This window comes from Pteropus medius, unplaced genomic scaffold, assembly GCF_902729225.1.
Source record: "Pteropus medius unplaced genomic scaffold, Ma_sr-lr_union100, whole genome shotgun sequence".
Taxonomy (NCBI): Eukaryota; Metazoa; Chordata; class Mammalia; order Chiroptera; family Pteropodidae; genus Pteropus; species Pteropus medius.
This window is the reverse complement of record NW_024354875.1, coordinates 39,771,888-39,843,976: the sequence shown is the minus strand read 5'-3', so window position 1 is coordinate 39,843,976 and position 72,089 is coordinate 39,771,888. Positions and strand designations below refer to the sequence as shown.

Genomic DNA, 72,089 nt, shown 5'->3' with positions numbered 1-72,089 from the left:
TGTCTACATCTAGCTTGAAACAAATTCATCCATCTATCCCCTTCCCCAGTCTTTACTCACCTGACATGGTGAAACAATCTGTTATATTAATTTCAGGATTTTTTTTTCTCTACAGTATGTTTTGACTGTTTCATTTTACTGGTTTATTTGCCCACCATTGTTCCTATGTCCCGCTTCTTCGTCTTAGATTTATTTTCTGTCTTGCTGAACTGTGTTCTTTGGTAATGTTTTTAGAAATGATTCATAGGTAGTAAACTTTCTGAGTCTTTGCATATCTAAAAATGCAAATCTTTTCTTGCCCTCCCACATGAGTGAGTTTGGCTGGATAAAGAACTCAGGTTAATAATTTTTTTTCTTTCAACATGTTGATAATATTTCTCCGTTGCCAACTTGTATCTAGTATTACTGATTTTAATTGGGAGGAGAACTCCTTTAGCTAATCTGATTTTTTCTCTTGAGAAACTTTTAAGATTTTATCTTTATGTTTGGCATTCTGAAATTACATTAGGGTGTGTCTAAATGTGGGTAGTGTTTTTTTATTCATGTTACTCCGAAACTTTTTGGATCCTTTCTATATTTTGAATGACTCACTTTCATGGTTAAGTTCCTTCAATTAGTTTATAGTTTGGGGTTGCTATTTATATTTATGGTTGAGCATCTTTATCAAAAAGGATGGTTGGAATGTATTTCATCAAATCAAATGAGAACCTCCTTTAATGTAAGTGACTTTAAATTCTGAATATAGAAGACTGCCTTGATTGTTTGGGAAGAGGATCAAGCTGGGAAAATTTGCAAGGTGAACAAATAACTTTCATTTAGGGTCTGAATGCTCCTCAGCTCTGTTAGTTGCTGTATCTTATATAGTACACTGCCTGCTCTAGGAGTATCCTGTGTCAGAACTCTCATTTCGGGGTGTCTTACTCCAAAATTTGTTCTGCGGACCAGAATTTCAGTGGTTTTCCTTCCTTTCCCCTTCTTTACTGTGGATTTGGTAGTTTCAGGTTATCTCAGGCTCTGCTTCCCCTCATCTCCAGCCCCGACCTCATATATAGGATTCTACAAGGGCGGTAACTCACCTCATATGCATAAACAATCCTCCAGACTTTATCCTGGGGCAAACACTGCTGCTGCCAACTGCTTTTGCACAAAAGGTGGAGGGTAGAGGTGAAGAGTAGGCCAGCTGGCCTATTATTCAAATGAAGTCTTTAATTAATTGCCTATTTTAGTAACAGCCTTTATATTGCAGTTCTCTCCTGATTACTTCAAGGTCATTCTATCTGCTCTTTACCATCAAAGAATTCCACAAAACTGATCTTCTGAGTTCATTGCTTTCACTTAGCGTTATTATTGATTTATTATCTATTAGAATATTTTCTATCATTTCAATAGAATTTCTGCAATACAGTAGGCATAGAAGGGGAGCTAGAGCATGTTTTGGTTCATAATATTCATAAATACATTGTATTGTACACTAGAATAATTGTGCTGTGTTTACATATGTCTCCCAGCTAGAAAGTGTCTCTCACATGGGAGCAGCAATGTCTTGATAACCCCCATTGCCTCACCTAGTTGTCTGTAAGTGGAAAGACTACATGAACAAGGGCATAGAAATCAAAAAATGCAAAGATTCAAGGAATAGAATTCTGATATTTTTGTGAATTAAAAACAATAGAAATTGGTGAGACTAGAGAGAGAGAAATGGGAGAGGGGATTCTTTGAAGTAAATAAAACTTTAGAATGATGGAAAACTTTGTGTGACGTTGAGGTTGTGGGGGTTTTTTGGTTTGTTTTTCCATTGAGGTTGTTTTTGACTCTTTTTCTGAGCCCTAGGTCTCCTATTTGGGAAAGAGAATGTGGCTACAAAATAGGCAAGATTCTTTCCCTGTTTAATCACTGTGTGATTCTATAAATTAGGTATTAGAAATACACCTTACCAGACCACTGATGTCACGGAGCCCTCCAGATAGAAGCCTTAAGGTTTGCACTCATCTTAAAATGAGTAAGACAAGGCTTTGGCAAGATAGTGGAGAACTTATTCTTTTTTCTTTTTTGTTATTTATGAGCAGCTCTCTTTTCTCTTTAGATACCTTTATCCCTTTCCCAGTGATTTATTTTGTGTCTGATTTTATAAATCTCTGATAAAGCATTAACTACTAAGGAAAGTGTTAACTGATAAGGACTGAGGGCAGATACTTTATAGAGTTATATATAGTCACATACTGCATGATGATGTGACCATCAGTGAAGAACTGCATATATAAGGGTGGTCCCATAAGGTTATAATGGAGCTGAAAATTTTCTATTGCCTAGTGACTACGTCTAGCCCTGGTATGTAGTAACTCTTGTAAGGTCTAAGCTGTCCTAAAGTTATAGCCATCATAACATCATAACCATAGTATCGTTCAGCCATCGCAACATTATAGCATGATGCATTATTCGCAGTTATTAATATAGAATGAGAATATAAAGAAAAATATTTTTGTGCAGCTGTACAATGTGATTGTGTTTTAAGTTAAGCATTATTACAAGAGTTAAAAAGTTAAAAATGTTTCAGTTGGTAAAGTAAAAAAATTACAATAAGCTAAGTTTAATTTATTATTGAATAAAGACAGTTTTAAAAAATAAATTTAGTGTAGCCTAAGTGAATAGCAGGTATAAAGTCTACAGTAGTGGACAGTAATGTCTTAGGCCTTCATATTCACTCACCACTCACTTACTGCAACTTCCAGTCCTGTGAGCTCCATTCATGTTAAGTGCCCTATACAGGTGTGCTATTTTCTACCTTTTATGCTGTATTTTTACTGTATCTTTTCTATGTTTAGATAGGGTTAGATACACAAATATCATCGTGTTATAATTGCCTACAGTATTCAGTACAGCAACATGCTGTACAGGTTTGTAGCCTAGGAGCAATAGGCTAGCTATACCATGTAGGCTAGGTGTGTAGTAAGCTTATACCATCTAAGTTTGTGTAAGAGCACTCTATGATGTCATACAGCAAAATCTCCTAACATTGCATTGCTCAGAACATATACCCATCATTAAATTGCACATGACTGTACAATTTTCTGAGATACTATTTAATAAAAAGCATTATCTTTTATTTTCCAAGACTTTTTTTTAGTTGTAAGGAGAAAAATTACATACAAATCATGTAGTTAAATCTGCTATCAAAGGCTAATATATATATTTGGACCATCCTGCAATGTTCTCTAATTCTGTAGCCTGATTACTTAAATTAAAAATACTTAAATTACTTAAAAAGACAAAGCCATGCTAGTAAAATGATATGTAGTGACATTAATATTTAAGGTCAGGCATAGTGCTTAAAGCTTTCTCAAATTATAGTCTAGGATCAGCCAGTCACCTCCCTCCTGCTTGCTATCAGGTTTCGGTGCATAGAAAATTGCCACTTTTTTTATAGTCTTATACTTCTTCACTGAAAATGTGTTTTTTTCCCCAGTTGGCACTAAAACGACTCATTTTCAATTCTTTACATTCACACAGATGTCAAAATATTTCTACATACTTCTGCCAGGATGCTTCAATCTTAAATTGGAGCTAGAAAGTTCTAGGTTGAAGACTAGCCAACATAAAATACTTTTTGTAAAAGATATATATTCAGCAGTTGATAGCATTAAGCTTTGCTCTGTATAAAGCAAATTCAAACAGACATAGCACTTGATGTCTAGGAATGCACAATATGAGAGAGATTTTGTTGATTCAGAACCAAATGACTTAAAAATGAAAATCAAGTTTATTACTTGAATAAATAAATAATAATATTCAGCACCCTTTTTATGTGTGGGAAGAGTACTTATTCCCCAATATCAGCATTTCTCAAAATGAGGTTGCTAGATTCAAAGAAAGTTTCCTTAAATTTTTGTTTGTGAGTTTCCACTTTAATAACAGTTTTAAAATACAACCTACACACTCAGAACAGCTAAAAGTTACAGACTGAGACTACCAAGTATTATTGAAAATGTAGAGCAACTAAAATGCTCATATATTGCTAGTGAGGGTTAAAATGACACAATCACTTTGGAAAACCATATGGCAATATCCATGAAAGCTTAATATATGCATAGTCTTTGCAATCAATTCTACTCTTGAGTATTTATCCATTATAACTCTCAGATATGCAAACATTTGGGCCTCAAAATACACTTATAAGAAATTTATAACAGCATTATTCATAATAGCTCCAAACTGGAAACAACCCAAATGCCCATCAGCAGTAAAAAAAAAAAAAAAAAAATTTGTGAAACAGCCATATAATGGAACACTCCAGAGCAATGAAAAAAGAATGAACTATTGCTAAATGCTACAACATGGATGAATCTCACAAAAATCTGAATAAGACAGCCAACACAAAAGAGTACAAACTGTAAGATTCATTTACATGAAGCTAAAAAGCAAGCAAAACTAACTATAGTCAGAGAGTTGGTTTCATTTTCAAAGGTTCTATTGACTGGGAAAATGTACAGGAAGATTTGAAGTTCTTGTATTAGAACATATCTTAACCTGGTATTGCAATTAACCCTGGGAAGGAGGCTCTACTGCCCCAAATCTGGCTGCATAGACACTGTTCACTCATGTGCTCCCTCTCATATTCAAGTCATTACAGTAGATACTGACCGTGCTTCATCCACATCCACTTGACTCTTCCTTGAGTCCTGTGCTTCCTTATGAGTTGCTCAGCCTCTATATGCTGTACATTTGTTAGCTGACAGCTGCAATCTTTAGATGACTGTCCTTAGGTTGCTGGGGCCCCTTTGGCTGCACCTACAAAGAGATGGAAATGCCAGGGATCTTATTCCACCACCCACCTCCCTCCCCACAGCCTGTGGCCAATGATTGACTGGTGTAGAAGAGTGAAACCCCAGCTCCTTTCCTTGAAGACAAAACAAACTTTAAAATGTAATGTCCTCTGCACAGTTCCCCGTAGAATCAGGCTGAAGCTGGGACTCAACCTAAAACTATTCAATTGCTTAGCTTCTCGACTTTCCGCATGAGGCTTCCCTTATGCCTCTACTGGCTTCTCCTGGGAGTACTGCCTTAACAAATCTCTTGCTCGCATATTCTTAAGTTCTTCTCTGAGAATCAGACCCAAAACAGCCACATTGGAAACCCAGTATTACATGGATGTGGCTTTCTTTCCCCCGACTACCCTTGAAAAATACTTAACACTACTCTCCTTATTGCCTAGAGTTTATACCTCAAACAGTCCCTTTTAGGGATTAAGGTCTTAATTAAGGTGCATTAATTATATAGGGACACAATCTCGAGTCATGTCTCCTAAAGCATTTATCAATGATTTGCATTTAGCAAAATGCAATAAGATTAGCAATGCAGTCTTCTGAAAAGACCTTTAGCCACCAGGAGACTCCCCATCCTCGACTGGCTAGCTGGTTATTATAGAGACAAGGAATGATGTTCAGAAAAAGTCCAAAGCACAAGCCTTGCCTGGGAGGAGAGTGGAGTGGGGCATGAGAGACACATTCCTCAGGCTACAAGCAGTAATATCAGATTTTGATCACGGATTTTGGGCACAGGAAGAGAAGAAAGAGACTGAAAACAGAAACGATTTTGAGCAGAACACAATCTAACTTCATGAATTTTATCTAGGATTATCCCTTAACTAATATAATATGTATTAATTCTATGTGTAAACAATGGAATGAATGCATGTTATGATTCAGTCAGAGGCACTTATAATATTTTTAAGTGGTTGAGAATGGGGAAATTACTACTTGTCCCAGATGAAACCCAGATGGCTTTATGAATTGAGATTTCAAGAGCTTGCTTGATAAGAGCATAGGTATCCAATGGGAAAGCATCAATACTACTTACTCCAATTCAAACATCTGATCAAATTTTTTTTGCCCAAAATCTATTTTAAAGTTTAGCAATATGAAGAGCTAATGGAATGAGATTTTGCATTAATTACAGAGTGAGTCAATAAACTAAAATTTTGTAACATTTCAATTGGAAATTTCGAAAATAATGTATTTTAAATCTATACCTCACAATTTCAATTTATGTGTATTTAAAATAATCTTAAATTAGCTTTTATAAATAGCTTGTGCAAAGGAAAGATATTAAGTATTACATGATAAACTTAATTGGAGTGAATGATAATCTAAATTACTCATAGAAACTGTGACACAAAATAAAACGAATAAAGCCAAAAAATGTAGATAACATAAAAACATAGATGAAAGGCTGGACTGAAGCAAACCAACAATTCGATAGTGTTTATGTCTGTGTGTTAGAATTAAGGATCGTTTTATTTTCTTCACCAGGAAAAGTGTTGTTTATGAAAAAGGTAATGTATAAGATTTTCCCTACAATTCGAAGTTCCCTCACATAAAGACTTAGTGGGTGAATATCACCTGAGCATGAACACATTATGAAAGCATTATTATAAAGGCTTGTGTGAATTAGGTAGACAGATTTACTTTGATCACTTAGAGTTACCATATACATACAACCTAGAAAACATTCTAACATGAGTGTTGCAAACCAAAATAGAACTATTTTTGTTGGTAATGGTGAGATTAAACAATCAGACATTTTCCTAACGACTATTTCCTTGATGGAAAAATACTGAAAGGGTAGGGGTATACACTTTTAAACACACACACACATGACCTTTACCTGGTTGAAAAGAAATTACGTTTGTGCAGGTCTCCCTTAAGTAATTGCTCAATGACTTCAACTAATTTGAAGACATGGTAAAGGGGAAAGAAAACAAAATGAATTTCAGAGAAAAGGCACAGCTAATAAGAATAGGACTCTTATAATGGGAATTTTCAAAAGTCAAGTTTCCATCACATTAAAAGGGATTAGCTGTAAATACGTGGGATGGTTTATCCCATACTTGGTGTTTCCTGTGAGTTACACACCTTTCATCTGAGCAACTTAGAATATTTTATAAACAAAAAAAAACCTCAATAACATCCGCATTATTTTCTCTGTTTTATAAATGAACTAATAAGTCACAAAAGAGCTTGTAGAGTTGACAGAGGTCACCTAGGATTAGATCGATTTCATATCAACACTTCTCCCCATGGCCCTCAATTAGGAGTTTGAGAACTCCACAGCTTCCACTCTAGCACATTCTGTGACATAAAAGCTATGTCTTTAGCTTTTTAAAAATAATTTTTCAGATGTCTCTAGGGAAAATATCTATATATGCATGTACAGATAAATATCATCTATTTATAGATATAGATAGGAAGATATATATAGAAAAGGTTCATAACCAGCAAAGTGTCAATAAACTAATCACAGGCAAGGAAGTTGGAGCCTGGTTGCTGACCATAGATATCTGCTTTTGTTTACATAGCTGAGAAGAGAATGGAGAAGTCTGCAAGCAATAAACAGGTGGAATGTTTTCAATTTATTTATTTTTTGTTAACTTCTTTGTGAATTGTGATCTTTCTGACATCTCTTAATAACTTGTTCAGAGATTCTTAAACTTTCTTGGTTGATGGTTCCCTGAGGTCTCAGTAAATTTTTCACAGTACCTCGTGGCCAAAAGAAATACCTAACAGTTCCGTTTATTAAGTTGCTAAGTCCAAAGAACTTAATATAGTAGTTGGCATGATTTCCAACAGATGGCGATGTGCTTTCCTTTGACAGTTTTTCCTTTGGTGTTGCTGAGAGTTGGCTCCTAGGGGCACCTGGTATCTGGGCTCAGTTTGAGAACCAGGGCTCTCGGTTATCCGTAAACAAGGCGGAGTGAGCAGCAGAACTGGCCTTCGTAGCTAGGATTTAAAAACAAGTGAAATGGACCCCATAGAGGTGTCTTCCTCTTATTATAGAAGTCCAGAGACTTATCTGGTTCTAATAAAAATGCCTTATTGCTACCCTTTACATCTAATTGCTATTTTGCTCACCCCAGTAAAGAGAGGCACAGCTGGTCTCTCCCACACAGAACAAACAGGAAGCTTATTGCTATGACAGGTTTAGCTATATCCTCTCCAGACAAAAACTTCCGAATTTATAAACCTTCAAAGTTGGTTAGTTCTATTCAACCTTTTATTTTTCATTGTCTATGCATCATTCTCCAAACCACATAGCCTAAAAGATAACTATGCAAATAAAATCAGTCTTTGTTTGTATCTGAATCATACCAAAATAAATAAACAGATTTTTCTGTAAATAGTAAAACTTTGTTTGGGACAGCCAGCCTTAAAACATAAGCATAAATGAAATTTGTTTTCTGGGACCCTGAGGGTTCACTTCAAAGAAATAGGCAGTCTTCCCATCACCTCTGACAACGAGCTTTGGTAACAAATGTGTGTGCTTGCCAGTCAGATGAAAGGTGCTGAATGTAGTAAGATGCCCTGGACAGAGGAAAACGTGGTTTTAAATAAATCCGCAGGTGAGAAGTTATAAGAGTAGAAATCTTTAAATCACAGGCATTGATCAGCTCTGGAAATATTTCCCACACAGGCAACTCCATGAAGCATGTACCTGTGAGGCATTTTTTTTTCTTTAATCACTTATTAGTGATTCACCTAAGCCACACCAAGCCACAGCAGGCATTTTTTTTTCTTTAATCAGTTATTAGTGATTCACCTAAGCCACACCAAGAATGCCAGAGAGTTTCTAATCAGGCTCTGTTCTGGGTTAAATACAACTCTTCTTTTTTTTTTTTCCCCAAGAACTCTATTTAGAGAGCCTACTAAGTGCCAGGCATTGTCTAGTTTTACTGAGAGATCAAGTGTGGTAGGGGAGGAGCAGGGAAAGGACAGTTCCTGTCCTTCCGAGTTGAGCCTTGTCGTTAAAAGCAACAGGAGGTTCCATTTTACATCTGAGAAGAAACAGAGGAGGAGTCCAGGCAATTTGCTTTCCTCTCTGACCTCAATGTGCTCTTTTTAAATGCAGGGGTTGGCCCTCTCGATCCTGAGCCCCAATGTTCTGATTCTAGCACCCTACGAAGTTCACTTCAAAGTCAGTGAAAGAGTTACAGCCATATAAATAGACCTCAGGGTATAAACACTACGTTATCCAAAGGGAAATAAAGATGACAGACATGTTTTAAAATAAACTCACAGTGGTTTTTAATTCTCAATTCCAACCTTGAGTTTTATGAGTATTGATTTCCTAAGAAAAGGAAGCCTACAACTGCTACCTTCCTTAAGTACTTTTCTATTCATTTTAAATAAGGCCATTAGAAATTTTCAGGACTAACATATGTAAGTTTCAGTTTAAATGTCCTTCTTGATCTCATCAAAAGGACCTTTCTTAAATAACTAAAACAAAGGTTTAATTTTGGACACATAAAAAGTTAGGCTTGATGCTGAGTGTTTATATGAAAACAATACCTTGCTATTGTTTAAAAAAAATCTTGACTGTGATATACTTCAAGTGTTAACATGAAGTGTCATTGACAACACAATAGGATGGGTATTTTAAGGGATGAGACCTAAGACATCTGTGATTTACTTAACGTCACACAATCGTTTGTATCTTCTTCATTTTCATCTTATTGTAGTTATCTCTCACAAAAGTCTTTTGGAGCAACATCCCTACTCTATAGACAAGGAAATCGAGTTTAAAAATAGTATGTTCTCATCATAGTTACGGGTTTGAAACTAAATCTACCTAGCTCAAAAGCTCTCTCGATTTTCTACTATACCTTGTGGGATTTTAGCACATAATCCCTACTTTGCAAATTTTACATTCTCACATATAATCAAGGATACCTTCATTTTTTCTTTAGAGAATAAGAAGAAGGCAGTTGTAGAGGAGGGACGAGGAGGTAAAAGTGATGTTAAAGAACTGGGGCTCTATTACTCTAAAATGTTTCTTATCTTACCCTAACTTATCTTACCCTAACCCTGCCCAGATCTTTTGTTGTACCCAAATTAGACTGCCACAGTTCTTGGAATACACTGTATCCAGTGTCAGTTTCTTTTTTGTTTTCTCTCCTAGAATCCTCTTTCTCTCATCTCTGCTTACTGAAAACCTATCCATCTTTTTAAAGTCCATTTCATGAGTCGTTCCCCTTCCATGAGGCTCTTTGAACCTCAGTTTTCTCAATTAGAGTGGAGAAAAGGATTCCTACTGAGGTATCTACCTGGCAGAGTCATTAAAATAATTATATGACACCTCAGTCAGTAATAAAATGTGAAAAGAAAATAAATGTATTATTTCTCACTGTTAAAAATAAAACTTTAGTAGGTCTACAGCCTTTGTGCACACTCTTAGATGATGTTTTGGCATTACAAGTTCCACTCTAGTCTAATAATTGCAAAACTGGAGTCTAGTCTAGTAAAGAAGTAAAATATCTAAACTCTTACTTGATGTCAGGCTTCTCCCATTCCCAGAATGAAGGCCCAGGGAAAGGACGAGAGAGGGGCATGGTTGGCTTATTAAGCATTTCCTTCTCTGCCTCCTCTCCCCTTATGTAAGCCACAGTTCTGACCTCTGGGAAGTCAGCCTAGGAAGCAACAGAGTAAAGGAAAGGGGCCAGGTTCCATGGCCAGTATAATGTAATCTGGCCTCAGTACCCACTGGACTGAAGCATTGCCGACTTTTCCTCTGTTTTATACTTTTGTTGATTCTCTGGAGATTCTCACTCAAGGTCACCAATGAAGTTTCCCTGCCCTTGGCAATGCCCTCCTCTAGGTAGCTCTTTTCTTCACATTCAGCAATTCACTGTTTCTTCATGTATGGTAACCTGAGGCTGTCCTTTTGAAAAAGATTTCCTTTTAAGATGACCCAGGTCAATTCAGTTTTGGAAGGGGTGTCATTTTGTCCCCACGAGCCAATTTGAGTGGAACTGCATACTACCCCCGTAGATTCTCTTTACACCTGTTGACTTTAGACTTCTCAGACTTAAGTCAAACACCATTGTCTATCACTCTCAATTTCCAGGACAGCGATATCAAAATCCTATCACAGTCTTCACTCATTGGCTTGAGGTGAAGGTAAAGCATTCTTCTATTTCCATGAGGAAGAAACAGAGAATATCACAGAAAGTTCACACAAAGAAATCTCTCTACTCTTGTTTTTCCTCCTATGCCAACTAGAGTACACGATCAAGCTGGCAGAATCGTCCCATAGCAAATCATGCACAGGTGGTCCAGCACTCCACTATAGTATCTGGGGCATTGAGTGGGAGGAGGGAATGTTTCTTGGAGTCTATCATAGTGTCCTTTGTCTTTGGTTCTATTTTCATAACCTGTTACACAGATAATGAGCTTAAAGAGGACCTGAACCATGAATGTGAAAGTCATCAGGAACCAAGGAAGCTTTTCTCTCTCTAGAGTGAAACAACTACCTTAATGCTCCTTCTCTCTGCTCATAATCTACTTTTTTCTCCTCTCTCTTTCCAAACTGGCTTTCTTTGTTTGTCTAGGCACATACAATAAGAGCTACTCCACGGCTTCCAGTGTTATATGTTTGTTCCCACAGACCAGAAGAGACTAACTAGTTAGAATGCCACTATAAAATTACTAGAGAAGTAAGACAATTGACCTAATCTGAACTAGGTGTCTATTCCTGATCAAATCACCTTTGTCTAACAAACAGGCTATCAGAGCCCATTCCTGAGGTCAGGAAAATTCTCAAAGAAAGGAGGCAATAGTCTGGGCAGATACTCCCCAACAGTGTCAGCAACACATGTATTGCCTGGAAAAAGGCCTACTATATGTCAATTCTTAGTATGTTTTTCTTCACTTATAAGATACTTATTCTCTTCTGAGTAGTTAGATATACTGGACATTGTGGTTTCTCCAACATTACACTCCCTTTTCTTAGTCCTACCAAAATTTTCATTCAGATATCTTCACCTCCTCTGAGAATCTCACACTAGCAGAGGGGTAAGTGGCTAAAGCCCAAACTAGTGACCATAATCCCCCTAGTCACAGACAGTTGTTCCAGGATGACTGATGTCAGGCTAATGAAATCAAAGGAAAGGATTTCTTGTGGTTTCTGGAGAAAAAGTGTCCTCCCTCTTCTGGGAACACTCTTGGAGATGATCCCCTCTTCTTCCATAGATGCTCATGGAGAAGCACATCACGTGGGAGTGGACACAACCAACAAAGCAGACCACAAAGCAGAACCAGGCTTAAGGAAAAGCCGAATCTGCAAGAGAGATGAGATAAAAGGAAATTGAATCTTTCATGATTGAACACTGACTCAAACCAACCCTGAAGCAAATTTATATGTCAATTTTCATTTATATGAGCCAGTAAATACTCTCTGCCATTTTAACTAGCTTGGATTCGATTCCAGAAAGAGCTAATTTATATATTTACCAAAACTTCTAACATGTCAGGAAAAAACAGCAAGCATATTTGCAAAGATTATGATGTTCCTTGAGGGGAGGTTGTAAATGGACTCTAGGAAAAAAGAGAATCAAGAATTAAAACTCTCTAAAAAGATTAGGATAAAGGCAACCTTAAAACCTTCAGAGAATATAAAAGATACGTTAAAAACTCAGAGAAAGGTATAGGAAAATGTTTAAACAGAATTATAAGAAACTGTCTAATTTTGTTCTAAAGATGCCATTTCAAGGTGACCTAACGTGATGTCATATGGATTGTTCTCTACCTCTGCCCAAGGAGGATATTATTTTAAATCTCTCAAGAAACTTAAGAGAACATCACGAAATGCATAGCACCTGCAACTATCTGAGAAAATTCGAAAGACTATTGTACATAGAAAATACAAAAATAATATCGGGCAGGATAGGCTTTCTATTACCGTTAATAAGCCCATCTAGAGAAGCCCCTGGACACCAGGACCCAGAACTAAGAGGAGATGGGGAGATCTCACTAAATGCCAGAATTACATGCCAAAGTAAGATATAGATGATGGGAGCCAGGTAGCAATCTTGAGACCAATATAAGGGCCCAGCATGTACTACCCATAAAAGCTTCATACCAGAGACCTTGCCAAGGAGGAGAAGATGTTTGTCATCTGAGTTCTAGCAGTACCATAGAATAGAGAAAGGGAAGAGAACTTAAAATAGAATAAAATACTACTTAAAAAAAAAAAAACAGACATTGTTGGTTGTCACTTAGTTCTCAATTATTTTTTATGCATAGATAATCTTGTATTATAATTATATTATATTTGTGTAATGAAATATTCTGAAATACTTCATTATGCTTTTCTTTCCTTTTGGCATCTCCTTGTTTTTTTGAGGGGGGTGCTTGTTTTTTGTTTCTTTTTTTTAACCTTACTCCTATTCAACTAGAGCTATTTATTACCTCTGGGAGGATTAAGATTGTTATAATTAAAAAGAAAAAAAGTCAGTAGTCAGAGTTTGGCTTTTGGCTTCCAAAATTATGTTCATTAAATTTAATTTCAGTAAGGACAATCTTGAATTTAGTTTTCAATTTCAAGAACCAGAGAAGAGACTGAGCAAAAAAGGTTTGGTTTTTTTTTTTTCCCTTTTTGTTTTTGTTTTTAAGTTCATAATCTTTCTTTTAAATGTCAAGAAACAATTTCTGGGAGACAGAGAATAGAGTTTTTGCTAAAAACCTATAAATATGAAGAATATGGGAGATGATAAAAGGGCAGTTTTCTAGCCCAAATAAAGGAAACAAAAAAATAGCAAAAACTCCCTTAGGTGTGGCCTCTTAGACTGCAGGGGCTACGATAACAAAATATCACAGATTGGGTGGCTAAACAACAGAAATTTATTTCTCACAGTTCTAAGGCTAGGTAGTCCACGGTCAAGGTGTCAGCCAATTGAGTACCTGGGAGGACCCTCCTTCTGGTTTGCAGATGGTCGTCTTCTCTCTGTGTGCTCACATGACAGAGAGAGGGAGAGAGAACAAGCATACAGGTGTCTCTTCTAATAAAGATACTTATCCTAATAGATCAAGGTTCCACTCTTATGGCCTCTTTTAACCTTAATTACAAGCATACCTCATTTTATTGAGCTTCTCTTTATTATGTTTCATAGATGTTGCATATTTTACAAATTGACCTTCCACCAGCAAAAATTATGACTCACTTTATTTTGATATTCATTTTATTGCAGTGGTCTGGAACTGAACTCGCAATATCTCTGAGGCATACCTGTACTTCCTTACTCCAAATACAGCAGCACAGGGGCATTAGGCATTCAACATCTGAATTGGGGGAGGGAAGAATGCAATTTAGTCCAAAGCATGTGGAAAGTATGCTGAAGGTGAGCTGAAAAAGTGAGTCATAGATGAGTTTCTGCAGAGGCCCCTGCTCTGCCTTCTCTCCACGTGTAGAGGAGGGTGAATTAGATGATAAACTAGCTGGCAGAAAACACCCAAATAGTTCAGTTCTATGGGCAGAAGGAACTTTCACTTGGTTTGGGCCTGAAATTCTAATTAGAGGTAGCCTCAAAGAGTATACCATGCCAAACAGGCATGGATGCCATAAAGAAGAAGACAATAGGGTATATCCAGAGCAAGAAGACCTATGATAGCACTCTGTGTATAGCCCCTTCATCTCCATCTGCAGAAATTTCTGCATGCTCAAAGTGGAATTGCCACAGCCTTTAACAGAATGCTGTAAAAAGGAGTTTCCTAAACCAGACATTTAATGGGAATCACAGAAAATCTCACTGGATCCGAAACACTAACAGTTAATGTGGACTCTAGTCAACAATGAAACTTGGTCTACTTTCCCCAGCCATAGTGGCTACTACACCATTTATTGGCATTCTACTATTCCAATACACCATGCTATATTTAAGTAAGAAAACACAATATTTTTGTTGGCACACTATTGTTATTCTGGATAATTTTTAATTAATGCATCCCTCTATGAATACACAACTGCTTATAGAACTTACCTTTTACTGAAAATGACTAGAAAACTGGACAAAATAGATGAAACAACTGTTTTTATACAATGAATAACTGTGCTCTCTGAGAGAAAGGAACAAAACAAAATGAACCCTATGGTTGTCCCAGCAATTTCTGGACTGCAGCATAGGGAGGGCACCCCAAAAGACCCTGGCAGTTGCAGTAAGTTGAGAAGACAGAGTTCAGAGATGAGGGAGGCTAACGCAATTAAAATTTGCAAGAAAGATTACCGAGAGGAGGAAGCTATGCAGAGGACGAGCTCTAGAAATCTGTATAGAGGTCTTCAGTGGAATATCAATCTTTGGTGGGTAAGGTGAAATTCAACACAGCCAGACCAAAAAAACAAAAAAACAACTGCTAAAAGAAGATAGTTATTAGGGAGCTGTAAACTAAACTATCCCCAGAACTCATGTAAACTTAGGAAACATTTGGTTCATATTAGTCAAAGTGCAGAAAAGTTGAATGCACATGGCATGTCATTAAAGAAACCAGAAGTTTTGCAGTTAGTAGTAGGATTAAAGGCTACTTTAGACCCACATGAAAAACTGAAAAGCAAGCCTTGAAAAGAGCAAGCTGATCTGCAAGTAGTTTACCCTGGCAGAGAAACACTCTTTAAAGGAATACCACAAAATCCAGCATTCAATGGCATAAAATTACAATAAAACAATACTGTTCATGTGATGAAGCAGGAAATATGCCCCATAACCAAGAGATAAATTAGTTAATAGAAAACATCCCCAAAATGACAGACATGATGAAATTAGCAGACAAGGACTTTAAAATGGCTATTATAAATAATGTAAATAGGCTCAAAAAAATAAAAATAAAACCAGAAACACAATGAGGAGAGAAATGGAAGATATAAAAGGAACCAAGTAGAAATTCTAGAGATGAAAATATAATATGGAAATTGAAAATTATATTGAATGATATTAACACAGATTAGATACTACAGGGGCCAAAAAAATCCGTGAACTTGAAGACATAGAAATAGAAATATACAAAACGAAGCATAGAGTAGGGGTGGAGAGGAGAAGAGAACCACAGTGATCTGAGGAACAATATAAAAAAAATTAACATATATATAGTTGGAGTCACAGAAGAAAAGGAGGGGTAGGAGAATGGAAAAGAAAAATATTTGAAGAAATAATGACTAAAAAATTTTCAAATTTGGAGACGTATAAACCTACAGATGCAAGAACCTCAATCAAGAAACTCAAACTACACCAAGGCAAATTATAATCAAATTGCTGAAGACCAGTATTAAAGAGAAAACTTAAAAGCAGCCACTGTTAATGGGCAGGGAACAGAATTGGTATCATTTATATCTTGATATATTCCCAAAGAGTCATTATACTCCTTTAACATTTTGCATTAAGCAATAATGCTTTTGTTTAGAAAGAATCCTTTTATACCACCAAATAATCCTCAATTTAAAGTTAACACTTCACATTACTCTGACTAGTTAGCCAAAATACCCTTTTTAATATTTGTAACAATTTACACAAAAGCAACTTTGCACTTAACTGTACCAGTATTCAAGGGCTTTATTTTCCTTAATTGTAATTAAAAATTAAATATTATTTCTTGTGATTAATTGAACTATCAGCATTTTATGAGTTGGATTTAATATTTTTATTCACACATTTTATCTGTTAATTTGCAGTAGTGACAAACTGTGTAACATTTATATTTTTAATAATATTTTAAAAATTTTTTCAATTTAGAGTTGACATATAATATTATATTAGTTTCAGGTGTACAACATAGTGATTAGACATTTATATAACTTATTAAGTGATCACTCCGGGAAATTTAGTACCTATTTGAAACCATACGTAGTTATTACAATATTATTGACTGTTCCTTACGCTATACTTTACATCCCCATGACTATTTTGTAACTACTAGTTTGTACTTCTTATTCCCTCCCCTTTCCCACCCACACAAAATCCCTCCCATCTGGCAACCATCAAAATGTTTGTTGTATCTATGAGTTTGTTTCTGTTTTGTTTTTTTATTTTCTTCTTTAGATTCCACATGTAAGTGAAATCATATGGCATTCATCTTTGTCTGACTTACTCCACTCATCATTTCTATTTTTATAAATATATTTTAAATTTATGATTTGTAATGTTTTCTTAAATTTTGTATTTAAAATTTATTAAGCATTTAGTTTCATTGACTACTTTTTCTTGACCTGCAAACATACTTTTAAAATTTAAAAAATAACATCAATACTGGTTTTTAGTTTTATATAAAATAAATACCTAAATATTCATATTATAATTTTACTCCATTATTGGAATCTCAACTCAGGAGAAATTACTCTATATTTCTCATTTCGATAGGAAACTTAATTAATTATATCAGCACAGTAAGAAGAAAAATCTCAAATGGGCATAGGCAAAAGATTAATTTCTTTTGGGTATATAGTTTTGTTTTGACCTATTATTTCCATTAATTAGGGTATCATACGACTGTAAAAAAGTAAATGTTAACTTATAGAAAACGAATAGTAATTCAAACTATTTTTATTCATAGCATTGTACATTAATTTTATTCTGTAGATGTGTAAATGATTTCTGTATGGTCAAAAAGATTAAAACATAAGGTTTTAAATTTTAATTTAACAATGTTATTCTGGTTTTCAATTATAATATTTCAGCCTGTTTAGTACATTTTTCAATTAGCTTTATTATTCTTCAGATTCCCTCAGTAATTAACTAAGTTAATCTTTGACACTTGCTAATTTTATATTAGTAGAAGAATAGCGTTTTTAATTTTTTTGAAAATTACAGTTTGATGAGCATCAGATGCAAATGGAGATGGTGAATAAGCATAGTTTTAGAGAAATAAAAATCAGTATTTTTGCACATTTAATTCACAGTGAATGAATTAAGAACTCATCTTATTCATGTCATAAGATTTGTCAACCTGCATGAGAATTTCTACTTTCAAGAGATCAGTATCTTTTCCATATAATCCTTTAGGCTTATCTACCAAGAATGTCTAGACACTGGACACAGTCTTATTAGCTGATCCCTAAGACAAGTGTAGATCTTTTTCAATTCTTGTGTGTCACTAATGTCCATTTTATGAAAACAGATGGACATAAGAAACAAAGAAATAACAACAAAAAATATAAACATGGGGAACTACAAAAGAAATTCCCAAATTCTTCTGGCCACCATTCTTCCAGAGTCTCCAACTTCTTTCTGACCTAGTGATAGGAAGTCCTTTTAGACTGTTTACTTTTATATGAACTTTGAAGTTCACAAAAGTTGTCCCTAGACAAAGGGTATGTGGTCTTCTTTCTACAGAAAGTTCTTATATAAAAGCCTGTGTTTTATAAAAGTCATCAGAGTGAACGGCGAGTGTCTGGTCTGAAAATACCCAGCCTGCACCATATTCACTCCTCCAGGGACCCTGACATGGAACGGTTGTAGTTGCTGTCTTGCGGTGGTAGCGGATTTTCTGCAAAAATAGTCAAAAGATAAGGGCCAAAGTGGAGCCCTCTTGCATGTGGGGTCAAGGACAGCAACTTCTCCTTCTTTAGTGTTGGAGAATCAGCTTTTGCATCACAACCTTGAAGCAAGGAAGTGTGTCTTGGCTAGTGTCTTCTAATTGGAGTGAAAAAAATACTAAGAAAATAAGCATAAATTAATAAGAGAAAAATTACCTTGCCGGAGTAAATCAGAAATAAAGATCTGACATTGACTCTCCTAAACTGTACAAAACTGGACAACTAAAAAGTGAGATTCTCCCATCACTCAACATTAGGTCTTGAATTAATGATTTGGTCAAATTGGGTTTGTTATTTTGTAAATAAATGACTTTGAATCCAGAAAAAAAGTGACTAGTTGAATAGAACTTGCATAGAAATGCAAACTCAGTGGGTCAAATTCCATATATGTCTCTACAAAGCTTAGAAACACAAACGAGAGAAGCTTATTCACATACTTAGGTTTCCATAAACAAGATGACAGAAAAGGATGAGCTGCTGATGTTTTTCCATTTCATCTTGTGAACATTTTACTCTGGAAATTATCACCAGGGCTACTGTCTTTCGGCTCCCCATAGACTGTTTCATAAGGAATGCAGCTCAGCTGGAGCTTACTTAGTTACTGTTGACACTACAAATGAAAAAAAAAAAAAAATATTTCATGCAGATCTGAGACAATCCCAAATGTATACCTGCTGCAATACCAGCTTCCAGTCCTAGAATGCCAAGTTTAAGGGGAAGTATTTCAGATATATTTAAATTCCAAATTCACCTCCTTAAACTTAACGTAAATGAAGCGAATAAAAGGAAACTCACAGAATAATCCTCTATGACTATTTAAACAGGATTCTGTCAATATTTACTGTTTCTATTGGCCACATTTGATATGATATTTGCTTCCTACTTTATTTCCCATAATCCATGAACTGTTTCTAATAGAGGTAGTTAACACTATAATCTCCTTGTTCTTGGGTTTATGGCTAAAGATATTTAAGTAATTTTTCAATCACACCAAATTTAGTAAAACAAATATCATCTCCATGATTATCAAAGAGAGTATTGTGTGTTTGCAATGAGATATTTAGAGTATGAAAAGGAATCTGCTAGGCTTGGGAATAATAAGTTAAATAGACAACATTATATTTAGGTCTGGTAATAGAAAGAAACAAGCCAGTGTTAAAAATCTAAAAAAACTACAGTATAACCTTAGAATATAAACAATGAAAATATTTTGTTACTATCTGGAAATATACAAAACTCAGAAAATAGAAAAAATTCTCTATGCCCTACTACATAAAAAGACACATACATCCAGCTCTCTATTTCTAGAATAAATATTCGGTCATTATAAAAGCTTGACAAATAGAATGCCATTTTCTACTTTTCAAAGTGGATTCAATTGATTTCCAAAATGAGGGGTGGAGTAGAGATGAGAAGGTACATTTTATTTTTTTAACTTTCTTTTTACTAAGATATAAATGACATTGTGTAAGTTTAAGGTGTAAGTACTTTATTTTTATCAGCAAATACATTATAAGAGGAAAAAACTCTAGTGTTTTTTAATTTGAAAATCAGAGTGGCAGTTTATTTGAAGTCTTTAAAGCTTACTAAGTTAATGAATTGGGGACATCTTGCTCTTCAAATTCCAGTAATATTAAAAATCAGAAAATGCCTTTGAAGACATAAATATGAAAATTTAAGACACATAAAGGAAAATACACCACATGAGTAAGGCAATAAATAATCTGATGCAGCACAAAAGTAGTATGAATTAAAAAGTCCTGCCCCCTGCCTCTAAAAGTTATATTTTCTCTTGCTTTCAGTCCAAGCTGATATAATTTTTAAAAAACCCATGTGGTTTTCTTATGTATCAATTTATAAACAACACTAAACAAAAGTCAAATTCAAAAGCTCTTCAAGATAAACCCTTGTTTACTTAGGCTTCTTTTGAGACAGCTGTGGAAGAATACCCTTAGATGCCTTATTATTAAACTGAACTAATGCGGCCAGGTAAGCATTAAGATTTTTAAAGAATCTTTCCTTTATTTGAAATATTTTATGAGCAACAGTCTTAGATCCTTCTGAGGTATTCACAAAGATCTTAGAGATTTATCCTAAATTTGATCTTTTCCAGAAGCCATTTTTCAATTTAGTAATTGTTTTTAGAAGATTTGGGTATGAAAAATAATTTTATTTCAAACTCAGCAAGTTCCGGCTCTTTTATGTTTAATGGTTTATTCTTTAGCTCATCTTTCTCATATTTTATTATAAGCAATGAGAAAAAATATCAAGTGGCATTTTTAATGTTCTGCCTGGAAATTTCCTCAGCTAGATTCTTGAGTTTTTAGGAAACTTAACTTTGCCACATTTCCACAGATGACTATGTTGGCAAACTCTCAGCCATCACCTAACAAAGATCTCCTTTTCTTCAGTTTTCAATTGTATTGTCCTCTTTTTCCTTTAAAACTTTGCTGATAGTTTCCTCAAGGCTTTTTAGGTTTCCACTAATACTCTATGTGAGACCCTTTTTGGCATTCATGAACAGTCCCCTCGACACCATTCCAACTTCTTCCCACAGTCCAGTTCAAAAGCCAATGCCACATGTATAGGTTTTTATTATGGCAGCATCTAATTTCTAGGTACCAAAATTAGTAGCAGTTACCCATTGATACATACACTATCCCTAAAACTTTGTGGCTTAAAGCAAAAATCGTTACTTATTTTGTTCATGAATCTCTAATTTGAGCAAGGTTAAGCAAGGACAACTTGTCTCATCTCTACATGGCATCATATGGTGTGGCTTGACTGGCAACTAGAGAACCCACATTCAGGATAACTGACTGATGATATAGTTGGCAATTTGGTGCTGTCAATTAGCTGACAGTTCAGCCAGGGCCAAAGGCTAGAATCTTCTGTCCTCCACATAGCCTCTTCTTCCTAGGTGTTTTGGCCTTCTCGACAGCATGGTGGCTGGGTTCCAAGATCAAGCATCACGAGAGAACCAGATGGCAGTGCATGGCATTTTTTATGTCCTAACCTTGAAAGTCAGAGGTTATCACTTCTACTACTACACTCTATTGTTCAAAGTAGTCATAAAGTTTCAACCAGTTGCAAAGGGAAGAGACTCCAGCTCCTCATGGGGAAGTGGCAAGGTTTTAGAAGAGTGTGTAGTACAGGAGGCATTGTCGGGTCCATCTTTGAAAAGCATAATCCGTTACACTAAGTAAAAAAAGATTGTATAAGGAAATCAATATTTTAGGGGATGTGCCTTATCTCTGATGGAGATGCACAAAAGGATATATTTGGACTTCGACTCAAAAATAATGGAGAGATATTGGGAGGCTTGGCGCAATAGGGGCAAAAGGGTGACAAAGTCATATTTGCATTTAGAACAATTGCTAACAAAATAGGAGAATATAGACTTCAGATGAACTACTGTAGTCAGGAAGGCCTAGGTAGAGAATAGTGCCACAACTCAGGCAAGAAGTAAGAGGGCAGTAGAGATGATTGGATATAAAGGAATTAGACTATCAGGATTTTATGGAAAGAAGCATAAAAAAAGACAATAAAAATTTGCTAAGTGGAACAGGAATTTTGATAGGGCTATTACTTAGCTATTTCGACAAAGGAAAATGTGAAAAGTAATCTGAAATGGCTTATATCTCAAATGACATGATCTTTGCATATAATATTCCCTTGAAGGGAAAGAAATGACATGGTACAATCTGTAAATATTTTATGTGCTTAGAATCTATAATTTTTTTTAAATTAAGTACTCAAGTATTAAAACCACCCACACATTTCTTCTTGAGAAATAACCTCCAAACCATGGCTTATTATGAATATCATAACATTTTTATAGTTATTTTTGTAGATCATCATTACTAATTAGAAGTCCCTTAACTTCTTAAAGGATTAACTATAAAGTTTTGTACCAGCAACCATAAAACTACGTGGGCTTGGAAGAAGCACCTGCCGTATATAGGATACTTTTCTAGCATTGTACTAGAATATTTTTGGAGGTGTCTAAATGTTCCTTGTTTAAAGAAGAAACCAGGAAGTTGGCAGTAGCCTTCACTTCTCAAAAGTGCCTCTTCTTTTTCTGTCTGTAATGAAATGTCAAGGTCATGAAATACTGATGTCCACACTTCCTGATTTTTAGTCTCTCAAGATACACAAGTCATGGTTAAGTAAGTGTTACTCCCTTAGCAACACTTGTGACACATATCAATTAGAACTCTAATATTCTGAATAGCAGAACTCCTCAAAAGTAAATAATTATAATGTACTCTGTATATAGCACATTTTACTTGTAATATTTCTATGTCGATAATAAATTGGCTTAATTTGTTAGCCAATTTTTTCTCAACTTTTTTAACCCATACTCCACTTGTTCAGATTTTAAACATCTGTGCTTTCTGTAGCTTGTATTTCCAGGGACTATTTCTCTAAATATAAAATTACAACACCGTAAAAACAATTCTGTGCAGGTATTCTGTGTGCATAGATACACATATTTGCGCACAGACGCATGACACATATTCTGATAATTGCCCTTGCACAGCTGAGAATATCTATGCTTAGAGAGTTTTTAAAAGCTCAATTTAGTTTTTCAGTTTCTTTTTTAAAATGAGAGAAAAAGAAACAGGAGGTTAATGCTAAGAGAATGTTACTGTCAAGGGCATTCCTATAAAAAAAATAATAATAAAGGGCTATAAATAGCCAAAACTAAGGATTCCAATTTTCTGAAGCTCCAAATCTTTTAATTAAATGATACAGAGTAATGCATCTCATCATCGGCAATTATCCTGATTAAACTTTTATTGTGGTGCCGATTAAGTATAGTCTTAAAAATAATAGAAAAGATAAACTTCTGACAAGCATATCTAACATCGAACTTTTCCTGAATTAAATAAAGCTTAGGCAGGACAAATCACACAACTTTGACAGTTAGTGGTTTATTTAACATAAAGTTGAAATAACATCAACTATATTTTCACTCATATTTGACTCAGATAATCAATACAGTATATCATTTTGATATTTTAAAACATTATTATCATCATTACTACCTCTTGCTAATAACTAATATTTACTGAGCTCTTACCATACACTTTGGAGTATGCTAAATATCCTTATATTATTACACCTTATCAATCTCCCCAATAAACCGGAGGTAGGTGCTGTTGTTATTTTCAGGAGAGTGAAGCTAAAACAAGTAAGCAAATCACAGAGCTAAGCCTGGAACTGAGGTCTATCTGCTTCTAGATTGGAACTCTTCACGTTCACATTTTTCTACTCCCTTCGGTTATATATATTTTAGCAATATTTTCTTGTAATAAGAAGTGAACATAAATGTCTTTAGTTTTTAGTAAACTCAGTACAGACTCAAACATATAGCCCAGATCACATGAAGAACTAACTTGTTTTACACAATCTAATGTCTCAAACTCGGTGTTCAGACTAGAACGACATTGAAAGGGACAGTTGTCGCCAAAATGTGATATTTTTTTCCAGCTCTATCAGCTACTACAATGCACAGATTTTAGGAAGAAAACAATGTTCTCAGAGCAGAAAAGTGGAGTTCAAGAAATTTCAGTAAGGAAATAATTTCTAGGTCTTAAAGTAAGAAGAGAAAAAAAAGCAGAAAGGAAATGCCGAAATTGAGACCACGCTGTAAAAGAAATCCATATTACTCTGAAAGTACCTGTGATTCGAATTTTTTCCATCATAGAAATATTTGCTTACCAAAAGATTTAAATCCAGGCTCTTACTGATTCCCCTACTGCCGCCTCTTTTTTTCCCTTTATTTTTGTTATTAATTGGAAAGTATTAAGTACTTTAAAGAAACTTACTTTGCTGCCAGCATCGCTATAATTCAATTAATCCATCAACCAAGACATATTTGTAAATGGACAGCTATCAGTTTCACTGATAATCCACAGTTTCTGATTGTAGATGAAGTTTCCTTCACTACTATTGTGCCTCTTCACACTTAATTTCCGTCAAATGTGTATCTAGATTTTAAAGAGATAAAACGTCTCATAAGGGATGTTGTTTCATTCATTTCCCTTTCCTATTCTGGATATTACAGGCAGAATGAACCAAGCTAAGATTCTTCTAGGAAATTAATACCTACTCTAAAAAAAATGGTCTTGGATTACACCTAACGGAATTGTGATATTATTTGTGTTCTGCTTTTGTCTTCTTATAGGACATTTGAAAGACAACAAAAACAACAATAATAAATTGTACCCAAATAAAAACTGTTTTGTGAATCTTGAAAAACTTGACTCAAATGCTAGTAAAATTAGCAAATTAGTAAATAGTAAAATAAGGCCATGAAAAAATTATCTGTCCTTAGTGTCTTCTACTCAAGTCATTCATTAAATACATGAATGAATGAATATAACTGTGATGAGATTTCTGAAGAGAAAAATAATAAAAATGAATATGCTCAACATTTGTCATCAAAACACTTGTCTGTTCCTAAGAGTAGGAGGGAACCAGTTTGCGCCTATGGTGTCATACTAAAGATCCAGCCATGGTCAATTGGAATTAGTTGATTTGTAGGAGAGTTCTCTGGCAGAAGGCAAAAGAGCTTACCAGCACCAGAGGAGAAAAGGGATGGGAAAGACAATAAAGTATCTGTCTCTAGTGCTTTTCACCCATGACTAAGCCCCAGTGGAGATGCTGCTGAAAGTATAAATGACCAAAGATGCGTTAGATGTGTTCACAAGATATTCATGAAACAAGGCTGAGTTATAAGCAGCGCTGCTTTGCTGCCATTGTAGTAAGTAGATACAGCAAGAGAAGTTCTTTATTTCCATATAGCACAATACTATCATAATTTGGCCAATTGAGAGCCCCAGTGGAAGAGCAGAGAAGCACTGTGGCTCTCAACAGAGAAAGTAAGAGAAGAGGCAATCATTTAGAATGATAGATAAGAACAAAGATATATGAATGACTTTTGGGAACTCCTCCTCCATATAAATGCATGAGATTTGAGAGAGGATATGCCTCAGCAGGTGATGGGCAAAGAGTTTTTTTAATGTCTATTGTCAATAATGCAATCCCATTTTGAGGCCTGGGTTAAAACATTCTATTTTTATTCAAATGTTTATATGAGTCAATTTATTTTACATATCTCAATAGGTTAATAATGGTGTCAATACTTCTAACTAAACATAAATTAGAACATTCACAGCTGAGTTATCTGATGATCCCTTGTGATTTAATCAAGAACAATCAGTGTCCAGGAACAAGATTGTGATAAATATTTGTGAATCAACTCATCAGATAATATGTGCTATGCTATACATCAAGGGATTTTTTTTTTTAACCTGGAGAAATAATAAAAGGAATTATGTGAGACATACTGAAATAAAGCATGAATTATCTGTGGATGGATTTACTAAACTGTTAACTTAAGAACACGAATAACACATTACAATGTGTTCGACACAGGCATAATTATTTTTAATCACTAACCCCTTCCCCCAAAGGAATGGTAAGCAACTCCAAATACCAATGACTGAAATTTCACAACTTAGCGCTGATCCCCCTTCTGCAACATCTCCTGAGCTAGTTCTTTTCCTTTTTGGGTCTCATTCTTCATCTTTACTTGTTGCCTCTTCAAGCACTCAGACTGTCATTGCATCTTCTCATAGTCTGGTCAACACAATATGGACTTATCACCTGCAGCCATTAACAACAAAATAGCTCTTTGCTTAGGCCGTTATTGATGCTACATAGGCCTCTCTTGACCATTGCATGTTTCCATGAGGTCTTAGGGTGTTTCTCCTTGTGGTTTTCTTCCTGTGTGCTTTGCTTTGCTTACATTTGTGCTTTATTTTGAACTTTGGGCTATAATGAAAAGTTTCTTCTAAGATATATCTTAAAAATAAAAAGTCCTTTCTCTGCTTAACAAATTTCTCCCTTCGAAGAATCTGGCAGACAGGTAATAGGACCTACTATTCTAAATCCCCACTACCAAAAATAAAGTAGTAAATAGTAAAGACTAGCAGTATCAACTTCACACGAGTGTCTAGAATGCAGAAATTTGGACCCCAGAAAGTAGGACCAGATATATTCAAGCAGAATCTTCATTTCTACAAAATCTCAAGTGATCTGATTTCTATGCATATTAAAGTTTTAGAAGCATTACTCTGATTTCTATCAAGATTTTTTGTTCCGAAGAATAAGCTTTGTTGAAAATGGAAAGGCCATAATGTTCACTCTTCACATAATAAAGAATCAGGAGTCCTTTGCCAGTCCCTGGTTCTATTGCTTGAAAGAACACAAGATGAAAATTTCAGTGCTGGATCTATAAATTCATGTTCTCTCTTCTGTATAATGCTTAATTTGCCAAACCTCACCTACCTCTTACCCTATTTCCACCCATCACCAGCATCTCTATCATCACCATGAACACCTTATTGAGCTATGCCAAGCATTGTGCTAGGTGCATTTATATTCATACTTATGACTCTTTGAAAAACATACTAGTATCACCAAATCTCTACAGAGCAGAGATTTAAACCCAGCTTGAACTTTAATGACTAAACTCTATTATCTCTCATGTATTCTTTGCTATTCTTCATTTTTTGGATAGGGAATGTATACATCCTTGTCAAGTCAGTGATCTCTTGAATCTCATATATACTAGCCCTTTTGTTTATAACATTTTGTTACCTTGTTGTCTGAGAAAGTACCTGTAGAAATAGTGATGTTTAACCATATTTCTTTAACAAAAACACTCCTCATGACTAGTTATAAGTTTAATTACGCTGAAAAAAATAGGTATTCTTAAAATGTGCATGTTTGTAAACACAGTAGTATATACATTTATATATTTCATGAAGCCAAATATGACATTAAAAATATGTCTATTTTTAAAGACATAAAATTATAAAAATTTTTGACAAATACTTGAGAGTATCATGATAAGTGAAATAAGTCAGATGGAAAAGGACAAGAACCATATGATTTCAACTCACATATGCGATATAAAACAGAAAGTAACAAATGAACTCAGACACAGACAATAGTATGGTGGTTACCAGAGGGGATGCATGGGGAGGATGAAGAGGGTAAAGGGGGTCAAATACATGGTGATGGAGAGACTAGTCTTTGGGTAGTGAGCACACAACATAATATACAGATGTTATATTCTAGAATTCTACACCTGAAACTTATAATGTTATTAACCAATGTTACCGCAATAAGTTTAAGTTTACTTTGTAAAGTGTGTTACACTGGCAAATTGGCTCTTTAAGAAAATTAAGGTTTACGTATATTAGAATTAAGAACAAAATAATTTTGTATAAAACATTAACCTTTTCCTTAAAACATTGTTATTGATGTTCTACATGTCAATTGAATGTTCAAATGGAGTATGCTTGTTATTCAGTATTATTATTATTGATTACATATAAGTGTATTAATGACATCAAGGTTGAGTCGAGGGACATTTTGTAAATCTAAAATAGAAGCATCAAAACAATAGAATGTAATTTTTCTAAACTTCTAAGAACATAGTAATATTGACAAAACACATGCTTTTTTTCTCAATAGTTGTGTAGTCCTCGTGTAAGTTGTACAACGTAATTTTTCAAGGTTTGTTCAATTTTTTTCTCCTTAGCCCACAATGTTATTTTAAAATGTTATCACTTCAGATACATTTCTAAAACAAAGCAACATTTGTTTGCTCAGTCTCACTTCTAAGTCTGACATCTGCTCTTCAAAATGCATTATTTCCCAAATTCATTCCAACTCATTTAATATGGTTTTATTATCTTTAATACATTTAATATAGCTTTCTATAAAGTACCCTTTATATTTTTTTAAATGGGCAGAAAAGAGACAATCTAATTTCTAAATGCATATTTTCATTTAAAGTTGCAAACGATATACTTTATTACCTTTCCTTAGAACATGCTGTTATTCATTTTCTTTATATATCCATCTTCGTAAACTCAGAGCCTTAAAAATGGTAGGTATCCAGCAAACTTTCAATAAAGATTTAGTCTCTTTTGGAGCATTCAAAAAGACCCTCATGGGGAAATGGGCCCTTATATTTATTTGATGTTTATCTTTGAGCATATTTCTGATTTATTGCTGAGCACAACATTCTTTATGCAAGCTATTATTTATTCAATGAATATTACAGCATGTTGTGAAAATAAGAAAAAAAGGTAAAAGGCCCGAGTTAATAAAATTTAAAAACTGTATAGGAACTAATAGAAATGACTCTTAACTTTATACATTTAGATGAAACCAGAATAAGTGCTAATTAAATGCTTTCAATATTCATAAATGGTTTCAGTAGTCATACATAACTTACTACAAAACTTAGATCTCAGCTTTAATAAGATAGAATGTTTCCTCTTCCCACTTCCTAGAACCCTATAAATTCCTTTCCAAAAGAGGGAAAAAAAAGAAAAAGAAAAAAAAAAAAAAAGGAACAGCTCTGCTTCTTCAGTTTTGCTTTATTCTTCCACTAGCACCACACTCCCATTTGGACAGGTGAGGCACCTGGGCAGTATACCATCCCTTCAGGAATTTCCCAGGCATACTTTTTCATTACAATATTTTACATGCATTTTACTGCATTCTTATTTTCCTCTAAAAAAAGTTATGTCATAAACCTAAAACTGCTCTAAAAACATCTTTAAAAAAGAAAAATGGCCAGCTGAGCACTCTTAACTGACGTTAATACCTACTTTAAATGTTACTGGAATTCAACTGAATATTCTTAAGAGGAACAATGTGTACTTCAAATCTGAGCTGTCCATTATTGTCAATGGTGTATCATTCACAGCAACTCCCAACTTCCAAATCACCATTGCAAGATACTTTTTCTTCTGTGCCTTCTTCATTCAGGTTCTTAGCACAATATGCGCAAACTACAGACAATATAGGTTCTTGAAAACATTCAGCATGTACATAGTAATTCAAACTGTGCATTCTGGATAACCTCTGCTAATGTTCTTGACTACTTGAACCCCATCCTTTCCACATCCCATTCTTTAAGACTACTTAAACCACATCTACTTGGTAAAGATCTCTGATCACCCCAGGATAGTCTCTCAAATCTTTTATTCTTCTTCATTTTCCATTTAGTACTTCTAAACTTACCCATAAATAAAAACATGCCTTGTTCTTCCACCTAGTTTGTAGACACTCTCTTATTTCTACATAGCAGCTAGCATGGCAGTTTGGATATAGTAGCTTTCAAATGTTCAAGCACACAAAGGTTTAAATTGGGGAGAGGAAAGAAGAAACTCTAATAGTGTTGAGGTTTATTTTATTTTATTCATATACTATTAAGTGATCTGCCCATTGGTTCGGCTTATTGTTGCAACTGCTATATTTCTAATTTTGATTAGCAAATTCTGGTTCCTTGTTTGTATCGTCAGAAATGAAGTAAAAGTGGCTACGAAGCTAAATAGTTGAAATCATTGGTGCCTGTATTACTTTTAATGTGGGGTGTTTGGTTTATACATATCGCTACTGTTATTAGAATCAACTAGTTAAATTGCTGAATAGTTTGACCAAAGAATAGTACTTTAATGTCTTTTTTTTTTTTTGTAGTTTAGCAGTACATTTTAAAGAAGTTTTATTTGGCATCGGATGGCAATTATCAGGACCACAGAACTAGATGAGACCAAGAGGCATCAGTATGTGCCCTTTCTCCAGGGTGGTCTAAAGTACACGTTAACCTTTTAAGGAAAAGAGAGTATCAATCTATTAGGTTATATGCTGTAATTCTTTTGGACCTCATTTGTTCTCATCAAATCTAATCCAAATTCTTCATGCTGTAGTTCAAGAAAAGAAAGCACTAAAAACATGTTAGGCAAAATAAATACTTTATTGTTTTAATTCTTTTTTAGAAATCGGCCTTTGTGTGATAATTCAAACATTTATAAACCTTTTAGACAGTCTTTCAAAGAATTTCAAACATTTTTGATTAAAATTCACACAAAGAAGTATGAGTTGAAAATTATAAATGCTAAAGGAATAATTCTAACATTTGGTTGTTACTTTACATATTTATTTAACACATAGATATCCAAATAGGAAACCTTTCCTTTTCTTTTCCCATAAAAACAAACAGTTCTCAATGGTTAAAACTGAATTAAAACCATCTATTATGAGAACAAATCTAAATTACTTCCTTTTTTTAAAAAACAAAACCAGTTTATTTCTATCCACTCAAGTCACAGGCTTCATTATTCTGGCAATCCTCTATTTAGTCTAAAAGACAGAAGAAATATCTCCTTCTAATGAAGTCTGGACAATGCAAAAAGTACATAGTGTTTAACATAAGGCACATTTCCAAAAGAAAAATACTACATAAGCTATAACAAAATTACATTTGTCTTAGGTAAAGTAACAACACTTACAGTGTAAGAACATTAAGTAGTTGCAGGTAACCTCATACAGTTCTATCCTACTGCTATTAGTAACTTCCTCAAGAATAAAGAGCAATTTTCACAACAAGAACAAGTTTTCTTCTGGGAAGTGACATTAATTAACAGCAGTGGAGGGAAAATCATTGGTTGCTTCAAGCTCTCAAAAAATGAATCAGTTATTGCACAGTCAATACCTCATAGAGGTCAGTGTTTAAGGGAGCTAATTTGAAGAAACATGTTATTTATAAGTTGGTTAAGTATGGAAGTTTTCAAGTTTTAAAATTAATTCTACATAAGGAATTGACTGGAAAAATTGACAAATAAATATTAGGCTTTTCAAATGGCTACAGTTTTGATAGTTTAGAAAAGTCAGCGAAGTTCCTAAGTTTCTATGTATATTTTTAAAAAGATATGCATAGAAGAAACAAACATTGTACATTGTATATAATAATAGCCCAGCTCAGCAGCAAATATCTTCTGAAGCACAAATAACACCTCCACCAGTGCACATCATTAACTCCAATATTATACACCTAATACGATCCAGGTCAACCCTGAAAAAGAGAAGTGAACATTAAACATCTTCCAAATACATTACTAAAAATTTCTTTAAAAAAAGAAATGAGAATATTCTCTAAATATATACATAAACAAGATCCTGCTGTGATCTCTATACATCTTCCTAAGAGTTAATTCTTTTATCTCTAGCTTTGAAAAAAATTAGTTACTTTATGAAATCGGTCATAAAAACACTTTTCTCATTTTCTAAAGCTGTAATTATATACTTTTCAAATTATATTTTTGTTTCTCATATTTCGTTGAATATTTTCAGTTCTATTAAAAGTATTATTCTACTGAACTGTATTACTCCCTTTTGTATTCACCAAGTATTACTATTAACATATATTTTATAAAATGTAACTAGAGCTATGATAAGATTAAAGTCATTTATTTCAATAAATAAAATAAATAAAAACAATTCCTTATAAATTATGACATTTAGATATGGACCTATGGGATACATTTCTTTAAAAGACAAAAAAATTAAGATAATAAGAATATGTGATTCTCAAAATCTTGGTCTGTAAATTGTACATCTGAATATCATAATCAATGCTATCAAAATAAGACTCAGGTTTGAAGGTCCTGATTTCCCCAATTCCAGCATTTATTTACTATAATGAAATTTCAGTAAAATGACATAATAATCCCTTGGAGGTTAGTATAAGATTTGACTTGCTTAATTTTCAAAAGGGGTTCTATGAAGTTTTCACACTGTAGGATAACATTACCTACATTCTAAAAATTAAAATTTCATTAGAGAAACAGACCTGTGTACTAAGAAAACAAAGCATTAAAAACTAAGTACTAATTTACATTTATCTAAACAAAGAAATTCAGAAAATTTACCTATTAATTCCATTTAATGACTATCTTGCTTAGAATTAGATGCTTTACTTGAAGATACTGCTGCCAAAAGTCCACTTACAATTTCCCGTCTGATTTCTCCAACAATAGACTCTTTAATCTAGAATGGAAAAAGAGAGAAATAAGAATTTAGCAATATGACTGTAATCTATTTTTTGTTTTCAAAAAAACATAAATAGCATTTAATTCCTGCAATCGCCTAAACCATAAAGAAAAACTACAACCTTCATGCAACACAGAGAAGTTGCGGGGAATCACGCCCATCTATCCTCAAACCCAGATCAGACTTCTAGGACTGGTCTACCATAATTCAGACAATTACATTACAAAATGTCACATTTCTTAGACTGAGAACATTAGAAAATGTTATTTTATAGATTAAAAAACTTCTACTAAATAATTTGCTTCATGACACAAAATAACCTGGAAGAAGTGATTAAATGTTTGCTTCACTTTTATGTTTTTTATTAATGTCCTCATTTGTTTGGTAATCAGCAGGATGCTTGAGTGTTCTCATTGTTAAGAAAACTCATGAGTGGCAAAATAATATACAAGCATACTGCCTATTTGTACCAACTGAAAGAAGTTATATATTGTTCTAACCTAATATGCACATTTTAAGTAGAAAGAAGAAATGATCATTTAGCACAAATTATTTTAAAGCATGAAAACATTCTCTAAGCAACCATAAACTAGAATGAAATTTTTCTTTAGCTGTATGGTCCATTTGTCATCTGTCTGAAACTTTTGCTTCAGATAAGGATATACATCTCATTTTATTATTGGAAAGGGCAAAAGAGACCCAAGGGCAATGACAATTCCATCAAGATTTTCTTCTCCAGATATCCAAACACTACACATGCCTAATCACGCCTTTTTCTAATGATATAGCATCACCTCCAAACAGCCTTTCATGAAGACTTTAAATGTGCATTTCCTTAAATAAACTGATAATGCCTTCCCAAATTAGCACTTGAGACAATCTCAACCAGCTTTTAAATATTCTGCATTTTCAGTTTCCTGTCAGCCTGATCCATTTCCTACAATGTCTCTAAGTACATCCTGAACACATCTCAATTGAAGTATTTCCAAAAATGGCTCTGTATTAATCTGTCATGCAAAATTAGTACACGATACATAGATTTATACATAAATATCCAGAGTAACAAATGTGCTGTACCTATCATCTGTATTGGAATATATTTAAATAAATATAAACTACTTATTTTACCCTCTACCAATATTTCTAAACTTTAAACATCATCAAGTGTCTGAAGTTCATAGAACTTCAGATTCATTTTTTAAACAAATATGTTAGATACAAATATTATGAAAACCAGAATCTCTTAGCCACAGTATAAAAGCGCAAATAAAATGTGTTTAATCAGAACCACTTCAAATCTGTATTTACAAAAGACAATGACTAAAACAGTCTTTGCACTTTCTCAGTCCAATGCAATATGTCAGTTTCATTAAATCTCATAATTCTTCACCAGTCAAAAAACAAACTAGCCAAAAAATTATTTACAAACTAAAAATGTGTGCCAATGTATTTGGGGAGTACAGATATTACTGGAGTAAAGCAAGAAAGTGTCCACCATTACGGATGTTAAAATCTTGAAAGGCACAAAACAAATACTGTTACGTAGAATATGAAGAGGAAAAATAACTTAATTCATTAATAAGAATAGAATAAATTTTGAAAAATGAGAGACCAGTATGGGCTAGAAGAAGACAAAACAAATTCTCAGAAAATGGCAGATTTTAACATAGTAGGTTACAGAAAAAGAAGGATGATTTCAGATGACAATGAGAATAAAAAATTGCAGCAAGAACCACCTGGATGAGAGGGGAGCTGAAAGGAATCTCACTGATAAGATAGTTCCTGCTAGGGGATGGAAGAACAGAAAGAGTGAAGTCAAATGGAAAGTGTTTACTGTGAGCTCTTTCAGGGAGAGGATTGGGTCTCATTTATCAATGTATCCTATTATAAAGTAAGTGCTCAATAAATGTCCGAATGCATGAAACAATGACAGAGCAAGAAAGCATGAATGAGAGACATAAAAAGGAACAGAAAAAAAAAAACAAAGGACTACAGACTAGCACTGAAAATGACAAAATGCCTTTAACAATGTACCAAAGGAATAAACGTATGGACAAATAAATTAGTTCTAAAGTCTGCCACACTACAGAGAGGTTGGAGGGTTAGGAGTGAGAAAACTCTAAGGATGGATGGTAACACTGCTTTTATGAGCACAATTTCCAAAAAGTGATACAGGCTGAAGACAAGCTACTTGAAATTAAGGAATGCTCACTGGCAGCCTAAGCAGATTGACTACAAGTCTAAAGTGTGGGGCAACACATCCATTTGACACGTATCTATTGAGTGCTGACTTCGTGTCAGCCATTATATCAAGTGATCACTAAACGAAGTTATAATAAGAACACAGTCAAGCTGTGTATTTACCAAAATTCATGTTTAAAGCATGTCAGATGAACTGTAATGAAGATGCTAAATGGCATGAATCAAGCCTAGGAACTTCAATAAACAAAGAACAACTCTTTAAACACAAAGCAATCTATGTTTACACGTGGACATTTAACTCTGTTGAATTTGCTGTGAGCAAATGTTCATTTATTCTATTAAGTAATTTTTTAACTTTTTTTTTTTTTAATACCTAAACAGTTTCAGGCCACTAATTACATACATCACAGGCCACCGAGGCAAATTCCAGGAGAGTACCTTCCCTCCACTATAACATATACACTCTCCACAGAAAAGGGGTATCTTGTTTAATCTGACAAAAGCTTAGATATTGAATGAGTGTATTAAACATTTGCCTGAAAGAACTTTCTTTCAATGCTCTCCTTTAAACAAAAATTCTACTGTATTAACACATTATAAATAATGAAAGCTTTCTTTTCAGACGTTTCACATATCGTGAAATGCCCAACAGACATTATTGTTTTCATGCACCCATGAGTGCAATAAGAAATCTTCTGCCAAACATGCTTAATCCTTACCTGCAAAACTGTTCAACTCAAGCTTAAAACTTGCCTTACTGAATGATGACTTTGTTAATTAATAGGGTCAGGGGCCCAGAATTTACTAGGAAAGCAGAATCTAGTTGATACAATATGCTTTAAAAAAAAATTGGAATTCAGTACTAAGTGTATTTAAGTAAAAACGTTATGGATTTGAAATGAATGGAATCAAGACTAATCTGAATTTTAAATATTTTGTAAACAAAGTTTAACAGAATATCATTATAATTGAGCTAAGATGATACTAACACAAATTCATTATAAATGGCATTGGACTAATTTATCAATTAATATATGCTTCTAAAGTGGTTCAAAATAGTTTATTTTCTTAAGTACATCAATACTCCTCTTTCCTCTTGTTTGATCTATATATTTTGTTTGGTAAGTCATTTTTCTGTAGACTGTACAAGGGTAACTGTTAAGCCCAACTTCCTCCAAACTATGCCAAATTCTGAATTAGGGAGTTTCTAATAATGAGTTTAGTAACAAATTCTGAAAAATTCTTAAAATATCTGCCTTGCATGTCAGTTTAAACATTTTCAAATTATAAAATCTTCTAAATCTAATGGGAGATTCTTCTAAATGTTAAATAATTCTCTAGGACCAAGAGAACAGCTGACTTCCTATATGCTATGTTCAGCCGGTCCAAAAATCAATGCTCTGGTCTAGGATATTTACTCCTAGGAAATTACATACAGCACACATCAGACCATCCATTAATGACTTTAAAAATGAGGACTCAAGAGTGCATTCAGGGAGTATTTGTGCCAAATGAGTAACATACAGTCGCCTTTTTATCCAAAGCAAGCTAAAGAAAACAAAAATATTATATTTCAGAGGGAGGGTGGGAAGTACCTTAAAATTTACTTCTTTGGTTAACAAATATAGCATGAAGAAAAACAATTTCACTCAAAAATTGATCTTTGACATGAAGCAGGCAAATTAAGAATGGATTATAATCAGTCAGACCTAGCTGAGCAATATGCATGTACAGAGCTTGGTAAACATTTGCCAGCTAACCAAATTACAAAAATAATTACATCGGCAGGATAAATAAATTTAAACTTTAAATTGGTAATTCATGTTATTAAAAAAAATTACATACATGCAGTCTATTCTCCTATAATGCTTGTTTTGAAAATATGAACTTATCTCAAGGTGACTGAAATATTAGGAAACAACTTGGTCTCCCTTTTTAAATAATATATACAATATTCCTTATTACCTGATCCTAGTGCCAAAAACAGTGACTTAACTATTTTTCTCAATTAACTTTTGACCTTTAATTACTAATCTTCCTAATTTTTTGCAGTCCTTTTGGTAACCTAGAACTGTGGTTAAACACTTCGGGTTTGCACATTGCTATCCTCTAGGGTAAACTTTTTCATTCTGATTTCTATCTTTGAGTAACTCATATAATTTTCGTATTTCTCCACCCACTAAACCAAAAAGGTCAAACTATTTGTACTAATTAAAGTCACAACATCATTTTCTCATGTCAATTGATATTATAAAATGACATTATAAAATCCTGGAAAAGATCTAAATTGTAATTCCTCATTACAATCTAAATTGTAATTCCTCATTTTACAAATGTGGAAATGGAGATCTAAAGAGTTTGTCACATGTTTTTTTTGAACCCTACAAACACCTTCTTCAGAAAAGTGAATATACAGAATTGCAATTATTTCTGCAGTATGAAATTTACAGAATTGCCATTACAAACAAGACAAAAAATATCTTAATAGACACCAGCCGGATCAATGGAAGAGTTCATTTTAAAACTCTCTGCAAATTACTGAATACAATGAATAAGAGGAATATCTTATAATTAATGTTCAAATAAAACCTCCTCCAACACATACTGTCAAATAAATTATTAAGCATGGACTTTACTCACCTCCCGTATAACTTGCTGCAATTCATCTTGCTCCGCATTTTTATGCATTTCCTCAGCAACTGTCATTAATGGAATTTTTCCACATCCTTCTTCCACTTCAGATTTAGGTCCCACAGCCTCTGATGCTTCTTCAGCTGCTCCGACTTCCTCAGAACTTTCCACTTCTGGAGGAGTCTGCACAGAGCCTGTTCTAGAAGGAGCAGTTGGCGTCAAGGCCACTGATGCTCGGAATACTTTTTTGCTTGGTAACCGATGGGTCTTGGGTTTGCCTGCTGAGTCACTAGGAACTCCAGTTCTTTTGTTAGCATGAGAGGGACCAGAACACACAGATGATGACTCTGATGTTGCTTGAGAGAAAACAGATTCTGAGCTTTCTCCAGGAGGAATTTCAAATCCCATTTCTCCAAGTCCCAGGCCCAATTCGGACTTTAGATATGACTGTTCCCTCATCAGTTCAGTGACCTGAAGATCAGAAAATCGTAATTCATCGCTCTTGAAATTAAGATTGGTAGTTAAAAGAAATTAAAATACTAGCTGTGATTACTGCCAAAAATCACTTAACTTGTAAACACATGACTCTAATTCATTCATTAACTACTCAATGTCATTTGCGAAAACTGGAAAGATAACTTAAATTCATAGTGAGATAAAGCCATAAAATTTGTAACTAGAATATCTGGTTACCACACAGGTGTCCAAATTACTTGTAAGGAAAAAGTAACTAGTGAAAAACAAAATAGCTACTTATAATGCTTTTGCCCCAAATGAACCAATTTGTTTAAAATATAACAAAAATCAGACTTGTTCAAAAAGTAGTCATCTTCCAGGTCCAACTACCTGAAGGACCTGGAATCAAACTAAAAGAACACTTCCCTTGAAGTATAAGTTAAATATTTTTTATGACGCATTATCTCCTTTAGGCCGTAAAGCTAAATCGCTATTGTAATTAACAGACCTAAGATGGCAATGGACTTTCAGAAGTGTCAAACATAGTTGCAATCAATTTAACTAACTTATCAAATACTGTATTTAAAAAAAAAAATTCATCTACACTAGGAAAATTGTGTTTATGAAATGTATCATTCCCTTCCCCAGTGATTTAAAAGGAGTAGGCTTACTGGTTCCATTACATTCAATGGACAAGGGTATGACAAGTTATCAGCACTTCTACTGCCACACATTCCCTGAAAAAGAACAAAATACATATATACGAATATATTTTTTCAAATTGCAACTGTTTTATAATAAAATGAATTAGCTAATTATGTCCCTAAAGCACTCCTTTATGTCACAAAGATCACCCTCAACCGTCACGGGAGCCTATAAAATGTAGTATTGTGACTGAAGTTGCATAGATGTTCTGATTCTCTGTCGTTACCAACACATATTTCTCAGAATAATAGATAAAAACCTTTTATGGAAAAAGATATTCACCAATGATATAGAACATTCCTACTCCATGCTACTCATACATATGTGTACACGCACACATTCTTATTCCACTAATTCTACTCCATATACGTACATGTGTGTGTATTCATCCATTTATTCTTAACAAAATCAAATATGTTGTTCAGGTTACAAAGAAAAATTCACTACTTTAACATTTCAAAATAATATCTTCTACAACTGCAAAGATATCAGCAAAAAAAATCAACGAAGTTCAGATTTCATGGAAAGGAACATAAGCAGTACAAAAAGTGGTACGCATAAAGAGAAACGGTGTTTTTATTCTCTTTGTTGTATATGAGTTTTATGTCTTTACAACAATCTCAATTGATCCTTTAAAAAACATAAAGGATAGAAAAGAATCCAAAATAAAGAAAAAGTTTAAAGAAAACACTTATTTAAAGTAAGGAAGGGGGAAAAAGCTGAGTGAAATATATATTTATGTTCTTTGTAGTTACATGCAGTGATTAAAATCTAAATTAGCCATACATTAACCCACTACCATTTTTCCTTTAAAATCCTTAAACTTTTAATTGCTCCTTATTAACTCTATTAAAAATTAGAATTAGAATTTTCCAAAGCATTTCTAAATATACTAAGTATTTAAGAAAATAATTGCCACTTATATTCAACTGATTTGGGGGAAAGGAATCTTAAACATATGCATGCCTCTAATGCTGTTAAAATAAGTGTTTTTAAATTAAAGCATCTCTCCTGAGTTATATGGAACAGTATGAATAAATCCTTACTGAAAACCACTGACAACCCCCAAGGTACCATACCACAAGTGCTGAGGGGCGGAAGGGAGAAGTTATACGCATGGCACGAAGCTGTTCCTCCAAGCCCAGCAGACGCTCCTCCAGCTGCAGTTCCAGGTCTTCAAGTTCCATTCGGACTGAATTTCTCAAACTCTGGAGCTGATCAACTTCATACCTATTGGTATGGTGAGAGACACAAAGTTTGAAAAAAGCAGTCTGGGAAATTCATATTCACTATTCTTCCACCAGGTATAAAAGGTATTGAAATGCCAAGTTCTAAAAACTGGCACAACAGCAAATGCAATTGATGTAACCACCAGGACAATTCGTCTTTTTTCCTCTAGGCTTTCTCGACAAATATCTCAGACACTGAAAAACAGACTATAGTCCCTATCTTCCTTAATACACTGAAAGCAGAGGAGTTTAGTAAATCACTATGCTTAATTTTTTTTACACTTGTTCATAAAATAAAGGGTACACGGCAGCAAAAATAAAATCTAGCTTAAAAAAAAGTTGACAATGCTTTTTAGAAAAAATATTTTGAGTTACATTAAGATAAAATGAACTTTTACCGTTCCTCCTCAGTCATATGATGGTAAACCATGGTTTGCTGACGCAGCATTGCCAATTCTAAATCCATCATCTGTGTTCTAAACAAATTCAGGCTCCTTCTCATTACTTGGAGCTCCTGAAAAGTATTCTAAAATAGAAAATAACAAAATTATACTTCTAAATCAGATAATTTTGTAAAACAAAAATTTAAGCAAGAACTTACTTCATAAAGAGGTAGAACAGATGATTTCTGAGTACTATATGGAGCAGCAGCAAGATCAAGTCCTCTCATAGGGTACTTCAAAAAAGTGAAAGTATGGTTACAATTAGTTAAAGTGACTACTTCCAAATTACTTAAGGTATTAACAAAGGTGGCATCTGAAATCTTCATATTTTTCTTTGAGGACCCCCAAATAAACAAAAACAAAACTTCATATTGTAAGCAGGAACCAAATAAATCAGTCCCTAATGCTATCTATTACTCCTGTTTCAGGTAAAAGTCAGTCTATTTGGAATGAGGCTGAGGCAAAGGAACATGTATAGTTCATCTGTGTCTTATAAGACTTCCCTCTTGCCTTGAGAAAGTAGAAAAACAAACACAGAACTCAAAAATGTAGAACTAATAGCAAATGTCATTCTGAGATAACAAACTGTTGACTTGAAAGGAGAGATTAGCAATCATCACACTCATTCTTAGATATGCGAGCATCCACTATGTTATTCTTTTAGGCAGTGAAGAAAAAAAAGATAAAAGATAAAATGGATTCTCAGCCTTCATGCATTCTCACGGTGTAAGAAAAAAATGAGAAGTTAAAAAATTATAATAGGGTGGAGGGGAATGCTACAATGGAAACAAACAAAAATCCAGATTAGGGGAGTATGCGGTCCCAACAGCGGTGACACCTGAGCTAAGCCTTAACGGTAAATAGTATTTGGTGAGGTAAAGAAAGGCAGGGCGGGGCACTGTAAGTTTAAAAAAAAAAAAGAAAGTAGTATGTGTAGAAAAAGGTACCAGGAACACATAACTACTCCGAGGCCTGCATGCTGTCCAATATGGCTGAAGCACACAGGTTAAGGAAGGAGTCTGGAGAGAGAGGCAAAGGCCAGATCACAAAGAGCATCTAACTACTGAGGTGAGACAGGAAATTAATTAGCTGAGTTAGTGATGGGACATCTAAGAGGAGAAGACCACACCTAGGACTGGTCTTAGAAAAAAAGAAGTGCACCATGGGGGTGCAGGGAGACAGGGTCCTGAGAATTCTCAGCTTCGCATAATTACAGCTGAAAGGTTAAATGTCTCATTCACAGAACTATATTTTGTAAAGAGGAAAAAGAAACATCCACATTCCAGATAGACTGAAAATCATTAGGAGACATCCATCGTGAGGATAAAATCTGTATTTTAAAAAAGGTATATTTCACTACATAACTTGAAAAGTTACAACTTTAATTTTTACTTTCAAAGTGGCTTCCTGTGTCATCATGATGAGATCTATTATATACATTCTAGGCCTCCTGGCTCCTAGCTGAACACTCTGACCACTGGATTACACTGTTATTTTCATTTCCTTAACTGTCTAAATATAAGTAGTTCAGAGAGATTTAGAAAGGAAATGTAAAATATGAAACGCAAATCTAAACACAATTTACTTATTTTCAAAGTTCTTGGAAATTATTACTAGCTCACTAATAGATCTGAGCAACAACTTTAAAAGTGACATGACACACAGACCATTTTTATTCAAATTTACACTTTACCTGTTTTTTTTCTTTGGGGGGGTACTTCCAGTCTTTGAGCCCAGTGGAAACAGACTAATTCTATGCCAGAAGACCAGCATCAGGAGTCAGTAGGTGAAGGGGAAACTTAATCAGAGAACTACGAGCAGAACCAGGAGAACACACGGCGACACAGAAGCCAAGGAGAGGAAAACGTAGAAAGGGAGAGGTGGTGAACACTGTCGAATGGCAAAGAAAAGGAGAGAAAGTACTTGAAAGGAAGATTTTTTAATAATAGAGACAACCTAAGACAAAGACAATGGAGGAGAGGCTAAAGGAGAGAATAGATACCTAATGGGCAAATCTCTTCTCTAGAAGAGAGATTACAAGCAGAGAAATTGACCTTGTTCAGGATTAGTTACAGCCTTTCCCCTGAGATAGGACGGAAGAATATAGAAGGGTAGGTATAAGTAAGTTTAGACACGTTAAGAAAATGAAACTGTGATCGTTCATACCTGATGGGTCTTAGCTTCTCAGTAAATTAAGAGGTACTCAGATCAATAAAAGAAAAGTTAAGAAAGATATACTTTTTCTCATACCTGTGAAAGATTCTGCAGTGAATTTCTAATATCGTGCAATACTCTTCGCAACTGCATTTCGATGGCGGAAGGAGGGTTCACAGAGCACGCTCGATAAGGGTAGGCAGCATGTCTACGTGAGAGAGAACACCCGAAAGGGGTAGCGAAGGCACTACAGGTGGCACTGGATATGTTGGGAACACTGTGAGTGCTCAGAGTTCTCATGTGCTCACACAGGGGCCTTTCCTGCCACTCAGAGTGGAGAGAGTGAAGGGAGCAGGTGGACTGAGATATGGGTGCTGGGGCATACAGTGAACAGGTAGGAGTCCTTTGATGATGACATTCCTCCAACTGGTTCACTTCTCTCTGAGAGGCTTCTTCTTTCTTCACAGATGATGGAGAGATGAAAATAGTGGATTTAACTAAAGACTGACCATCATGCTCAATCATCTCTTTTTCTAATTTCTGTTCCTCTTCAGGTGTGTATTTATAGGTGAAGGAAGGTGGACTACATCTCGTCTCTTTTCCTGGGGACAATCGAACATTGACAGAGGACACAACCCTTACTGGGCTCAATAAGGTGGTTGGTAAAGACTGAGACCTTCTTAGGGGATAGCCAGCTTTTGCAAGTAAGTACCTTTGTTTTAACAGATCTTTCGATTTTATTAAGCTACGCCCTACTCTTTGATTAGACAGACCGCAAATCTTCATTTGAGCTCTTTGCAAAGCTGTATTAACTCTGTCCACAGAAGAGGGAGGTGCACTTATATTTTCAGAGCCTTTCTCACTGCATTTAGCTTCAATAGAAGCCAATGATTTAAGAATATGGTGTGTGGTATACTGGACAAATTCACAGTCAATGCTTTTATCCACATCACTTTCAGCACTTGTTTCCCTCAGCAGTTCCACTGGCTGTGCTGGGGATGAATCCTCTTTCATTTCAGTAATTTCAGTAGCATGATCCCCTGCACTACAGGTGGACTGTTTAATTCCTGTATTCTCAACAGTCTCGCACTGTAGGAAATCTTGGCTATCTGATCTTTTTTGGTCAGCAACTGTTGCTGCCTTCTCTTTTCCTTTCTGAAGAGGAATGAGAGACTCCTCCTCTGATTCATTAAAATAAGGCTGGTCTTGTGCTGTTGATGTGACAAGGTCTTCACCAAGTGACGTAACTGTTGTCTCACTGTCACAACTATCAGCACTACTCCCCATGGCTTGCAAGGATTCGTGAACCTGTGAGAGGTGGAAGGATGGAGAATTCAAATTCAAATACATATCATTAACAAAATACCAACTGATATGATGCTTCTATACTTTTAGGGTCTCATATGTCACTTGTGGTCCTGGTGCTGTTCAAAATTGCTTTTATAACATTATTCCAGACCCTTACTATTTTCCTTAAATCCCCTTTTCAACACATACTTCCTTCACTTCCAACACATGACACTGACTCAGAGAAAATGGACAAAAATTTCTTAACGTTTTTCCCCTTCACCTACAAACTTCCCTATATCTCTCCCCATCATTCCCTCCACTCCCTTCTGAAAGGAAAATGTGTCTTTTTTCAAAGCTAATCCTGCTAATTATATCCTCTCTAGGACTAGGGTATTTCCCCAGTTTCATCTCAAAGATTTCTGCATCCAACTCTCTTGCAGCCCCTTCCCTAACAACTTCTCTAAGTCACTGGCATATGGAAAAGACAGAAAGACCTATCACCCTTATTATCCTTATTTGAAAAAACAGTCAACATTCATATCTTCTTTTATCACCGTTTATTCTCCAATCATGCTTTTGTCTCATTTATTCCATCAAAACTATTCACTCAACTACTCAATTTCCAAATAACCAAATTCTCATCTCTGCACTCCGATGGCCAGTTTTCCTTTTAAAAGTTCCTCCTCCATCTTCCAATTTTTCTGCCCACCAGATTATTCTTTCTGAGTCTCCTTAGACACTTCTTGTATATGATTACCCTTTAAATACTATGTTTCTAAAGGTTATTTTGGGGTTCTCTTTTTTCTCTTACACCATTTTTCTTTAAAATTTGTGTATAGGTGTTTTAAACACTTTTCATATACATTCTGTGCACTACACACATAGACTATAAATTCGTTGAGAACAAAAAGATGCCTATCTTCTGGATTATCTAACATATTCTAGCATAAAAGTCATATAATATTCACCAAGCTATGGATCCATACTTAATATTAGTTATTAAACTTATTGTAAAATACTAAAACACAATGATGACAAAAAATAAGAAAAACAATAGACAGAATAGGTTTATGATTAAAATAACCTCTGTTTACTGGTGGTCCAAAAATAAAGAAGCTTTTTTTGTTTTTAAATATTCAGAGAGAGACGAAGAATTAGTGAAACCTAAAATTTATAGTCAAATGCTCAGATTACATCTGCATCCCAAAAAGTTTTATTCTTAATGTCATTTGAAAAATGAAGACAACACAGATTGTCTTGAAATATGTAACTACTAAAAAAAAAACCAAACACCCAAATTTGAAGACATCTATCATAGTGCCTACTACAATAGGAAATTTTACCTGAAGGGAGACAGAGTCAGCTGAATCTTCAGCAAAACCACTGCTATCAGAATGCTGACTTGCAGTACGTAATAGATGATCTAACAAAAGAAACGTAGTTATATGAAACGTAGTTATATGAAACTGCTAAATATGACTTCAGTGAAAACAATGTTATTACAGATAAGTGATTCCCAACAATGATTCTTTGAAAAGTACACGCCACTTATGCAAAATTGTGGTTTCAAAGCACAGTAGATAGCTCCAATTCAAACAAAAACTGAATCAGATCAGAAATTCTCAATGTTCAGTTGCTAATTAAGCTCCAATGATAACGTATTTTGATAAATCCAATGAATGTCTTATCCTTAGAGGAAAACTGTTTGAAATAAAAGTCCCAAAGTAAACCATTTCCATCATGTAACTATGTAAAGGTATTTAGTAGTAGGTGTAGTTAGAAATTTCAATATAGTGTATAAAAACTTCTAGTATCTTGCTAATAAAAAAACAGAAATAGAAATAAGACCAACAAATCAAATAACTTGAATGCAAGGGTACCTAATGTCTCTGATGTTTTAAATGATGCAATCATTTATAAGTTATGGAACAATTTTTTTCATAACAATTGCATAAAATTCTGTTAAATAGTTTTAACTAGTACATAATACTGTTAATTAAAAACCTGTTTAGTTTTTGGCCTGAAAACTCTAATTCCCAGTTAATATAACGCCCCCAAAATTGTTTTTCAGTATGTAAGCAGGCCAACTAAGCACACCAAGAGTAATCACAGGTCCATTCACTCCACAAGGACAACAGAAGAGATGTTACAACTCTTCCATTTACTAAGGGAGACACTTCATGAAATAGTCAAGTTCTGCAGAACTTCAAAAGCAACAGGCTAAATAAAGTGTGCTCACCAAATCCACATTCATCTAAGATTTAAATGATAGAAATAAAAAACTTCAAAATGTTCAAATAAAATCCAAAATCAATTTAAAGTTCACCTGACTTTGAAAAATATCCCACTGTAGCCTCAGTTTCTACCTAGAGTATCATGGAATGGAGTAATTTTTTTCTTATTAAAAATTAAGAATAATTCTGTAATAGTGTTTGGAAATTAACAAAACTACATAAAGAAATATAAGGAATTGATCCATATATCTGATAATCTAGGGAAACTGGAATAATTGTGATACTGGATTGGATAAGCTGTTAGTTACCACAGGTACTAATTACACATATGAAGAAAATGATTAACATCTTATGTTATAGCAATTATCACTGTAATTATGTGTTTGCATTTTTTTTTCAACTACATAGAGAGCATTCTGAAAGCAAAAAATCTTATTTATTCTTCTTTGTATTCCAGTATCTAGCACAAGCTAACAATAAAAAATGTTTGCTGAGTGAATCAATTATAACTACCTCCTTAACGCAACAACAGAATGAAGCAGTCACTTAAAGGATTTAGAAAAGAAATTGCCTATCTGGTTGAGCAAAGGGCAAGCTGCCAGACAGCCCAGGGAAGCCTGAGTGACTAGCTCTGCTCAGGTTCTCCCTGCTAAGATCTATTTTATCTGCAATGGAGTACAGTCTGTGCCGAGTTCACCTCTCCATGGGTTGCCAAGTCTGAGTTCACATGAGGTAGGTCAGAGTGTAGACTGCTTAGGTTTCAGAGCAGTTCTCGGGCAGTGGAAAGAACAAGAAGGCCTGGGTTCAAGTTCTTGCTTTATTACTGTAAACAATAACTTCTCTCTGCAAAATGGAATAATAATTCTCCTACCTATCTCATAGGGTTACTTTGGTAGACTATAAGTGGAATATAGGTGAAATTATTCTGTAAACTATAAATCACAAATCTAGGTTTTTTTAGTCAGACATTTCAGATTCACAAAAAAATACTGTTCTCCACAGAAAAAGAACTAAGAAGAAATAGATCTCTGTCCTAACTGAAGAAGTAAGATATTTCTAATTAAAAACTGGGAAGTTAGAGCAAATTAAAGTGAGAACAAAACAAAACCTGGAAATTTTGTTTGTCCAGTATCATAAAGAAACAAAACAGAACACCTGTATACTAAAGAAAACATTGTCTTTTGTAATAAGGAAAATGCTGCACTGCTTTCAGCATATTTACTGAATGCTAAGTGATATGAGTTAAGTCACTAAACCTCTCTGGGCTTCAGTATGGAAATCCCAAGACTGGATTTGAGATCAAGGTCATTGGAACTTCAAAAGTCCTATTAGTAAAGTATGAAATAGTTTTATACATGCACTATATGCATTTTTACTAAAGTTATGAAATACATTACCTGTGATTCTAATTCTGAAATTATGATGGATCTAAGATACTTGCATATTGCATTATCAAAATTTAATAGGCTACTTTCAAAAAATGACTAAAACACTATGCTGTTCTCTCTCCCGCTCTCTCATGCACCCATAAAACCACAAAATGTTAATTTATAAAAATGTGATTTATAAAAATGCTAACATTTTAACTTATACCACCAGAAATAAAGAGATCCTATACTGATAAAAGAAAGAAATCCAAACATGAACACAAACCACATTCCACCTTTCCTACCACAGAAAGCTTACTCTTGAAAGATCTTAAAAGTAATTATACTGTTTTTATTTAAATATAAGTTTGCCCACATCTTAGTAATGTGGGAAAACTAGCCAAACGTATGGAATTTGAACTTTGAACAAATCAGAGAGCAAATAAGGAACAGGTTTTAGGCAGAATGCTGGAAGTTTTGAGCTATGGATCTATTCAAGAATAAGAAATATTCCATAGGAATAAGAGCAGAATGACCAACATGAAAAAAGGCTCAAAGGTTACAGACACTATTAACCCTTTTGACACAGGGCAAGCTTTTTTTCCACTGTACCGCTTGTTTACCTATCTAAAGCAAAGATTCCTTGATGGCTGTGTACTCTACTTCACAGCTCAGAAACACATACATATATTTATGGACTTCAAGGGGGAGAAAATTAAATAGTAAAGTTCACTTGTGTCTGACCAGAATTGTAGTAACCTGGTAAGTGGAGCTCGTTTCTTACTATCTTATTGCAATTAAAGAAAAGTTATATGCAAATTGTCTCTTATGAAGTCATTTCAGAGATCAGAAAAAGACAAACATGAAATTTCTTATCCTAGGAACATACATATGAATCTTTGCTTAAAAAACAAAACAAAACAGGGTGGTTCAGCATGTGTGAAGTTTTAAAAATAAACACTCCTACCTTCAGTGGTCATTTTAACTTCCTTACTTCCTCTCTCCTTTTCTCTAAATCTCAAAAGCTTTGCAAACATAAAGATTAGACATGCTTTTCTTGTTGTAAATTAAGAGTGAAAGAAATGGATTCAAAGGTTCTTTGGTCAATAATTAATAATTCAAGACAAGAACAATATCTACAGCCACTCACCTTTGATCCATAGTTAATTTAACTAGCTTTAACTGTTGCTAGAATGTCGGTGTTTTTTGCCAGAGGCATATTCATGTATCATACCTAGGAGCCATATTTAAATAATAAAAAACCCAGAGATAATAGTGTGTGCTTCAATCATAACCATGTAAAAAAGTAGGCCTGAATGTATTGCTCTATCATGTCCCATCTAGCCTTTATGTAGAACTGAAAAAATATGTAAACAGAATTGTGTAACAAGTTCATTACAGGATAAGCAAACTAAAATTACTTTATAAGCATAAAAGTCTTTAAAAAGATATGAGAAATTCTATAACTAAACCATAATGAAGCATATCTGTGTTCTTAACATCTTTTTATACTTATATGTAGCACGAATACTAATAGATGAAACCCCTTTTCCACGTCAACTAATGACACTTTGGTTATGTGCTTGAGATCTAGTGGATATTGGTCTACTTACCTCTTTTTGACTTAGTAAGACCAAGCTGGTAAGTGGCTGGAACATGAGGAGCTTCTCCCTCTGTACTTTGAACCTAGAGAAGAATTTAAAGTAAGTAAAACTTAAAGAACCTATGGCAAAGAATACCACCTCTTGATAATCATTTACTAAACAAATCAACCTAATTAAAAGGGTACCAAAGCTTTAAAAAAAAAAAGCAACACCTTATCTCTAAATTATTAGAATGTCCCAAATCTCAATTTTGTGATCTACTGTCCAGTTAACAATGGAGTGCAGTTTGTAGCTAGCAAAGAAAAATGACTGCATGTATAAACCACCTCATTAAAAAAAAGTTGCTATTATATGAAAAATAGATCCATAAGAAAAGTTCTCAAAATGTTTCAAGTGTAAAGTCCAAAGAGAAATGCTAATCAACTCACTTCAGCAGACCATGGTTGATACATAGCTGAGGCAAATACAAAGCCTGCATCTTTGAAAAATGACACATTCATGCTCCCATTGCAAAATTCTATAAAATCCCAGACTTTCAGGTATCACAATCACTCATATGTGACTTCTAGTCAAGATTACCAAGTAGAGGTAAGCACTGCTCACCTCATCCCACAACTACATCAAAATTACAACTAAACTACATAATAACCATGGAGAACTGCCTGAAGTCTAGCTGGACAGAAGTCCTATAACTAAGGATATACAGAAGAGGCCACGTTGAGACTGGTAGATGGGGCAGACACAAGAAATAGGCTGGTCCCAAAACCATGTGTGGTGGTTAAAAATTGAGAGGAATATCTCAGCTGCTGCAAAGATCTTCCCTAAGGAGCTGGTAGTCCCAGCCCCTCAACCAGGCTCCCCAGCCCAGGGTTCCTGTTAAAGCGCCTGAGCATGGACTTACTTGCATAGAATCACTCATATGTGATTAGCATTTCTCTTTGGACCTTACATTTTGGACCTCGCTCTGAGTTCCAGTGCTGGTGTAGCAGCTCAAAAGGGGCCAGAGACACATAGGTAGGAAGTAAATCATCTGGCTTCAGGGTAAGTGCTGGAAGGGCAGCTTTCTCCCATACAGAAGTTCTGGGATAATCCATTATTCCTTTGTTAAGCCCTTCCCCCATCACCCAGCTTGCACGCAAGGGGGGCACCATATCCGAGTCTCCATCAACCTAGCTAACATCATTGGCCCTGCCCTGGGGACTCCCTGACACCCCACCCCACCAAACCTGTGGGCCCACTCAAGCCGCTTCCAGTGGCTTTTCTATATAAATGGCTTGTCTTGGCTCATTCTGTGAGCTTTCCTAAAATCTCTCAAAGGTGCATAAACCCCAAACAAGCAGCATCTAGCCTCAGTGTCTCCCATACCTCTTGCTAAGCAGCCCAAGCCTGGCACTAGTAGCAGCCAGTCTCATTTTGCAGCTTAGCCTTTCTCAGGCACCTCCAAGCCCAGTACAGGTGGCAACCATCTGCAGATCACTCTGTAACTCATACCAAGTGGCCCCAGGCAGGGCAGAGGCAGTGGCTAACCTCGCCCTGCACCAGAACCCCTCCCAAGAAGCCCCAGAAACAACACACAACCAGTGGCCAGCTTCAGACCACAGCAGAGCATGACCCAACCACCTCCACAAATGACACACCCAAAGGGCATACTCGGCAAGCACAAGAGCTCCACTAAAGCGAATCCTTCCCTGTAGGGTCAGCCCCGGAGCAACAGCTCTTCCACTGTAGTCATAGCCAGTCCACACAATCAATCGGCCCAAGGATCAACCCCTCTCAATGATGTGCAAACAGCTATCAAAGCTCAACTATAACAGAAGGAGACACACAACAGACACATCTGGAGCACCTGGTTCAGGTGACCAGGGAAACTGAGCCACTGGGTTCCACAAGACACTTACTACATAAGGCCACTCAACCAAGATCAGAAGATGGAGCAGTGCTATCTAATACACAGAAACAAACACAGAGGTGCAACCAAAATGAGGAGACAAAGAGATATGTTCTAAACGAAAGAAAAGGACAAAACTCCAAAAAAGGACTAAACTAAATAGAGACAATCAATCTACCAGATGCAGAGGTCAAACACTGTTTATAAGGAAGCTCAACAATCTCAGTGAGAACTTCAACAAAGACAGAGAAAACATAAAAATGAACCAGTCGGAAATGAGGAATGCAATGACTGAAAGAATACACTAGAGAGAATCAAGTCGAAGAATCAAGTTGGAAGATAAGGTGGCAGAAAACACCCAATCAGAACAGCAAAAAGAATCCCAAGTGAGGATAGTTTAAGAAACCTCTGGAACAACATCACGCGTACTAACATTTGCATCATAGGGGTACCAGAGGAGAGGACAGATTGATTTAAAACTTATCTGAAGAAATGATGACTGAAAACTTCCCTAACCTGGTAAAGGATATAGACATACAAGTCCAAGAAGCACAGAGTCCCAAACAAGATGAATCCGAAGTGGCCCATGCCAAGACACATCATAATTAAAATGTCAAAGGTAAAAGACAGAGAGAGAAAAGCAAGGACCCACAACAGAGATTACTATACCCAGCAAACCTATCATTTAGAATCTAGGGGCAGATAAAGAGCTTCCCAGACAAGAAAAAGCTAGAGTTCATCCCACCAAACCAGTACTACAAGAAATGTTAGAGAGACTTAAGGGGGAAAAAAAACATAAATATGAATAATTAAATGGCAATGCATAACTATCAATAATCACTGTAAATGTAAATGGATTAAATGTTCTAATCAAGACACAGGGGAGCTGAACGGATAAGAAAAAAGACCCCTACATATTCTGCCTACAAGATACTTCAGATTGAAAGACACACACAGACTGAAAGTGAAAGGATGGGAAAATATATTTCATAAAAATGGAAACAAACAAAAAAAGAAGCTGGAGTAGCAATACTTATACCAGATAAAATACCCTTTACAACAAAGGCTATAACAAGACACAAAGAAGGACCTAGCAATTCCACTTCTGAGTGCTCATCTGAAAAAACCTAAAGCACTAATTAGAAAAGACATGTGCATCCATACATTCATTGCAGCGTTATTTACAATAGGCAAGATACGGAAGCGACCTAAGTGTCCACCAAAAGGTGAATGGATAAAGTGATACAAATATACAATGGAATATTACTCAGCCATAAAAGATATCTTGCCATCTGCAACAATGTGAATGGATCTAGAGGGTATTATGCCAAATGAAATAAGTCAGAGAAGGACAAATGCCATGATTTCACTTACATGTGGAATCTAAAAAACAAAATAAATGAACAAACAAAACACAAACACTCATAGATACAAAGAACAAACTGATGGTTGCCAGATGGGAGGGAGGTTGGGAGGAAGGGTGGAAAAGGGGGAGGAATTAAGAAATACAAATTGGCAGTTGCAAAATAGTCATGGGGATGTAAAGTACAGCACAAGAAATGGAGTCGATAATTCTGTAATAACTATGTAAGGTGTCAAATGGATACTAGATTTATGGGATGATCACTTTATAAATTTTATAAATATCTAATATGTTGTACACCTGAAACTATAATATTTTATATCAACTGTAACTGAAAAACATTTTTCAAAAAGGGCCAGTAATAGAGCTCTGATCATTATAACCTTGCTTTTCCCAATAAAAGCATTGTGATCCCTGCAAAAGAAAAAAAAATCACTCATGTGTAAGACTTTTGTCCTGACATAAATGTTCTTTTAAGACATAACTTGAGAGTTTTAAGTGGAAAAGCAGGTTTCACTACAAGCTAAAATGTTGTAAGATCTTAATCATAAATCCTCCTTGAAACTCTGTTCAAAGACAGTATCTAACCCACAAAAGTTGTCTCTTTACGCTTTTTTCCCAACTGCACAACTATAATTTAAGAATTTAAAGATTCCTTATTCACCATATCCACCTTCCAAATTATCTAACATAACTCACTCTATATTATGATTAAATATTTGACTGGTTGGGGGGTAATAATTCCTAACACTTTACCCTATAATGATTAGTACTTAAAAAATAAATAAAATCTTAGTAAGTGTGGGCGAACTAACCAAACATACGGGATTTCAACTTTGAACAAGTCAGAGTACAAATAGCAAACAGGTTTTAGGTAGAACTCTGATAGTTTTCAGCTATGAATCCATTCAATAAGAAATACACCATAGGAATGAGAGTGGAATGACCAATATGAAAAAAAGCTCAAAGGTTACAGATACTATTACCCAATTTAAAAATTGGCCTGATATGTGTTATCTTTGTTCTAAACAGTTCCATGAATCCAACTTTATGAATCTTTTGAAAACTGAAAGCACACTGGCCATTTAAAATCATCACCTATAAATTATATGTAAAATAGTTTCTACTCTCGTTATTACTGGAACTTTATATTCTTCAAAGCAGCAGACATAAGTTCAACAGGAAAACCATTGTTTTGTGTGCAAGGAAACAAAATGCATTTTCTTTTTATATTCAACAAAGGGTCTATTATTAGTCTCTATTCAGGCCTAGCCTACTTCAAAGAGTTTTCTATAAAGTAAATATCAGACAAACAAGTATAAAAGAAATACAAATGCCTATTTAATTATATTTTAGGAATCTCAATTTAGGCACAGCATCATGATACAACATATTATAACCTCATTTTTAAAATGTAAAATTATCGCATTCTTCTCTTAGATTTATAAAATCAGTCACAAAATAACGACTTTAATTAATATGTATCTTCAGTATACTATCCTTCAAGATGCCTCTCAATAGCAATCTACTCCCTCTCTCCTTTCATTACCAACCCCATAATTGAAAGAAAGGGGCCCTTAAAAAAGACTGGGAGGGTCCTATTTACTAAAAAAAAAACAACTAAAGTCAGGATCCTCTTGCCTACTTACTCAGCAAAATCACTTTATTGAAGAAATAAACAGACATGCTAGTGATAATGGTTGAATTTCATACCTTACTAGATTTTATTAGTAGTCAAAGATGTGCAAAGGAAAGCTGTCATATGGGGTGCACCACAGAAAATTATGACAACAAACATAGAACTTAGATTTACCTATGTGGCATGATTTTCCCTACTCAATGGTTCAATTCCAGGTAGAATTCTGGTCATTTGCTATAGGTTGCCTTTCATTAAATTAACAATAGCTCAATATTAGTAACAGAATTGAGTGATGGATAATGGGTGCTCATTATACTATTTTCTCTATGCTTTGGGTAAGCTTGAAACTTTTCATAAAAATTACCAAAACAGAACAAAACAAAACCTCAGTAAACCGAAATGACAAAATCACTCTGTCTCAGTGTTTTAGGATTTAAATCTGTATGAAAAGAGCTTTAGAGTAACTTGCACATTTGAGTTACTTCATTTAAAAAATGTTTTAATAAAACAAAGACTATACCTTTTTGAATCAATGTCCTGCTACCATGGCAGACACCTACTTTTTTTTTTTTTATCTGTTGTATTTATCTTTTAAGCACAGGACTGTTGTATTGTGCTTTACAGAACAGCAATACGTGGAATGTTCAAACTCAAATAACCCTTCCTTCAGGTTGAAAAAGACCTGTATAGTGGCTTTTTAAAAAAGAAATCAAACCCAAAGCTTTAAAAATTATAACTCTAACTTTTAATCACATCTCAAAAAAATTCAAAAAAAGGCATTATTTTCCCAAATAAGTAGTACAGGACTATGTATCAGATCACATGAATTCTTGTCCAGTGTCTGACTGCATCAACCAGTCTGATCTTTACCAAGTTGTGTGGTGTAGTCAAAAGTAACAGGTTTGTACAAAGTCCTGAATTCAAGTGTTATTCATGCCACTTACTGACTACATGGCTTCAGATAACTATCTGAATTATCTGTGATGATTAACTCTGTTTTCTTAACTGTAAAATAAAGATTGAAATTCCTACCTCACAGGTCCTTAGGATGATCAAATGTTATTCTAAACATTTTGAGTAAAGTAGTAAAGACTGACAACAGATCTCTCTCTGCCATCCTCCAAGAACTCACCTGACTAACTCTCCCTTGCCCCACCCTCAGTAAGGCACTGATATCAAAGGGAACATTACACCCCTCAGAAAGATGATGGAGAACCACTGCTGCAAGTAACATCAAATGTTAGTTTTTGAAGGAAAATGCTTCCTCATCTGTAAAGGGAGAAAACTGGTAAATAAATTCAAAGATCTCTTTCTGTGCTAGTTTATGATTCTGTAATTAGTTGCAAATTTTTATCTTTAAAAAAGACCTTTCACGTTTTAAACACACACACACACACACACACATATGGTTTACTCTTACTGTCAGGTAAATACTTTTTTTAAAAAAAGCTAACTTACTCCTCTGTTAGATAAATATCACATAAAATTTAGTGGTTAACTGGGCTTTGAAATAAAGACATTGCTGCATATGTCATGTATTAAAAATTCATATTCTACTGCAGACACAATACTGGCCTTCAAAACATATACAGTTAAATTTGAAAGGTCAAAGGGATAACTTAGCTGTCAAGTGTCTGACTGATTTGAGATTATTTTAACTCAGGCCAATAAATAAAAAGAATCCTTAAATTTAATGGTTAAAATAAGTACAATTAAATCCTCACTTAATGTTGAAAATAGGTTCTGTGACTTCAAGCAAAACGATGTATAAAGGAAACTAAATTTACCATAGGCTATTTGAAATAAACAAGTTCCTATAGCATCTCATCAACATTATAAGAAAATGAGGCTGAATGAAAGGATGTTAATTGAAGACCCGCTGTAAAGAACTACATTAGTCAAATCAACGATCAGTGTAAAGACAGGATTAGAAATACTTGTTAAAACTTCAGTAGCTTAAAAAAGTTATGTTTACTTCCAATAATATCTGTATTTGAATATAAATTCATTTATAAAGTGAGGAGACACAGAACAACCTACTTACAGAAACAGACAGATAAAAGTTTTCCTTCTTCTAAGTATTTTTCCTTTATACCTAAAAGATGAACAATTGCCTATTGAATGGGATAACTTTGGTTTAACTGTAAATCATTCATACTACTAATCTATGGCTCTAGAGAGTTACTATGATGTAGTCATTCAAAATAAACCATTTCAAGAACACAAGAATTATCTAGGAAGTCATTTAAGAATTAGAAAACTGAAAAATATAGAATTTTACAAGTTTTAGACACCCTGAGACATTTTAAATAGTCTAGAAGATATTTTTTATACAGCAATCTATTAGTTGAAAATAGTCTCTGGCTTCCCCCACCCCACCCCGGCCTGGGTCATTCTTATCTACTTAACTCTCTTTATAATTAAATATTCTCTCTGTTCTTGGTGACCATCAGATCTCACCTTCTGCCTCAAAGGTATTAGGCATCTTCACACAACAGAGCCAGGTCTGCAACATTTTCTCCTACCCAGATACCCAAAGCAGTTGGCAGTCATTTAATCCACTTGAGTACTGGCTTACTGAGAGACAAGAGTGAGCTCTAACTTATATTTATTCACTGTTTTTACAGGAAGAAAGTTCCCAATAAGAATCAAACCTCAAGGGAAATGAGTCCAAAAGAAAAATAGTAACAACACTTTGAATGGGATCTAAAAGTCTGCTTCAATAAGATTGTTCTCTTCATTTGTCAGTATGATTCAAATCATGCTTGGGAGGAGAGGAAATTAAAGAAACGTATTATTTCCCTTCTTTTATCCATTGTTCTACAAGCTCTCTTTAAAGTTCCCAAAGGGATAAAAACAGAATTCTAGTAGGTTTTTATCCATATTTCAAATATATCTGGAGAATAAGGATTCGTTATCTTTAAAATTCCCCATATTTACAATGTAACTATGGTTGACCATACATTTTTTCCCCAAACAATATATTCCATTATTCTTCAACCACCAATGCCTATGATCTTGTACTTCAAAAAAAAATGTTCACCTGAATGTCACATTTTCTTTTCATTAACTACTTTTGCCAGCAGAGGGGGCAATAAAAAGCCCAGTCTATCATTAAAGGTTAACTTGCTGCCAAAGTGCATCTATCTAACACTTTACAAACATTTTTAAGATCTTTTTTTGTAGATGGTGTCAATATTTTTTTTTAAACTGCAACTTAGAATTCAGGAATTCTAGAAATTAATAAGCAACATGAAAGTGTCTTCTGTGTCACCAATATCAGATTTGCAAGTGTCTAACATAATCTGTTCAAATTTTTATACTCTATTGTATTAGAACAAGGAAACTATCATATCTAATTATCATTGAAAAAGGGCCCTAATGGAAGGCAAAAGTTATACTTTAACCATGAGTGCTAGGACAAGTTTAGATTAAAACAAAGTCAAAAAAAATCAAACAAGAAAATAAAACAAAAAGGGGTTTTAATTAAAATAGTCATTTTCTGAAGTCATAATAAATTATATTAGGTATTAAAGAGCATAAATATAAACTATATAAAAAATAAAGCTTACCAAAAATGTAAAATATTTCAAAGGACTGCTCCTGCTCTTTTTTTTGTCAGAATCAAAGTACACGAAGACCACCAAAAAAGGTAAAAAACTACATCAGCAACTGAAATTTTGTAACAAGTGAAAAATTGTCACTAATGATACACATTCGCCTAAGAGGATATTTATGTGCAGAATCAATTATCCTATTTTCCAATTCCCTAAAATAATGACATATGATTCTAAAACTGTGAGCCACAGCTAAAACTATTGTTATAAATGTTAAAAAGAAAAATTGCACATTTATATAATTTATAGCCACAATTCTTCAGCAGTACACATATGCCTGTTTCCTCATGTGTAAAATGAGACCACCATGGTGGCCTGCCTCAGACTGAGAAACAAATATACTACAAGGGGCTAGCACAGTGCCTGACACAAAGTAGGTGCTTGATAAACTTACTTCTCACCCCAAGCTATACGGCTCTGACTCATAAGAGTCAGCTCCTACTATTCAAAAGCAGCTTTAGCTGAACCTCATCAAAATTATTTTTATCTTGTCCAATTAGCAGGAACAGCACTAAAAAAAAAAAAAAAAAAAAAAGTAACGCCATTGTTCTTCTGGACTTGCAGAAATCCTACTCAGTGGCCTAATGTCCTTTCCCGAGGTTCTCTATCCTCCCCTTTCAGGTACCTTATCTTTCTAGTCCCACTACCAAACCCATCCTCAAAGTCTCTTCACACTTATCCTTTCCACTGAGACACATTAATAAAACCTTGCCCCAAGGCACATAGCAATTTGGTGACAAAAACAGAACTCAAACTCATTTGATTTCAAAGTCTGTGTTTTTAACTATTATGCAATATTAATATGAATTTGAATATTATCTCTCAGGCTTTCTCAGGGCATCAAAATCTTAAACAGAAAGACAAGTGGGTTAAAGTTTAAGTAATGCATCAGCAGTGGATGACACAGGATCTAGAGGAGTGAATGAACTGTACCATTATCCTGATTTACACAGTCCTGTAACTAACCACTTCTTGATTTGTGAAATACAAAACAAAAATGTAAAAGTCAAAATTAGGTTGATTTTTTCTAGTATAAATCTATTAGCCACCTTTCATTTGAAAAATTTTTTATGTGTTTCTAATTCACTATTTGAAACAAGTCTCAGTAATTTACCTACCTCTTCCATTTCAAAGGAGTCCTTCTGCTGTGCCATTATATTTCTTATGGATGGGATTGTCAGCGGTGCACATGGCTCTTTTTCAGCTGTGGACATATGGATCTTTTTCACTTCCATGCTATTTTCCAGCTCACTGTGGCTAGACATGTGGAAATTGCTACCTATATCAGATTCTCTAATACCAAATTCCTCCCCTAGTTTATCCTGACTTTGAGTTTCTTTACTTTGTTCACTTTCAGTTTCTTGGTTAAAATTACTGTTTGCTTCATCAGAGAGTCCACCAACGTCAGCATTCTCCATAATAGTTGCTGAACTATCTGATGCTTCTTCTTTAACTGTAGCCAACATAGAAAATGAGTCTTTTACAATTTGTTGAGATTTTTGATCATTTTTATTGCCACTTTCTTCACTCACTGACACATTCAGAAGCTTTCCTTTTTCAATTGCTGGATAAGCAGTACCACCTTCTCCTTTCTCTGTTTTATCAACACATAAATTTAGTTTTGATAGTGTTTTTATTAAGCGATTTGCAGTGTTACTTCGGGTTAAAGGTGGAGGTGAGTCTGTCTCCTTATTAGAGGTCACTGAGGACATACTTCCAATTCTCTGCAGGGGAGTCCCAGAGACTTGTGAATATAAAGAAGAAAATGCATTGGCCACAGTAGTAAGCACTTCAATTTGACGAAAACGGCCTACAAAAAAAAAAAAAAAGCATTAATTGTATGTACATCTACATATATATATATATTAATCCTTTACTACTGTTCAGAAGTCCAGCATGTGAATTTTGATCACAAAGACTATGAATCCAGATTTTTTTCCCCCTAACACTTAAAACTTCTCTACATTTACTGTGGAGAGGGAGGAAGTTTTTTTATTCTAAGCATTAGAATTTATGTTTTTAAAAATCATAAAGAAGCACAAGGTCTGATGGTAACACTGGATATAACAGAAAGGGCTAGGTATTGATCTACAGCTGTGATTTTGTTTTTAGGTCTTGGACTCCACTAAGACTCTCCTAAATGTTCTCCTAATAAAGTATATATATTTATACGTTATTGGGGTATAGGTTATAGATCTCTTAAAACTAATCCAAGAACCACATAAAGGTCTCATTATTGGAACTTCTGATCAATAGAGAAAAATACGCAAAGACATAATACGACAGGGTGGCTCCACAGTGTAGTGGTTCGCAAGTCTGCTTTACACGCAGAAGGTTCTGGGTTCGCGCCCCAAGTGGAGTCACAGACCATACCCCTGGTGTGCCAGGCCCCCCGAGTGCATGCTGCAAGAGTGTGGGACAAGATGCCCTGCCTTCAGAGATCCAGTTCTTAAGGGGAAATGGCAACATCCATAGGTCAGAGGTGGAAGTGGGAATGGGGGGGTATGAATTAAAGAGGGGGGAAAAAAAGATATAATATGAATAAAAATCACCAAAATAGCCATTCTTTTAGATTTACAAAAAGCACCTGAAACTGACTTTATTTAGTGGCAATAAGGCCCATCTTCTACTTCTTTCCTTCTTGAACAAAAGCAATCTAGAGCTAAGTATAAGCCTAAAGTTCTACTTATAAGTTCCTCTCTTTAAGTTACATTCTAAAAGGTAACAAGTGTTGTTCTGCAAAGTAGCATTTAAATAAGTCAAGAACTGGGGAAAGGGGAAAGAATAGGTAAATTAACTTCTATAAACAGAATAAAAATTCAGAATAAAACAGTTATTGTGTTATCCTCAATAATTTAATTTCCAGTGCTATCTCTAGAAATTAGTAAAACTTTAAAAATAAGACTATCTTGCTGTAGATGCTATTAATTTAAAAATAATATGCTAATATTTAAAAACCTTACTTGTTAAAGCATAATTTGGGTTTTCTACTTCCATCCGCTGCATTTGAGCACTCAAAAATACTTTAATATCTATCCCTCTGGCAAATGATGATGAATTAAAAAATCTAGAAGGAATTTTAGAAGCAATATCTGGTTCATCTCGTCCAAATCCAAGATTATAAAGAATTTCTTCAGGATCTTCCTCATAAAGTTCCAACAATTCTGAAACACTACAAAAAAAAAAAAAAGAAACATCAAGACATAAAGTGTATAGCCTACACTATAAATGAATTCATATTCCTGCTTTCCTATGATTAAAATCTTTTTCTACAGCTTAAACCATTATTTATTTTAGCATCTTTATACACTGTACACTAAATGTGATAACCCCTTTAAAAAAAGGGTCCATTCTCTCTAGCTGCTAGTATTGGGAAAAAGAGCTAAGAACTCAGTAAGAGATTCTCTAAGAGATTCCTCACCTTATTTATTTATTTTTTTCATTTTAAGAGATTCCCAGTAAAGCAGCTAAAATAATTAGAAGATGAGGAAGAATAATAAAAAGATTAAAGAAGAAACAAAAAGGGAAAACACACTAGGTAGTTGGTAGAACTTTGGTACCAAGGGGCATTCTGGAGAACTTGAGATTTTCTGCTATCTTTGGCTGTTCTAGAAGAGGCAATACAGGTAACAATCTGATCTGAGAAAAGTAAAGGAAGAGATTACTTTCAACTTTTCTCTAACCACTTCCACTCAGGAAATGGGAGGAGTAAGGTAAGTCTAGGTAAGACAAAGGTAGCTTATTCTAATTCTATTGAGAACTGAACATTCGTTATCCCTTCTCTCTCATACCACTGATAATCCAAGCTGAGATTCACTGAGGAAAATATGACTGTTAAAGATAGACTTGAACAAAAGGAAATTTTAATGTTTCAGAAAAAATGCCCAGACTCCAACAAAATTCGGAGTAACAGTTTAAACTGGTTACAGAGACATACACATATATTTACTTATTTTAATATGTGTTTTAAAGATCCTCAATCTATGCTTAAACATCAAGCTTTAAATTAGAAAGGTTTATGCTGATTTTTATGTCAAAGTAACTCACGACCCTAACAGAATAACGAATTTTGAAAGTGGAAGTTATTCCACTAAGTAGTTGCTCTTTGAAGTGGTTGATAGGGCTCAAAATACTCATCAATGAATTCTAGCAGCATTATAAACAGACTTGTTGCTTTTTATTTAATCTTAATTCTAAAAAAAGCAGTAGCTCCTGTCAGTTATGCTGAACAATGAAACACTATGGATTCCTTTTGCTTTCACACTATCAAGCCAAATCTAAGTTTGAAAGGTGGTAAAAATGTAGATCATCTACAAAACAATGTAACTGCAGCATAATTTCATAATAATTTACCTTGAGACTGTCCCACTACTTTTCCCAGATCCAGTGGAATTCATACTTCTCCCTTTCTGATGAAACTGTAGTCTTCTCTCTTTGGCCAAGATATTAGTGCTTTGAACAAAATTAGATTATATAAAATCTTATTTTCATAAATGTTCTTCTTTTTTAAAAAGGAAGAAACAAAGACAGTTACATACCAGTTTTCAATTTGAGCATCAGTTTCATTGAGGTGGTTGGCTATAGATAAAAAGAATGTGGAGTATGACTGTTAGACAGTAACTACTGTGACACAATCATCAAGAAAGCAAATTACCCACAATGTTATTGCTAAATGCCTAATATGCCAGACTCTTGTCTTTACATTAAATTTGCATCACTGAAAGTAATATACAGATCGACATGAATAGAACCAGTAGCTTTTGGAGGGTTGTTTCTCGGAGACAGCAATGGAAAACTACTTCTAATAAATGTTTAAAAGACATATAGATAACCAATTAAACTTCTTTAACAGTTTACAAATAAGTAAGAAGATGTATAGTATATGTGGTTCTATTTAAGTTTAAAAGCTATTAATAAACAATACCATAAAAACAAAACATGACAGCATTATTTAAGTGTGGCAAAAGTATGCATCAATTTCTAACATGATTTTTTTTAAGGCTGAATATTTACAACCACTTTTTAATGCATGCACTTGGAAAATTTCTACTCATTTCAACGTCTTCTTTTAAAAATTGCCTTTCAAGTTTATCCCAAACTTACGAGATCTAAACAGATAAATGTTGGTAATGTTTAGAGTGAGTTAAATTTACTGCATTTAACTTTAATAAACAAACAAAGGGTGAAATTAATTTAAAACATCTATTTCAGCACACCAGATTTTTTTTTCATTTCTGATTTGCCAAGTCACAGTAATTTCTTGTTTATTTGTACACCAACCAGAAAGATCCCTAACACACAGCAACTCAATATAGTTAATGAATGAAAATAATTTTGACATAATTTTCATTAAAACATAACAAACAGCTCCACTCTTCTCTGGGACTCCCTTTTAGGGTCTAGTCTCCAACAAAATCATTCAATATGGATGAACAGACAGACATAGCACAGAAGATGTTTCAGAGCAGTGAAAATATGCTCTAAGATATCATAATCATGGATATTTATCATTATACATTTGTCCAAACCCATAGAATGTATAAGACCAAGACTGAATCCTAAACTATGAATTTAGGGTAATTAGCTTCACTGTAGATTCACCAATTGTAATAAATGTACCACTCTAGTGGAGATTTTGATAATGGGTGAGGCTATACATAATGTGGGCAGAAAGTACATGAGAAATCTCTGTACCGTCTCAATTTTTTTGTGAACCTAAAATTGCTCTAAAAATAGTCTTAAAAAATAATTCCATATTGCAAAACTACTCAGACATCACAATGTTCTTTACAGTAATACTGAAATGCATTTAAAAGGGGGTTGGCAACATAAACTGTATTGACTGGAAAGCAGCAACTATAAGCTCCTTATACAGAGTTTATTCCTTGAAAGCATATTAACAGTATTAATAAAAACTAATATAATCTAGACTTTTCAATGTTTACTAGAAGGTTCTAAATCATACAGACTGACTTAAACAAAAGACCATGTATACTAAATTTAGTGGATAAATTCACTATTCATCAAATTACAATTTAAAGATTTAATAAAACCCTTAATTCTTTTTTTATAAAAAGCATACCGTATTAATAACCCAGTTACACAGTTACCAATAATCTTAAAATACCAGTAAAATAATAAAATAATAACAAATTCTTAATTTTACATTGTGGAAAGCATTATTATGAATCTACAGGAAACGATTACATAATTTATGAAAATTAACACAGAACAATACACCTTTAAAATATTAATGCAGTCTGGAACAGATATCAGGATAGTTATTTCCAATGAAATTCTAGTTACTCTATTTTGTCTTTAGCTTTAATCTAAAAATCTGGAAAAAGAGGAAGGGGAAAGACAGGAGATACTTGAATGCAAAGAGAAAGACAAGCTGAAGCTGTAAGTCTGACATAAGGCTACCTCATACTAAAAATGTTTCAATTTAGTTTTCTCATGTATAAATATTTGAGTTTCCTTCCTTCTGTGGGATAATTCTTCCCTCAGTTATATCACCATTGTGTGCCCCCAAACAGTTCAAGCCTTTAAGTATTTAAGACCAAGGAAGACATATGGACATTCACAACAGTTTTTCAGAGCCATTCCCTATGTATCTGACAGGCTCTGACGAGACTAACATGTAAAAGATCCTGTATGTGTCTCAGCCATTTTCAAGACCTTTAAATTTAGCTGGGGATCTTCAACTTGAAAGCATTCAACATTCTTTTTAAAAAAATTTTAAAACTACATGAAAATACAGTTCTTCCAAACAAACGTACCTTCAGCACCCAGTGACAGATCATCTTCAAAACTTCCTCCATTTCTCACAAGCACACCTGAAAGAAACATTAGAAGATTCATCCTGGTGTTCTGCTCCTCCTGATCCTCATGTGAAATCACTGTCTTAGTAAAACAAATTGACCAAACAAATATAAGCGACGATAAAGTGTTTCAGACCCAAATGCCTTCAGAAATTATTCTGATTACATAATTTAAAGAAGCAAGTACAAACTTTTACTTTATCATAAAGACACCATTACTTCCTGCCAGGAAAAGTTCTTAGAAGCCAATCTACAGGCTATTTAATACTTACACCTTTGAAGATATTCAATTAGATAACGTGTTTTACCCAAGAGTTTCATGGAAAACCAGATCCTGGAGCAATCGTTCCTTTTACACCCCTTGTATTAAGTCAGAAGCTCCAGCTAGATTTTCCTGATGCTGTAAATGTTTTTTATATGCCTTGCCACTACCTGCACATTCTTGTTGTACTTTGAACTTTAGAATTCTGTCTTGCGCAGGTGGTAAAATTTCAGGTGTGGCAATTTCAGTTAATGTAAGCAAAGAAATGCACTAAAGCTGATCTAGTTCACTTAATATATATTTTCCTTATATTCACATATTAGTCTTTATAATATCTTTATCTAGATAATAAAAATATGAGTTTTTTGGAAAACTCATATTGTGGAAAGGTTTGGTAATTTGCTTAAACTCACCAGTTTTAAAGTTTACTAACAAGGTTTCTCCCTTTTCGCTTCTATCTTAGAACAACATATTTTAAACATAAACATCACTTTTATAATTCATATATATACACTTTCACTCAAAGGACAAATGAAGCAGGACCCTCATAGAGAACAGATTTAGAAAAGCAACTTTCTCTTACCCTTGAGTGTACTACTGCTTTGCTCATCCAGTGAGGCTCCCAAAGGGGTACTGAAACCAGATAAACATATAAAACTTAGTCTTGAAAAGCTGTCTGGAGAGCTGTCATTGCACAGCCTTACACTTAAAGGGTTATAGCTAAGCAAGCTTCTAATCATGGTTTAACTCTCCTCCCAAACACACAAGTGGATTACATAAGTAATGTGCTACTAAGCAAATACCTATGTCAAATCAGTTTACCAGGAATAATCTGCCAGCAATTAAGAGCTAGAAAGGCAATTACAACCACTATGAATAGGCATTTTCTTTACAAAAACAGAAAAAAGAGAATCACAATGAAAATGTCTGCTTCCCTCAATCCTCTCCCTAGAAACAGAATTAAAAGGAAACAATTCTTTACCTTAATTATAAAGTCATTGCCTAGTTAAAATAAAGCTCAAGAGTTTACTTAAACCTCATCTGTTAAATCTATCACTAGCATTTTAGAGCTCGACTCAACACCGCCCTTACCCCAACTATCTTTTTTTGATATAAATGGAGATGAAGATTTATTTTCTGCTTTTAAATTGAAAAATACATATATTTTTCATTTAACTCTAAAAATTACTAAAAAGCTGGCTGGAGAATCAACTTTAAGAACTAGCCATTACTAAAATTCTTTCACATTCTTGTAGTTCAAACACAGATAATTTAGAAATTTTTAAAATGTGAAAATGATTTTCATTTTTAAAACTACATTAAAGAAACAGATTGTTTTATTTCCACAGTTCTATTTTGTGATACAAAACCTTCCTAACAATCTATACCTTTTAAAAATTCACATCGATATATAGGATCAACATAAAAAATGTCAGTTTCAAATAAATACTATTGAAATGTCAATTAAATGTTCACTTTCTGCAAACAAATACACAAGCAATGTCAGTTCTTTGAAAATTAGTGTTTCAATACGTAAAAGAATCACAAGCAACTACCATAAAATATTAATAAAACTTTGGAGTTAAGTTTTTACATATATTTAATAAAATTCTAATTTATGCCTTCAAAAAAGTCATTCTCCTTCCCGACTGCTACTTTCTTAGGACAAAACACTGTATCGCTCCTTGTGCAGATGTCTCCACTGGTCTGTGCACTAATAGAAAGTGGCAAATAAGCAGAATATAATAGGAATTTTCCTTCAAATATAAGTTTCTCACTCTTGTAATTGCTCTTTTCCAAATTCTACCACTCTATCCCTTCTTAGATGGCATTTCAAGCAATGTTTCCACTTAGCCAAAAAGGAAAAAAAAAGGTTATCAAAACAAAGATTCCCTTTAAGAAAAGACAACATGGTATCTTCACTCAGGATATGGACAGCAATAAGTAAATAAAAACTATTTAAAGTTTATTGCCATGACACCTTGAACATGCCCAAGATCGGACGAAGTCTCGGAAGCTAAGCAGGGTCAGGCCTGGTTAGTACTTGGATGGGAAACCACCCAGGAATACCAGGTGCTGTAGGGAGTTTAAAAAAAAAAAAAAAAAGGAAAAAAAAATCACTCCAAATAAAAACTATTTAAGAACTTACCAGGAAAAAAAATGCTGTCTTCTGATCATTTATACATAATGTACAAAGTAGACAGATGCTCAACTCTGGGAAGAGGTTGCCCAAATTGTTATAGAAAAAAATACAGTTGCATATATCCTAGCAGTCTAATTTATGATAATAAAGCCAACATCAAAAGACTGTTTGTTCTAGCTTTCCCAGGCATAGTGAATGCCACTTTTGTATAGAACATGTGCAACTGTAGGGAACAAGAAGGAAACCTATGAAAAAAGGAGCAGCAGACTATAGTAGAATCTGCCTGCGTAAGACAAGATCAGCCACAAAACTGTAATTTTCAGAGATGGTATGTCCTGGTGAATGCTAGCATTTGACTACTGCATTTACTTTAAAAGATGCACTTATTTCCTATCTACTTGATAGGATCTGTTTACTTGATAGGATTAAGGAGATCCAATCTACTGAATAGCTGATATCCTATACAATCTTAATTCCTATACACCATAAAATAAACATAATGTGTTTCTTCTGTTGCTCTTAAACATTTTTTTTGTGTGTATCTTTAGAGAGAAGGTTCATCATATCTCAGAAGGGTCTATGACACTCCAATAAAGGTTAAGGAGTTCTGTAAGAGTGTTCAGAAAGGCTCTAGGCAGTTCATCAAAACAAGACATCAAGAGAGTAGTGGCCGATATTTTATCTACCTTTAGGAAAAAAAAAATAAACTGACATATGAGAATCACTTCTCCCTCCCTTCAAAAAGACTTCCCTAACTCTGGTACTTGAATAAAAGATTTAAGAAAGCCCAAAATGACATGGCAAAAAAATATGTGCAGAAGCAAACACCTTAACCAAAGTTGAAAAGCAGCATTCTTCACTGGAGATTTTACAAGTAGCAAATAAATTAGAAAAAATAATAATAAAAATGTGAAACGAGCACATTTCACTGTATAAGATTTACTTGCAAAATGATTCATCTCCTCTGTACTTTATCAAACATTTTTGTACCAGTTGCCAAAGCATGTAATTAAACAGATTTATGCAGTCAGAATGCCTTCAAAGCTCTATTTCCTTTCTGTGAATTCCAGCGCCATCTGACAAATGCATTTCCAAGAAGTAAACTACAAGAACAAAGTTAGTTTTAATAGCTCTCCAAAGAGAATCAGGGCACACACAAAAAATTAAAGCTCAGTCATTGTACTGTAGTTAAGTAAATTAAACTCATCTAAAACACTTTGAAAGGGAAACGATTTGATACCAGATGCACAGATGTCAAAACAAAAGTAAAATAAAATATTGTGTGAAATGTGAAAATTCTTTCGAATAAAAAAACGAACCAAGCATAATAACATTGCTGATTATCTGTTTTAGATTTCTGATCTCTTACGCTAACATCATGCACGGGAGCTTGAAGTCCTAACAGCTGTAAAGGCAACACGGTCACCAAATAATCAGCGGTCACAGTACTTCCATTTCTAATCGCTTAAAGGAGGAAGCTATCTGCCGGCTCACTTTCCGGTTTATAGTTTGAAACGGCCATGGGACCCACAAGGACAGCGGCCCGAGTCACCGTGCCGGGGCGTCCCATCTGTGTGGATCTCCCTCCGGGACGCGAGCGGCGCCAGCGAGGACTCACCGGCAGTCCTTGAGCCATATCGCGATCTTCTCGTTGGGCACCTTTCCTGCGGGGCAGAACAAGGGGAGAGCTCGTTACCCACCCCAGGAGGACTCCGGAGGCCGCGTAAACCTGGGCACTCCCGCGTTGAGAAAATCGACTGGGGGCAAATGCAGCCTAGGCGGTGTGTCTTAAGGTCCATCTGAAGGGAAACGAGATGGCACTGGGCGGTCTATGTTGACGTTGGAGACGCCTTGCCAAGCGCGCGTGCTTAAAGGTCGTAAGTGTCCCTGTTCTCCTCGGCCCATCAAGCCCGGGAGGCTCTTCCACAACTTCCAGGAGTCGCCCGAGGCGCACGAGACTCCCCCGCCCGCCAGCCCGCACTTCCCCGAGTGCCCCAGCCGCCACAGCCCGGAGGTGCACAGACCTCTCTCCGCGGCCGCCGGCAGCTTCGCGCCCGCGAGGTCCTCCTCGTCGTCCTCGTCCTCGTCCTGCGTCGTCGCTTCTGTGGACAGGTCCTCCGTCTCCGACGCCTGCCAGGACCCGCGGCACTTGGCCCAGGCCTTCCTCCTGCGACTCGCCACTTGCCACTCCAATTCCTCCTCCGTCTCCGCCGACGCCACCAGCGGCCGGTTCATGGCCGCACCCGGGGCTCCGCTGCCCCAGCCGGAGCCTGCGTGAGACAAGGCGGCGGCGGAGACCCCCGCCCCTGCCGTCACCGCCCGGCCGGGCTGGGGGCCCCGGGCAGCCGGAGCAAGAGGAGGAGGAGGAGGAGGAGGAGCAGGAGGAGGAGGAGGAGGGGACGGGAGGGAGGGAAGGAAGGGGAGGGAGGGGGCGGAGGGCCAGCGCTTCACATGAAGCCGGCCGGGCGCGGGAGCGCGAGTGGCCCGAACCAGCGCCGCCGGGAGCGGAGCGCCAGCCGGTCCCAGCTCCCCGCTCCCCCCACCGCCCCCGCTCCCGCTCCCCGCCCCGCGGCCCCCGCCTCCAGCCCGACGCGCCTCGGGCCTGGCCGGCCGCCGCGCGTCTGCGCGCCCCTCCCTCGGCGGCGTCCCACGCCCCCTTCCGGCCGGGGGCGCGCGGGGCGGGGCGCGGCGCGGAGCAGCCGTCCACCTCGCGCGGCCGGCGCAGCGGGAGAGATTTGTTTGCGTTTGTTAGTGAGCATTTCTACCTCTCGACTTTTCCTCTTCCCCCAAATAGAAAAATGTGAGCAGGCCAATTCTCACTAAACGTCCCTCTTCACTGCGTCAAAACAAGTGTCTGCTTGGGCTCGCTCAAAGCTATTTTTCTAGGAGTCCAAAGAATTATGTCCAAGAAACTGTGGCTGAAGATAAAAGAAAGAGGCGCGTAATTGATATTTCTTGTCAAAATGTCAAAATTGGAAAAGGTCAGGCTTCGTGGAGTGCTGCTTTCATGCTTAAGAAAGAGGCTGTGTTATGTATGAAAAGGAATTGAGAAAGAATATTTAATCTGGAAATTATTTTAAAATTTACCTTTCCACGTCCACATTGAAGTTGGACGTGGAAAGGTAAAGTAAAATAGAGCAAGGAATAGCTAGGAAAATGTAGAAACGTGTGCTCGGATTTCAGTGCAACAATATGCTACAAGAAACAAATAATGTCAGGGTTCAGAATGAATTTGAGCATTATCTTTTGTCATTTTAAAAATCTTATTTGCAGAACAATTATAAAATATTCAAAATCAGATACAAACTTCTAATGGTTTACCAGTATCTACAAGATCATATCCAAAATCTAGACTAACTTTCCAAAACCATCTTGATTATCATTCTGGGCCTTATGTATTCTACGAAGTATCTGGGGAGCTGGAACAGTGATAGAGTATCATTGGTTTGAAATTTCACTATTAATCTTTGAATTTTAAAGACAAGCCTTCAAGCGTCCTATAGCAAAATGCGGCTTATAGTTTAACGGTCCTCCAAACTAGGCCTGTAGAAACATTTACAAGAGTGAGGGAAGAGGCACTGGAAGGGCAGGTCAAAAGCCACAGAGAACAAGGTATTCTGTCTTCACAGTTTCATTCAGAGCCAGGATGGACCTCGCCCTACCCATCTCCCAGTTTCAATTCCATCGTCTCCACATGTTATTGTTGACTATATTCTCACCTCTAAGTTCATTCCTGTTCTTTCTGTCCAATGCTTTCATGACCTTTAAGATTCAACTGAGCCAGAAGTTTTCCTCCACTACATCTTTCCACCCCTCCCAGTCACCTCTCCCACAATTCCCTGATGTATAATAGAATGTCTATATCATTTATTTGGGGACTGAATTGTGCAGTAAATAGTATGACTGCCTTCTGAGGGTATATTTGACTTCCCTAGACAGGTTGTAAACTATGAGAATAAAGAACATTTCTTAGTATTCTTCCTGCATCCTTTTTACTTGTAGTACAGTGCCTACCCCAACAAAGAACAATGAGTTCTCTTGAGGTAAATTTGCTATTCTTTACGTTCTTTGGAATGGACAGTTCAGTGGATAAAATATTTGCTTCATGTTGTTTCTCTAAGGCCTATTATCTTTTATATAGTTTTGTTGTTTAAATAATACACTTTTAGACAACAACGAATTCTTGCAAAAAGTAATAATGAACCATATTTTATATTCCAAAACCAAACCACTAGAGTCAAATAATAAAGGGAAAAAAATAATGCCAGCAGCTAACAACAGAATAGAGTACAGCAACTGTGGAATTTCCAATAGCACAATCATATGTTTTCTTCTACATGATAATTTTTAATGTACAATATTGAGGATATAGAAATAACACAAGGAAATCTTTGAAACAGCTATTTTGAAAGGGGTTTTAATTCTCAATTTCGATATTTTAAAAAATGTCCAACGTGTTTTATTTATTCAATAATGAATGTCATACCATACGAGGAGAGTCTAGTTGTTTACTTCTTCAAGGATTTTTTCCAAAGAAGTACTGTACTGCAGACCAATTGCAAATCCACATCGCGGTAGCTCTAATAAAGAATAATGTGAGTCACTGATGCTTACAAGGTGGAGAAAGAAACAGATTTATATTAGATGTGAATAATTCCATCCAGCACTATGTAGTGGAAATAATAGGGATATTGGTATCAGACTGAAATCTGTTTCTGTCTCTTTCTAATTGTGTGGCCTAGGGCAAGACAGCTAATACCTCTGGTCATCAAGTTCCTCATCTATGAAATAGCATCATGATGACTACCTTCCCAAGGTGATATGAGGATCACATGGAATAAAGTAGGTTCCCAGCAAAGCTATTGAAATTATATTGTGGAAGGAAAAAATCAATTTCATACAATAGATCATTATTATACTAGCAAATGGCATCTGTCCTCATGCTTATGCAGCTGAATTTTTTTAAATGGCTCAAATTCAGGCTAGGGCAGAAAATGTATTCTAGTTAAATTAGGCAGTTCTAAATGGAAAAGATTGTATCAAAAGTGAAACATTATGCTCAGTTTAATTAGTTATTTTTTGCTTTTCCAGATTTTAACACATACCTCAAAATTATAAAATAAGATTTACTGTTAGGTAAGCTAAGGCATTTTGGTTCTAGTTATGGTATTGTTTCTTCAATAATATATATAATCAAAAATTATATTTCGTGCATTGAAATCTTAATTCAGAATCTGATCAGAAAATGGTAGCATTGCAGTTTACCAAATTTTTACCCTTTATTAAGACAAAAGGGATCTGGGAGGTATAAGGTAAGTAGAATTGCAGATTAAACAAATGAAACATTTTGTATTTCAATATGATTACCTGGAAAAAAATTCTATATGAAATAAGCTTGGAAAACACTGCATATTAAATCCTTATCTCCCCCAACAGTAACTCATTCACAATGAATGTTAAACACTTGAGAAGTCCTCAGATTTACTTTAAAATATATATTTAACTTGTCTAACCCAATATTTCTGAAATTCATTTTGGGACCCCCTCAAATATCTATTAACATTTCCAGGCACAACAGTGAAATCATTTGCCATAAGATGAAAAAGAATGATAAGAAAATATTATTCAAGGAGTAAATTCTTCAAAAACTTTCAAAGATTTATTTACAAATTATATAATTGAACTATAGGGGAAAATGGTTAATCTGACTTAGATTGTTTTTTTGATATATTCCTTTAAGTCATTATTAATCATTAAAGTATTCATAGTTTTT

At 35.0% G+C, this 72,089-nt stretch overlaps 1 protein-coding gene across 3 annotated transcripts; it reads right to left on the bottom strand.

Annotated features, from left to right (window-relative positions):
- Nucleotides 1-30,174: 30,174 nt before the first annotated feature.
- On the bottom strand, nucleotides 30,175-68,816 carry ITPRID2 (ITPR interacting domain containing 2). 3 transcript variants are annotated; one of them, XM_039855959.1, is made up of 18 exons: nucleotides 68,341-68,814; nucleotides 67,935-67,980; nucleotides 64,757-64,806; nucleotides 63,870-63,926; nucleotides 61,629-61,668; nucleotides 61,444-61,542; nucleotides 60,054-60,262; nucleotides 58,209-58,900; nucleotides 48,593-48,665; nucleotides 44,722-44,801; nucleotides 42,185-43,396; nucleotides 40,093-40,167; nucleotides 39,890-40,017; nucleotides 39,342-39,492; nucleotides 38,241-38,294; nucleotides 37,111-37,572; nucleotides 32,148-32,265; nucleotides 30,175-31,291 (listed from the first exon to the last, which is right to left on the bottom strand). In XM_039855959.1, exons 1-17 carry the CDS (start codon nucleotides 68,549-68,551, stop codon nucleotides 32,161-32,163), a joined length of 3,744 nt encoding a protein of 1,247 aa, XP_039711893.1. In that variant the 5' UTR covers nucleotides 68,552-68,814; the 3' UTR covers nucleotides 30,175-31,291; nucleotides 32,148-32,160. The 3 variants fall into 3 exon arrangements, with proteins under 3 accessions (XP_039711893.1, XP_039711892.1, XP_039711894.1); XM_039855958.1 differs by having other exon boundaries at nucleotides 38,229-38,294; nucleotides 68,341-68,811; XM_039855960.1 differs by lacking the exon at nucleotides 32,148-32,265 and having other exon boundaries at nucleotides 30,175-31,283; nucleotides 37,104-37,572; nucleotides 38,229-38,294; nucleotides 68,341-68,816.
- Nucleotides 68,817-72,089: the final 3,273 nt, after the last annotated feature.

Excerpts from the sequence above, each read along its gene's own strand:
- ITPRID2 (XM_039855958.1), bottom strand. The coding sequence starts at position 68,551 with ATGAACCGGCCGCTGGTGGCGTCGGCGGAGACGGAGGAGGAATTGGAG. Across the intron at positions 40,018-40,092 it reads CTGTTCTACCTCTTTATGAA|AATACTTTTCAGGAGCTCCA; the intron begins GTAAGTTCTTGC and ends TTTCTATTTTAG. Across the intron at positions 37,573-38,228 it reads CATTGAATGTAATGGAACCA|GTCACTGAACTGATGAGGGA; the intron begins GTAAGCCTACTC and ends TCTGATCTTCAG.